Source organism: Pseudopodoces humilis, chromosome 1, assembly GCF_049639895.1.
Source record: "Pseudopodoces humilis isolate 2021_Gansu_Grassland_sample_001 chromosome 1, ASM4963989v1, whole genome shotgun sequence".
NCBI classification, from domain to species: Eukaryota; Metazoa; Chordata; class Aves; order Passeriformes; family Paridae; genus Pseudopodoces; species Pseudopodoces humilis.
The window spans coordinates 12205244-12277332 of record NC_142200.1 but is presented as its reverse complement, the minus strand read 5'-3'; the positions used below and the strand labels follow the sequence as shown (position 1 = coordinate 12277332).

The 72089-nt window shown below is 41.5% G+C and overlaps 1 protein-coding gene across 1 annotated transcript; it reads right to left on the bottom strand.

The window, feature by feature from the left end:
* Positions 1–26742: 26742 nt before the first annotated feature.
* On the bottom strand, positions 26743–46208 carry HAS2 (hyaluronan synthase 2). The gene is made up of 4 exons (XM_005516933.3): positions 45607–46208; positions 36354–36980; positions 31737–31838; positions 26743–29692 (listed from the first exon to the last, which is right to left on the bottom strand). Exons 2-4 carry the CDS (start codon positions 36978–36980, stop codon positions 28760–28762), a joined length of 1662 nt encoding a protein of 553 aa, XP_005516990.1. The 5' UTR covers positions 45607–46208; the 3' UTR covers positions 26743–28759.
* Positions 46209–72089: the final 25881 nt, after the last annotated feature.

Genomic DNA, 72089 nt, shown 5'->3' with positions numbered 1-72089 from the left:
TAAAAATCAGCCCTGCAAAATGCTGAGAGCCCTATGCTGGCCTGGCTGTTGTGGAGGTTGAAGACACTTTGCACCCATGGGCAAGGTCTCTGCTGCAGGATGAGTCCTGTTAACAGGTGTGTGATTCTATAGGTTACTGAAGCATAGATTCAACTGTCCTAGGTCCCACAAAGTAGTAGCATTTGGCAGATCCTATTATTAATGATACTATGTTTGCCAGCAATGTAAAACAATAACGCTTGTGAGTTAACCAAATTCAAATCATATGAAGATTTTCCTGTATTCTGTCCAAAAAGTTCTTGTAACAGGCTGATTCATCCAATACCATTTCTATCCCAAGAGCAAGGGAAGATCATTTTCCCACTCTTTCACTGTGGGAAACAGAACCCAAATCAGCTCAGATTTAGTCCTCTTGGTGGTCGCAGACAGACACTACCTTTTTTCTAAGAGAGTGTATCTAAATTTTGCTTGTAGCTGTTTCCTAAAGAAGTGACTGCTCTTTTGCTGTAAGGTTGCTCATACTGTGGAAATCTACCTAATCAAATAGAATTGAAAAACAGCAAAAAACTATTTTTCTTGCTGCCTCAGAGCCATCTGTCTGGGTAGCAGGTCCCTGTGGATAAATGTGTGAAATTCAAGACCTGGTACTGTGGTCTTTATTTAGGGAGTTGTAAATACATGCAGAGCAAGTGTTCTGAGCTTCCTTCTGGATATTAGGGTAAGATCTCAAACCATTTACAAATTAATCTGTTAACTCTTACAGACCCTCTCAGAGCCTTTCCACTCCTTGTGCCATGAACTTGTTACAGGAACTTTCAGGGCTTTTTTTTGTTTTTTTTCTCGTCTTTAGGACAAAACTTTGGTATTATGAACGAGGCATCATCTTTGCTGTCATCTAGTTTACTTCCAGTGAGAACACAGAAGCAAATCTCTGCCTATCATGTTGGTCAGACTACCTCCTGCTTCTCATGGCTCTGTGATCCCTGAAAACCCACACTCATACTCTGCTGCTTCCCTATAGGGAACCACAGTTAATACACTGCTCATGAGGATTGGCCCACCTGCCTTGGGCAGTGACTTTAGTTGTTTGCAAGTTTTGACTTTACAGAAGTTGCTTAATTTCCCCTTTTATGAAAACCAAAAGAGTGCTCAGGCCACCTGAAATCTGATATCATAAATATTACAGTTGCTTAGTGCTGCACAAAGGTACAGGAAGAAGATGGTGCTCTGCTACAAAAGGTACTTGTTGTAGATCAGTGATAAAGCACAACAGACGGGTAAAACAAATTCAGGAGAGCAAAGGTCAAAGTCAAAAGCATTATTTCAGATCAGTGTTGTGATCAGTCTCCATGTGTCAAATGCACTCCCTCATTTGAAACCAAAGTGAGGAACAAGGAGGTTCTTGGGATGGCTTTTGCCAGTTCTAAGTCCCATGGTTGTGTCTTCCTCCCTGTGAACTGGACCAACTGCAGGACTTTCTTTCCAGGCCTCCTCCATCTCACTTCTGGAAGTTCTGGCCAGACCCTGGACTCTCACACTGGGATGACAAAGTTCAGTCTGTCTACAGCAACCTATAGACTCGCGATGTTTCTGTGGAACATAATTTAAAGATATTTTTATTTTCTCTTAACAGATCTAGAGGTGAAGGCAAGGGTGCACACATGTGCCTTGACAAGGTTATTTAAATCCTCCCATGGCTCTTTTTGTCACAGTTTGTAAACCCCTGCAGACAATTCTGGTGAGTCTGCTTTTTCCCACATCATCACCCATTTCAGTGACAACATCACTGCCACATCACTGTGCTTTCTGGCATTTTTCTCATTCCTTGAGTGACTTCTGTGAGCAGTCCTACAAAGCAGATACCTTCTCTTCATGGATACTTCGAAAAACTTTCAGGGACGGCATAGTTTCTCTGCCCAGATTGGGAATGGGCTCCACTTTACTGGGCAAGTGGGGAAAGGCTGGGAATAAGAGATGGCCATCACTTAGCTCTATCTAATTATCACATTTGCTCTACAAAGATCACATTTCAAAAGTAGCCAACAATGCTGTATAAGCATAGAGCAACTAACAAGGAGTCTGAACACTTGCCCAGTTAAGAACTGTGCCTCTGAGGGCCCATGAACAGTAAGAAGTTTATTTATATGCTGTATCCTGTTCATCCATCTTGCCATCATCCTAGAGACTCTGTATTCTTGCAGTCCCCCCCCTCCTCCTCCCTTTCCTTCCCTTTCCTCTTTCCTTCTCTCCTCTTCCCTTTCCTCTTCTTTTTCTCTTCCTTTTTCTCTTCCTTTTTCTCTTTCCTTTCCTTTCCCACAATGTACACAAGCACTCAAAGTGTCAACATGTTAGAAGTAAAAAATATACACTGAAATGACTAATGGGACTTAGACCTATGTGGTAATGGGCGTCACACCCAGACTGACCTCCATATGTTCTTTTCCCTCTGTTTCCCTCTCTGGAAAATATGATTTAAGTTTTTATCAAGTGCATAGTTAACATCCTTTAGTTTCAAGGAAAAGTTTAATTTGAAATTGAATCTGCTATAACATTACTCAGTTTCTGAATATTGCTATTTTTCCACAGATTACCTGTGACTTACATGTAGAAGTTATTAAAAAACTTTAGAGATGGAAATTCAGGTTATACGCTTTCTAAGTATTAAATTTAAAAACAGCTTTTCAGGCTGATTGTTGTAGGACTAAGTACTACAGTACTCAATGTAAGTTTTACATACTTGCTAATTAAATCTACATGTATAGATGTATTATAGACATATAATATGGGAGAATGATTTTTGAACTTCCTCCTTTGAAGAATTCCAACATGTAGTAAGGTCCTTAGGTATTTTGGAGTAATTTTTTACCTCATAAAGGTCATTAGCACAAACTTATTTCCTTGTGAAATAAAAATACATTTTTTTGATGAGGAAAAGTACTGCTCTGACTGCTTTGGGATAGAGAATGAGATCTTATAGAAAAGGTACTTCTCCTAGGGAAGTTAAACAGTTTACTGAAACAGATGGGTAGAAAATAGAAAAGGATTTCTGAAATTGCAACGGTATCCACAAAGGAGAGCAACAGAGCTGTGATGGGTCTGGAGCACAAGTCCTGTGAGGAGCAGCTGAGGGAGCTGGGGGAGCTCACCCTGAACAAAAGGTGGCTCCAGCAGCGTCTTATCATTCTCCCTAAAAGGAGGTCATAGCTGACTGGGGTCTGGCTCTTCTGCCAGGTCACAGTGATAAGACAGGAAGGAACAGCCTCAAGTGCACCACAGGAGGTTTAGGTTGGATCTTAGGAAGAGATTGTTCATGGAAAGGGTTGTCAAACTTTGAAACAGGCTTCCCAGGGAAGTGGTAGAGTCACCATCCTTGGAGGTATTTAAAAGATGTGTAGTTGTGGCACTTAGGGACATGGTTTAGTCATGGATTAGTCAGTGCTGGGTTAAAGGTTGGACTTGATATCAAGGGACCTTTCCAAACAATTCTGTGATTTTACAAAATTAACTTTCAAAATGAGCTGTCAAAATTCAAGCTGTCAAAAATGCTTGAATCTGTTCATACAAATGTAGTTTAGTTAATTTTAAAAGTCTGATTGGCTTTTACATAATTCTTCCATTGATTAAGAAGAGATGTACATCAGAAACATCAATTTTTATAGAATCTTCCATAGTGTCTATCACTGCACCCTTAGCTTCAAGACTATACAGATATTTTAATGTCTTTCTCGGTCTGTTAGAGAAATAGGCAGGTTGAAACACTCTTCCAGCTCTACATACAACATCAAAAGCATATTCAATTTACTTTAGAAAGCACCACAGACATAATATATATTAATATGCCAAATTTTAATAACTAATCTCTTTCCATTGTAGTGGGAGGAAATTAATCTGCAAGTACAATTAGTGATTTAGAAGCCATCGGTGAAGTTCTTATGATAAAAACCAATTTGTGGTTACACATTTTTGCTTTCTTTTGTACATAAAAATAATTAATTTCTGTCCTTCATATGGAAGAATGGAATTAAGTCACTGCACTTTTTAAGATGTTCCAGTGTACCCCTTGTTTTAATAAATTTTGTATAAATAAGGAAAGAATTGATACATATCTGAGTTCAACAAGAAAATGTAGGTTATATGGTTCTGCCTTAAAGATGAGAAAATGTTAGGTTACATGGCTCTGTTATTTTGCTTTTTTTCTTAGAGCTCATGAGAAAATTTATTTCCAAGAATTTGTTTTTAATTTGTTAACTGAAATTCTCACAAGTGTCCTGCAATCTGAAAAGTGTTTACTTGAAGACTTCCATCTAAAATGAAGGGCATTGATCAGCAGCTGAGACAGCAGAAAGACAGTAGTTAGGTGTTGGGGGTAGCTTCCAACACTGGGGTTCTAGCCTAAAAAATATTAACATTCTTTGAGATCTTTACTGTGCTGTGCAGCCTGAATCTGTGCTTCTCAGACACAAGGACAACATCACCCATTTGTGTCTTATTCTACTCCTGCCCCTTTGACTCGTGTTTTTCAGCCACACCAGTTCTGACATACTGAGAGGAGGATGTTCCCTCCCAGTGCTCCTGTGGGACCTTGCAGATCTGAGCTGGAACTGCCTTTGGCTGAGGAGGAGTAAAGCCTTGAACTTCAGCTTCCTGGGTAAATGCTTTAAACCTCTAAATTGTTAGATTAAAAGCAACAGCTCTGCTTCCCTTCCAGATGCAGGATTCATCCAAGGCTGGTTGTGCTTTGTGCAGAAGTGAAGGCTGTCAATACACATTCAGCTTTTCCAGAAAACACTGGCTGGACTGAACCTCTGCGGATATCAGTGTGGGACTGGCCAGTTTGCAAGTCTCAAAGGACTGCAGTCATAAGAAAGGTACCAGAATGTTCAGCTTTGGAGGGATAGCAGCAAACCAAGCTGTTAAGCACTGGAAGTACCTAGTGAACTTCACAGGGGAAATGATCACTAGTTGTGGCTCTTTTTATCTCCTGCAGGGATAGGCAAGCTTTTGTGGATTGTAGTTTTAGACTTAGACATTTCAATTCTGCTCCTGCTCCCTGAAAGCATCTGTTGGTGTGGTCCCCTGCATCTAAGCATGCAGGTACATGCATGCAGGCACTGCCTTTACATGAAGCTTCCCAAAACTGAAGCAAAAGAGCCTGGAAATATTGCAAAAAATATTTTAATGCATTGGTTATTCCTTGAGAATTTTCTAAGCACACCATTTGTAAATGTAAACATACTGTTGGACGGTTAATGGAGTCAAATGTTTTAACAGCTCTATGAAAACCATCATGTGGCTAATTCAAGTCTTTGGGAATTAGCAAGCTGACTTCTGCCAGAATCTGCACAGAAAGGGAACTCTGTAAAACAGGATGAGGCAGGACAGAGATTTACGCAAAAGTGGGGCTATTTCCAAAATTACTTATTAAGAAATGGTTATTTTTTTTTTGTTTCAAAACAATACTAACTAAAAAGTCCTCTCTATCTGTATGTCATACTGAAAAGAATTCACTAACACAAACATTTTAAATGGAGATTTGTATTTTATTTTAAAAGCTCCAAATTTCTTATGGGTGGTGATAAACCCTTCCTTTCTTCTGCAGACCAGATGAGGAAAAATCCATGCTGTTTCTAGTGTGATCTTTTTCCTTATAAGTAACATCAAAATCAGCAGTTCCATTTAAAGCCATGTGTTTGTCTCCTATTTTTCAAAGCAGTTTCTTTTGTAGGAAGGAAAGGTAATGAGTTACATTACCTTTATTATTATGAGTTACATTCCTACATTTTTCTGAAGCAATACTATAACTATGCATACATTTACTAGCATCTGTGCACTTTGGCATGCTGCTGCTTCCAGTGTGGATTTGGGGCCTTGACTAATGGAGTCACCTTTTTTTTTTTCATTTGCAAAAGAACACTGACTGCTGATGTGGACTGGATGCCTCAGGGAACAACTGAAACCAAGAGAATGGCCCAGTAATTATGGAACATGCTTGAGGAAAGGTTCACTCTTGCACAAGTGTGCAGCAATTCCAGAGCAGGACAAAAATCTCAGGCTCTTTTTCCACGTGGTTTTATCCTTCAGGGACATAGAGCACATTTTTTTTCAAAAGCAAATTCAAGTGGCTAAACTTAAATAGTATAAATAGAAAAACTCTTTAGCTTAGGGTATGATGCAGCCTTTGAATCATAAGGACATTTTTCCTTCTAAGCCTGCTGTTCCTTTTAGTTATATAATATTTACTCTTCTAATTCATTCTAGTTCCACAGAGAGTAGGAGGAAATATTTTGTCCCTAAGTTTCTGTTACTGTCCTTTCTTTTGAATTTCTGGGAAAGAAGCTTAATGTAAGAAAGCTATAGAGCTGTGATACGTTGCATGTCTCCACTGTGAATTTGACTGATCTTTTTGGCCTATGAATAACTTAGACCATGCAATTCTAGACACTGAGATAATTTCAGGATACCTTAGCTCTTCAGAACAGTGTAGTAGAAAACAAACTCACATGGATAGTGTTACTCAGACTAAAAAAAGGAGATCAGATGGCTTAGATTCTTGTGGTATTGTAAATTCCCTAAAGCATGGAATAGCTGGATTGCTGCCTATAGTTTGAAAAGGTGAACTAAGAAGAATTAGTTGGAAATTGAGCATATCAAGAGAATAAAAGGGAATTAATAACAAGGCTCCCAGAACTTTCCTGGAAATCAAGTACATCTACACCATTGACAATTTTGAGCAGCTCCACTGATTTAGCTGTAGTAACCTGGGCTTCTCTCATGTAACTGAGAACAGAGTATGATTGTTAGTTTTAGATGAAAAATTCTCCATGCAGATGGCATTCAGCTTGATCTTTCTATGAACTGCCAATCTTATTCTTAGCTAGCTGCTGTGTTTCTTTTGGAAAACTTATCTGTGCCTGACATGAACAGACAATGTGCCTCAAGAATATCAAAATGTTATCAGTTCCCTCATGTTATCAACACCATGAACATGAATCCTAAGGACACTGATTTGACAAAACATTTGCTTGCCTGGTTCATTATATGGTTTTTTGAGTTTGATTCCTGGTCTCTGCTCAAGAATAGAGATTTTAAGGTTTTACATCTATGGCCCTTTCTACTGTTTTGGAGATAAGGGCGAAAGAAAATGCTGCAAAGGGAATATAGCAGACTATCAAACAAGGAACAGAACAAGGAAAATATAAATTTATTGTATCATCTGTAAAAATTGTTTATGGAAGTCTAAAGTCACATTGCTTGTGACTAACTCACATCCTTGGCCCTATATTGGCCTAAGAGCATTGCTGATGAATCAGCCTGATCTCTGCAACTGTTTGATGTATGCTTCTGGAGAAAAGGACATGCTCTCTATCTCTGACCATATGGTAAAGTTTTCTCTTCTCTCCTTATTGGATTAACATTGACAGAGAAAAGGAAGGAGGTTTTGGAATAATCCCAGCAATGTACAGAGACAAATGATTAATGCTTCCTCTCCTGGATGTTTGATAAGTAATGCAACCTCAGACATCCTGAAGGAAGATACTGCACGTGTAGACCATACTTCTCATAACCCCCTAAATCTGAAACCTTGAAATTAGTTAAATACAGTCAGCTCTGCAGTTAGAAATTCTGTAAGGTAATGCCTGCATAACAGGAATCTGAAGTGTTTGGATTAAATAGGTGTCAATTGCATCTGGAAAGTTAAAAGTAATGGAGAGAAGACAAGATGAAGCAAGAAACAGACTTTATCAATCTCACAAGGAAAACATATAAACATTATAAAGCTGATTTATAGTCTCTTACTTTACCTATTTAAACTAAATATTTTATAGAAACTACCAGCATTAAGACTGATAATACCAGAGACAAGTAAATTTATCCTGAATGCTCTTCAGTGTATTCACTTCCTGAGACACCCTGTTTCAGTATAGAACACCCCACAAAATGCCTTAGACTATCCTCAGATTAGAAGGTTTGCACATGCAAAATAGGGTTCCTACAGCCCATGGATGGGTATTGCCAACACTTCTTTATGTCCTGTGGCCATGTTTTGCATGGATACACTAATTGCATGTGACATTGTGCTGCATGCTAGGGTGGTCATCCAAGATTGCTCAAAAAGACCAAACAACCAAACTCCCTCTTGCCACATAGTAAGAACCAGCATCCCCTGAAATGACAAAGAATGAAGCAACAGCATGAGTTTCCAAAGCAACTATGCTTTGTTAACACTTCATGAGAGAGTATTACCATTTCTCTAGAAACTCATCCCAGAATTTGGGTTAATAAAGAAATCAACATTTTGTCACTTTTTTTTTTTTTTTTTGGTAGTATGCAGTAATACAAGAAAGCAGCAGCAGCAGGTTTCTCATTTTGTGTGAAATTGCTCACCGTGTGGGCATTTTGTTGTATACTGGAGAAAGTGAATGATTTACATCTGACTCACAGTGTTTTGGTGAGTAGCACAAAAGTCTCCATTCATTTATCCTTATTCATGTTGCCTATGAACTAGGTTGCCACACATTTTTACAACATCAAATTATGCACTTAAGTGCTAATATGCTCTTTCTAAATACTCAGGAAACTAATATTCAAAGAATTTGCATCTCTATCCAAAGTTAAACTAGTGTTTAATGGCTCTCTATTTAAAGAGTAATTATCTATCAGAGATGTAGGCCACATACAGATCATTCACATAAATACTGTCATACTTTACAAGTTAAAAGACCATTTTAGACTGTGGAGTTTTCCAGTCTGTCTGACCCTGGTCCCTTCAGCAGTAAAGTAGCACCAGCAGGTGATTCAGTGCCAGTTGTAGTAACATGGTCTGGATATATAAGTTGAAGCATAGATGAGTCTAACTCTGTCTCAGTGGACAGGAATTAGTCTTCATTTCTCAATCCATTTATGCCATTGTCATGAAGTTCTGCCTGGGAGAGGAGAACAAAAAAGTCACCTTATGTCTTAAAAATTCATCTTACCATGAATTAATGGTGCAGAAATGTGAAACTAGCAAGAATAAAGCATTTTCTTCCTGACTGCAAAACTAATATAATCTTAAATTTAATTCTGGTGGAATAAAGACATAAATGTATACTGGGAAACTGAAGTAAAGACCAAAAAATACATCTAAGATTAGGAAAATCTCCACATTCACCTCTGAAAAGAAAACCAAACACATTTTTCAAAGCATGTTTTCCATATGTAGCTAAATTGCAGAGCCATTTCTCACCATTTATCACCCTGATCCATCTGGATGGCTGTAATACTGAAGGAAGTGGGGCTACTCTGCAATTTCAGAGGAAACCAAAACAATACAAGGAACAGCTTTTGACACCCTGCCACAAAAACCCAGCTCTGATGCAGCCCCAAAAATTATCATGTTCTATCTTAATGTTTCATAAATATAATTTTCTAAGGTGTCCTCTCCATGGGTGCTCCTCAGTTCTGCAAGTTATTTAAATACAAGCTCATGCACATGGTTTCCCCAGGAAGGGCTGCATTGCACAGACTGCTGGAAGCCAAAGGAGAAATCAGACTTTAGATTAAATTGAAGTCATTGGCACTACTGAAACAGCAGTTTCCAGACAGACTTCCTGGCTATTTTAGTGACCCTGCTCCCTCCCTTGTTCCAGCTTCCCCCCTGCTTCATCACCCACAGTTTTTGTGCATTAGTTCTCACTCAGGACCTTTCCCAGCATGAAGCAACTGGCTTCCCAGCTACAGAGGATTTGCTCCAGGGCCTGCTTCCCACTGACAGCTGGAGACAGTACTTTCCTCACTCCCAGACATCCCCCAGACCTGTATCAGACAGCTTTTGCTGTCTGAAATCCCTCCACACCATCCACAAACACATTCTACCCATCCCAGTGCTGCAACCCAAACCCCCGGGGTTGTGCAGAAGAGCTGCTCCGGGAATTATGATGCAAACGACTGGCTACAATTCGTGCTGCAAAATGCACATATGCATAAATGTGTTTTACTGCCTGTAGTGAAAACAACGGCTTACAGGATTATGTCTTGCCCTGGGGCACACCAGGATCCTAGTGGCAAAAAAAACCCTACCTGTGTCCATGTGAAAGTAGGCATCTATGTTTGAATGGATAAGTAGATCCCAGAAGATACATAACTCTATCTTCTGACTACTGGACAAGGATAGAGTGAAACTTAATTTTAAATAATTTTGGTAAGCTGAGAAAACACCTACACCCAAGATTTGTTCTTTGAATTACTTATTAAGCAAAGACTGAGGTAGAAGTAACATTTTTCTACATGAAAGGTGATATTAAAATAGTATTAACTAACCATGCAGTGATCTCGTATTTTATGTGTGTGTAATTTAAAAAAAGTTTAAAATACCTGTAATTTGCAGATGTAGTGGTCTCAGTACAAAAATATCTTGGGACCTGAGAGCTTGTTTACTCTTTCATCTCTGTCAAATGTCTTCATATAAAATAAGTAGAAGATAAAATAGTCCCATGCCTAGCTGCTAAATAAATGTAGTGGTGTTACTGACAGGGAAGGAATTAAAATTGTCTGTCTGGTGGGTTTTTTGAGATTTGCTTTGAGATATATTTGCCATGTAAGCAACATGGCAAGCTTGAATGCCAGCTGGCAGAATGGATCCAATGCATCCACCTTCACCTCAGGAGGGGTAGGTAGTTTACTCTCCACAATTTCAACCCCTTGTTTTCAGAGATGTTAAAAAAAAAAAAAAAAGGAGTTCAACAATGCCTTCAGAGATGAGGGGGCTGCAAGGGGAAATGCAATTCTTAGTTTCTTAGCACAGTAGGATAAATAATCTGATGACATCATAGAAACTGACAAAATCCATTTACAGTGGTGTGCCCACAAATTTTCATTCACTCTTCCTGTAAGTTCAGGTAGGCAAACATCGACATGTTATTTTAGGAGAGAAGGTTTAAAAATACTGACAGGCGGCTGTTAGAAAAGGCTGTTGCTTTCCTGGGCCAGGAGACACACACATTTCAGCCAAGGGCTTGGACAGCACAAGAGCTTTATTGTATCTGTGCATCATACCACACTGCTCATAAACAGTCAGATTATTCATGAGTGAAAACTTTTATTTAATTTTAAGAGTGAGGACTTACATATCTTTAGCTGGAAATGCAGTTGGTAGCAGTTTAAATTTCTTTTTCTTAACTAAGTGTTAAAATTGTTAGTGTTCTGGAGAGGAGCAAGATGACAGAACAGCCTGTTTGTCTCTGGTGTTTACTCACTCAGGACAGGGAAGAGCCTAAAGAAACATCTGGTGTCAGCTTTTTTTCCACTAAGGAAAAAAAAATAAAGCCAGTAAGTTTTTTAGATAGAAAAGTAAGTTCATGAGTCATGAAACTTCAGCTAAAAATCACAGAAAGTTAGAGATGGTGAAGACCAGCTATATTTGTTTTTACATAATCCATAATGGAGAATGGGGCATTCTTACTCATGTTTGGTTTTTGTTTTTATTTTTGTTTTAAATTCTGAATGTGTCTTGATTTAAATTTCCAGCTGGGAAGAAGTTTGTGAGAAATTTAGGTGCACAGGCCAAAGGGGCGTGAAGGGTGGGAGCTAGGCTGGCCACAGCTGGGAGCTTACAGTGAGTGCAGAGTAATGAGGTAGCAGAAAAATTTCTTCCCTCTGGCCTCCCTCTTCACCTTCTTCACCTTCTCTCACTTTTTTTTTTTTTTTTTTTTTGCTTTGAAAAGGGACAACGGTTTCAGAAAGGAAAAAGAGTGCTTTCTTTTCCCTTTTTCTTCCCCCTTTCCTTTCTATTCTCATTCAGTCTTCCCACAGGTCACCCCAGGTTTCCTATGTCCCAGTGGGAGCTGCAAGAGACCAGCATTGAAGTCCCAGGCAAAGCCCCCTTGTCACTTGCAGCTGGACACAAAAAGCAGCGGAGGACCAGCCCAAAACCTATCACTGCACCCTGTGCTTGGGACACCCATGACCGTCCATTGAGGCCTCAGGGTGGTGTGGTGTGAAAATCCTTGAAACAATTTCCCCATGCAAATTTTTATGGGGAGAATGGAGGGCTTGATATAAAAAAATCACCTTGTGTTAAAATTTCCTCCCTCTCAATAACGAAATGGCCTTGCTAGGAAATTCTGTAATCTAAGTACAAGCTTAGCACCATCCATCAAAGACAGGATGTGAGCAGCGCTTGTAAAAAGTTAATAACCTCCATGGTGGGACAGGGCAGCGCAAAACGAAAGTGCTGAGCAATGGCCAGGAGGATCCTTTCATCTCCCAGTGAGTTCAGTGACTGGAAATGTGAAGTTCACTTTAGTTAATAGCAGTTTTTAAATGTCTTTTAAAATTACTCTGGATAAACAAACAGAAAGACTCAAATCCAGTTTTTTCTGACTCTAAGGGTTTTGGGGTTGTTTTGGGCAGCCTCATAGGTCTCGAATTCATATGAAAAAAATGACGTGCACTTTTTAAACAAACAGTAACCAACCAGGGCAAGTGTCCATCTGTTCCTGACATGAAAGATTACCTGAAAATACAAGGTTAGTGCACATCCCAGTAACGGGGAAGGAGAAACATAAGCCCTACATTTTTTTTTTTCTGTGTATTTAATCCTCTTCATCGTTAAGAAAACCCTCTTAAGTGCTTACATGCAGTTCAGGTCTTCTGAATTCTTGATAACTGCATCCCTTTTAAAAACTGAATACAAATGCCTACGTGCACAATTGCACCTAGACCATACACAAATGGACCTAATTTATTTTGGTGCCAAACAATGCTGTGAAATACTCTGACTTAATTTTAAAGAAAAGCAAACAATGACCAGTGCTTGTGATGCCACAAGCTGTGTCATAAAATGCACCCAACAAACCATTTACATTGCAAAAAGTTGCCCCAACTGTTGTTTATATTGGAAGTAAGATTAGCACATTCATATCCTCTGGCTAGCAGATAACTATCAGCTGCAATCACTTGCTACCCATCAGCAGCAGTGAAGAAGAGGACATTCTCAAAGCTGAGAAGTGCAGAAGTATTTATATTGTTTTAAAAGGACAGCTTGAGCCCATTTCGGTTTGCTGGAAAAAGTATTGGTAAAAATGTAGTAAAATATACTAATTTATGTGAGTACTGTGTAGAATGCAATCCAAAACTCATTATGAGTTTAACTGGTGCAAGTCAGCATAAATCTGCTGAATAAGGCTGATTTATTCCAACTGAGGAAGTATATTTGGATATGTTCTACTTGATATTTCTTTACATTTCTTGATGAAAAAATGTCTGAGGTTGGTGAATTATTCCCAGTGCACCTGATAGATGGGCTGTTCCCAAAGGCTCCCCAAAACATTTCTACTCTCAGGTCTTTTGCTCTACTTCACCTGCTCAAGATAAGACTTCCGACTCAGTCCGGGGCTAGAAGGAACATGTCTCAGGCCATGCTGGCAAATAAGGAGATATTTTGGTTTTATGTATTGGTGCTCAAATTTTAAAGAACACCTTGTGCTTTAAACCAAGCTAATACAGGACACCAACAATGTCTTTTTATTCTCCTTTTCTTTCTAGAGGAACAATTTTATGACTGAGGTGAATTGATCTGTCAAGACACTTGCACTATACAGACTTATGATTATAGGCTACAATTAATAATTCAAGTGGGCTTCTTCAGTTGCATATTTCCTAGTATAATATGCCAGAACAAAAAACCATAAAAGGCTCTTTACCTAAAACTCTAATTCATAGAATGATCCAGCCCTAAATCACATATTATTAATGATCTTTTGAATGTGTTACAGTGTTGTCCATGTGTAAGTTTGTAGCTGGGGCAGAATGTAAGTGAATTTATCATGCCATTTTTTCTTTTTAAAATAACATTTCCGATTTTTGTTATGCAGTTTGATTTGTTTATTCCCCGTGAGAAAAATATAGGTATTTAATAAAAAAAAAAAAAAAAAGTTATTTTATAAATAACAATGGCCACTGTTTGTTTACACATTTAATTTCTGCAGATTTTTTGTGGACTGAGTCCAGTAAGAAGAAAAATAATTTCATAAATTCTTATTTCTTGAAAGTGTTGAGGGGAGGATAGGTGCGGGGGAAGGATGGCACAAAAGAGGAAGTAAAGAGAGTCACAAACCAATGACCCATGGAGGCTTCCTGTTGAAGTTATACATTGAAATGATCTTAATGCCCTTTTAGAAACCGGGCAGATTTGGAAATGTCTTCAGATTTCACAATTGGCTTCTGTTTTGTCACGAGACCAGCTGAGTCCTCACATCGAAACACTTTCAATCTTTCAGACCCAGCTCAGGCCCTCAGGCCCGTGGTTGTCTCTCAGCAAAATGGAAACATTCTTCGAGCAGCAAGTGCCCCACTTCCAGCCCGGGAGATGCATTCGGGCTCCCCCCGCCGTGCCGGTTCCCACAGTAGGCCGGAGCCCTTCGGGGAGGTGTCGGCTGTCAGGAGTCAGCTGTCAGGATAATTCATGGCCCCGGGGGAAAGGCGAGCCGAGGAGCAGCAGCCCGCTCCAGTTCTGGGAGGTCAGCCACATCAAAGGCGGGATGTGCCGCGGCCTCCGAGCGGGGAGGAGCGGCCGCTGCTCTTGAAGTTGCCAGCTCTCCTTTCTCTGTGAGGGCCGGGCGGTGTCGGGGGATCTGTTTGAAGATCTGGGGAAAATCTGGGTTCATTCAAGCTGGAGCTGAGGAACAAAAGAAGAGGGCTCTGACTTAGTGAGTCTCGATGTAGTTTTTGTCAAATGGGTTGGAAACAAGAATATGTGGGGCGCTGCTGCTTCACTTGGCTTTTGCACTGGAACGGTGCAAATTCGCTTCGACTTCTCTTTCACAGTGCGGCAGACAAGGAAGAGCAGATCCATCTCAGCACAGAAAAGCTGTGCTGAGGTTCAGGTCCCTCACAATGTGTGTTTTTTTCTAAGACAGTATATTTTTCCCACTCCTTGAATTAAGAAAGTTTGGAAGTGAAAAAAACTTACTGAACTTTTGTTTTTCACTTCTGTTTTTTAAAACCGAAGCAAAAGTTTGCCAGGTGTGTGGAAAAAATATGAGTTTTACTAAAGCATCTTTGTGGTGAGAGAGGGAATGGACAGGCCTGGAGCTGTCAGGGGAGAGAGCACAGATGGGAAAGACTGGAGATTACTGGGATGGACGAGATAGGGCATGACCAGAAAAAATGAAATTTGCAGATTTTAGTTCATTTCAAGTTTTACAAGCTCTTGATGTTCAGTTCATTATTGAATTACGTCTGGAAAAGTGGTATCTTTTCTTCCTCTAACATTGAAATGTATATACAAACTCTATACAAAATATAAATATCTATCTATATATATATATACATATATATCTATATAAATATCTATATATATCTACATATATCTATATATGTCACCAGGAAAGGAGATATATGAAAATGTTTCACTTCTACTGAGTGAGTAAACAACCGAAGATGTCCCTGTGTCTAGGAGATTGCTCTGGCAACGCGTGAAAAGAGTAAAAAGTGAAGATGAAATGGGAAATAATTTTTAAAAATAGATAAAAAAAATAGTGGAAATACAGTGGAGAGCATTAAAATGGATTTTGTATTTGATTTACATGGCAGTCATGATTCATTTTAAGCTATGTTTTTGTATGGTCTTTGGAATATATTTGTCAGCCTATTATGTCTGCAGGCAGTTTTATTCTACCAGTTACAGCATTGAATAAGCTGTAAATATAACTTGCTTAATACTTTTTCTACTGCATAGCTGACTGGAGCCCTTTGAGGGGTGGGCACTCTGCCTGGGTCATGTCACAGGGAAAGCCTGCTGGATGTTCCTGCCTGTATTCCTCTCTGCTGGAGTTCCCTAGGATACCCCATCTCTCCTTTTCTTCACCTTTGCCATGCTTTTTGAGTGCTCCCAAAACTACCTGAAACGAGCTCCCCTGGGACAGGCAACTTAAGATGGGTTTGCCTGGCTCTGCAGTGGCTAAAACGTGCCCAGGACATAATTGCTCTGTAAGCAGGCAACACAAGAAGGGTACATGTGCTCAGTCCAGGTTTTTGATCTGGAACATAGTGTAAAAAGGACATAGTGTGATGACATTTATCAGCACTGGCCATCTCGTTAACAACCCTTTGAAATGAACAGGCAAATAACACCTCAAGCCTATTGTTTTAAGTGAAGTTGAAACTAACCTATAAACATGTCCCACTTGCTTTGTGTCTTTGCTTCAAGATAACCATAGATGGGAGATTTTTGCTAAAAGCTGATTATCTGACAAGTTAGCCCCCAGAATACTTGCAGATGACTAGCATGGCACTGTCCAACTGTGGAATGGTCTTTCCCATTTTGCCAGCTGTGAAAGCACAGACAGGGTTCTACAATGAATTAAGTTGCATAAGGAAACCAAGTGGTATTTACACCTTCTCCTTAAGTTCCAATGTCAAAAAGCCACCTGTGGATATCATTGCTGAAAGCAACAGGGAGTACTCTAACTGAATGTCCATGAGAGCAAAATTGATTAACAAGGTTCTCTCAGTAGGCCAAAGGGTAAGGAAAGTGGTGGTATGTTATGCATATGTTATGCAAGTTAGGATTTCTGGCTGTACCTGTTGTTGCTGTTAGTCTATGGGACTGTCGTTCCCACAAATTTCACACATATTAAGCTTGATTAAAAACAACCAAACGAGTATTTAACACTCAAAGAATCCTTTCATTATGAAGAACACTGAGATGCTTGTTACATTTGCACTTAATGAAGTGCATAAAAGACAGTTGCTAAAATATGCTGTTCTCTGGCATGTAGCTCAGCTAACAGAATTTGTGGGCGGGTTTGAAACCTGGTCTCAGCACCAAATCTAAAAAAAAAGCAACATTTCTGAAAGTACCAATCATATCTTGACAAAAGTATGACAGGACCAAGTGGGCTACAAATAGCCAAGTTTGTAGAAAATACCCGTGTAGAAATTCTGTATACCTTGGCAAAAATTCTGTCAACTGTCTGATCTCTTCCAGCAGAGAAGTGGAAGTTTCCACCCTGAACTCAGATGTTGTTACAAGGAGGTAAAAGAGCAAATGAAGGAATGAATTGCTCATAGTAAGCCACTCACTAGAAAATAGTAAACAGATAAGATAGAAATATCACAAAGCAGTACATGCTGCATATACCAACAAGTGGCAGCAGAAGGATAATTAGCACTTCAAAGAATTTTTATTAAGACAAGTAAAATAAAAAATAATAGTCTTCCCTCAGGCAAAGTGTACATTGAATTTAGACCTGTAGATGCAGGCAGAGATCACTGCCTCCTCCACTATATGTATGGGCTTAGTATCTCACAAGACTAGACCTGTAGCCATGCAACACTGGACCAGAAATGTGCAAGTTTTACATGGAGCTACACTGGGAAAAGCCTGCTTCAAATGGAATACTAGTAAATTTGAGACTGGATTTTATGAAGTGTGTGGGTGGTGGTATGTGTCAATTAGGTAATTCCCATTATCCTAGTGTCCCTGCTGACTTAGAATATACACATCTTGAATTCATTAAATCCAGTGTTGATCTAGGGAAGAAAATGAAGGGAATCTTCTTCTAGCTTACAGATAGAACTGATTTAAGGTTTAAGAACAGCACAGACTCAAATTTTCATAATTGCACAGTACATTCAGATAGAGGTTGTAAAGTGCTCAGAACCACAAAACATGTTGTAGCAACCACCTGCTTTCAGTTCTGGTAGCTCAAACAAGTGAAGTAAGATAGACTTGTCAGGGAGAAGAGGTGAAATGAAAGATCTGATTGCCACAGTAAGTGTAGAAGGAAAGATTAAGTTTGATTGAGGTTTGAGAGAGCAGATAAAGCCTCAAACTCATTATTCACCTCCATATTTTTGACATGGTTGTGGAGCTTGTGTTTGCCTGAATATTGGGGATGACTCTGGACTATAGTTTGGGAGCTAACTCAGGGCAAGGAGCAGAAGGCACAGTTGATAGAAATGTCCAACCTCACGTGCCTTCTCTTGACTCCTACCCAATATCTACAGTCTGACCTAAAAAGAAAGACTAAAAAAGCTGAAAGTGCTGAAAAAGTTATTTATGCAAGTGAGCATGGCCTTGAGCATTCATTGAGTTAACACGAAACCTTTTATGGACCAGCAGGATATCTCTGGGTCATGGGAACCTCCGGTGGATTGGAGGCTGACATAATGAAAAGGAAGGCAGGAGAAAAGCAAGGAGGATGCAAAACAGTAAGTGATAAAGTTAGCTAACATGTCTTTTCTGGGAACAAATACAGTCAAACTGCAACAGCAGAGAGAGCAGGAAAGAGGGAAGCTGCAGGCATAAATTTCTTCATTTTGATGAAAGTTTCATGACATTTCACAGCACCATGTTTTGAGCAAGGACCTATGATCCAAAGGAACCACTGTAAGTTACATGGTTGGTGAAAATATATAGATAACAATTATATGACACCTGATTGAAAAAAGAAGTTGCATTTCAAAGAGGATGTCTCAGCAGGGATACAATCAAGATCTGCTTAGAATCCATTTTATATTTGTGGCATTTGGGGATCAGTCAAATGGAGATTGAAATTTAATTCAAACTCTAGGATGTGATAATGGCACCACAACCTAACCTATCTAACTGGCCATTATTCAGCATTGAATGATGCTAGTTGATGCATCCTTGAAACATTTCACACAGTTTTATAAAATGGTCATGGAATCTTAGAATTCCATTGGAGGAAATCTGGTTTCATTGGGCATTTATACGTACAAAATCTCTATGAATTTACAAACATGCTCAGAACTTAAAGTAGAAAACAATTTCTGAGCACTCATATTTTCAACAGAAGTATGTTAAATGAGAATGCATTTCACTGGGCTTCAGAGTTCCTTAAATGGAGAATTTCTTACCTTTCTGCTAAATACTAAAGCAAAATTAGTGTTGAATTTAACACTAAGAAATTCATCAGTTACCTTATAGCCATTAGAGTTGGGGAAAAAATACTCTCTTCAGTTCTCTTCAGTTTGCAGTTAGCTCTTGCGTGGAAGTTACAAACAAAACTGCAGAAGTCACAAGCTCGGCTCTGCTGCTGGTCTCTTCTTTTAACTGGTCTCTGAAAACAACCAGTTTTTGAGGACTCTCAGAGTTGTGGAAGAGTGTTGGAACCTACTTTTCCAGAGTATTTTGCTCCTATGTAAGTAATGTAAGACTGCTCCTTCTAGCATTTTAGCATTTGTATGTTCCTGTTTGCAATGAGTTGTGGCTTGTCTGAATTTTACTGTCTGAATTTTACTGCATGAATGTAATAGTAATAGGACAATCCATGGATGATGTCTTCTCTACTCTTGAACAGACTTACTGTGGTGTAAAAATGGCTTTTTTGGCTTTGATTACAAATAACATAGGCTTAAAAGAAAAAAACAAAACAGGTGTGCCTGAATAAACTCTCAAGAGTTTCATTGATCTATTTGATTAAAATAAATGACTTAACTTTTACTAAATAAACTGACATGTGCAGACAAGGTTTTTAAAAGATGCAGCCCCTCCCTCTCAGAAGTTTGGCAGCAGCAGCACAGGATGATGCCAGCTGGATTACAGTCTACTTGTATCAGGGCAAAGGCAGACAGTGCTTTCTGAGGGAGCTGTAACTCTTGAAGAAGTAAATAACCCTGGCTGTTGGCTGCTGCTGTTGCCTCCACAGCTGGGGTCATAAACGAGACCGATACTGATATTTGCCTGGATAATGCTATTCAAATATTTTACCTGAATAAACATTGATGAGTATGGTTTGCATTAACCTGGCTGACCTGGTGCTGAAGCAGGTGAGGATGCAAAGCATAAAATTTCTATGGCAACAGGTATAAAGGTGGGAGCTTCTTGCATGCCTCACCTATTTCTAAATCAATATGAACTATTTGTCATCAGTCTAGATTCAAGTCTTCTAAAGCACAGTATTCCTGGGCAAGTTATTTTAGTTGCTTACGTCATGCAAACAGGTAAAAGTGGCTCTGCTAGGACACAGTCCTGCATCACAGCATGCTTTGCAGCCTAAATGCACCTATTGAATGATCCATTAGCTCCTTTTCTGCTTTTCATAGGAAAACATGTGTTCTTGCGTCATGATGACTTGTTCTGCCTGTGGTAAATAAGACAAATAAAGATCAAATTATTTAATGTGTATTAAACTCAAGCTAACTGCGTGATCTTTTTAAACTTCTGTTAATGCTGAGGGATTCAATGTAGGTGAATCAAACCAAAGGTTTTTTCCAACTATTTTAGATGCATAAGTAAATGATAAATGTACAAAACAGAGGCATCACTTTACCAATACTGGAAATGTGGCCTTATCTCCCTTGGAAAACATCTGTTTGTTGTTATGCAGCCGTGCTGTGGGAAAAGCAACCTTCAGAGCAGAGAAATACCAGTTCCATTCAAGCTTCAGGAGCAATTCAATTAAAACAAGTGTTAACTACTGGAGTTTATGAAGTGTTTCCTGCCTAATCTTATGAAACGTATGTAATTGCTATGGGTGGTTAGGACTTTAGCTTTATACCTGCCTGGCTCTGCTGATTTAAATAGAAAAGTTACAAATTAGATTTGAGGAAGTGGCTGAAAAACTAAAGGATGCAGGTGTCTTGTGCAATGATGCTGAGTTTCCCAGGGCTTTCCTTGTTAGTGCATAGGGTATCACCCAAAATTCACAGCAAGAAACCCACAAGGATAATAAGCTTTTTGTTTTATTTCAGCACTGGGTTGATCAAAAAACTTCCCACAGTTCTTGGCAAGCTGAAATCAATGTCAGATATATTTCCAAATGACTTATTCACTGGTTAGTTGTTTAAAAAAAACAAAACAAAGGGTATGGAGTGATTTATCATGAGTGCAGAACACACTCGCAGAGACCAGCACTCTCCCCAACATTTACCAACATACTACAGCAATGTATTACTGAGGAGTGCATTTCTGCTGACAGATTCTTTCCACCACAATTACGGAGAGAATAATGGCTGAGAAAAAACACCCATATGTCCCCATTAACTTTGCAATCTGTCTAATCTGTGTACTTACAAAGCCTTCATCACATCTCAGATATTATAGTGATAACAGGAGAGATTAGACAGACTTCAAAGCTGCAAGAGAAATATGAACGTTGATTCTTAGCCATGATTAATTTGGCCAGAACCTCACACTACTTTAACTTAATTAAGAACATAAGTAGCAATCAGAGCAGTGACAAAGCAAGAGAGGGACCAAGCTGTCAGCTGAGGACAACATGGACTCCTCAACAGGTAAAGACACCCATGTGAGATCTGTCAGGCTGCCCAGAGAGTATACCCTGCTGGGAGTGGGCAAGTGATTCATTCTTCATAGGATGAATCCAATTCATGACAGCATTTGTTTTAGAAATGGAACTGTGTAAAGTCAAATGACCATCAAATAATTAATTACTAGAATTAAAGACTAATAGTTATAAAAATTTAAATTAATGGATCTGGCAGCTGCCTGTGATCATGCTCTCATCTTACAGTATGTATAAAACAGTCTGCCAGGAAAAGAGTAAACTGCTTCCAGTGGGCCAAGAGGGAAGAGCATGCACCGTGACAGCTGCACCCAGCACAAAGCACTGTAGGTTCACACTCTTTTCCCCCTATGGTAACATGCTGATATGCCAATGCCAGCAGGCAGAGCAGCCACAGTAATGCTCATCTGGCCACAAAGGGATGTGCTATGCAGTGAGTTAGCGTATTTACAGCTTATTTATGCTTCTTTCAGTGATGAAATCCCTCTTCTCCCTCCTCTGCTGCCAGGACCAGATGTCTTACTTGCACACCCGACTTCTGTGGTTCCTGGCTAATATGGGTTTGCTGCACGTACAGCATGTTCTGTTCTACCATGGGTACGACACACATGCAGCCTGTGCATCTGTCATGCTGGAGTTGCCTCAGAGGGGCATAATGCAATCGTTCCACCAGCAGCCTGCTTCCTGCTCAGCCTGAGCAAAGTGCTGGCAGTGGGAGGCAGGTATTTCAGTTCTGGGCTGTGCAAAGTCCCGTGCAGAGACAGTGTATGTCCAGAGGCACACCTGCCACTAGCTCAGCTTCATTTGCTTCGCAGCATCTTCTCCAGTGCCTGCAGGAGGGCAACCCCATATGCTGCTCTTGTGATTACGTGAGCACATTTTGGTCGCACTTCTAGTGTTCAAGAGGTAAACTGTCTCAAAGTCCTAGCTAAAAAAAATATGGAGAAGAGGAGGTGTTACTAAATCAAATCAGAATTGCCCTTATTCTGAAAACACATTCTTAATGGAGTCTTCTGACAATTTAAATAACCAGGCTGAATAATTCACTTGACAATTCACAAGTCCCGTGTCTTTGTGTGCACATGACACAGGCCCCTGGCTTACCTAGAGAGCAGTCCTGTGTAGTTTAAGGTACATATACATCTAAAAGCTTTGAATAGCCTAGGGCATCAGTTTACACTGCCTTAATTATCATACAGTATCTGTGGCCAATGCAATATAACTAATGACTCTGACACTGCAGGCTTAAGGTACCTCATGCTTACTGCAGAGCAAGGATTTGCCCAGGGCAGACCTCATGGAAAAAAAGTGCTGTAAATTCACTTGGCTTATCTTATGGTAAATCATGTGAAACTGATCTGGCACAGGTTGCTGTTTTCCTGCCAGTTTGATTAAATCAATTTATTACCACAATTTAAGTAAAGTTTTCTTTGTACAAGCTAGTGAACAGAAGTTTCAGTTTTACAGTTGTGAGCATAATTTCCCAAGAAACATAAATCAAACCAAACCAAATATAATAACACTTAGGCTAAAATAAGTAAAATCACAAAGATTTTGGTTACATCACACTTTCTTGTGTAGCTGAGGCTTTCAGAGTGCATATGTTTTTACACATTTGACCAAATCTGAGCATCTACAGAAGTCAGCATTTAGAGAAAGGCTATTCTAACTGTGGGAGAGACTCTTCTGTTGGGTTGTTTTTACTTCAGAGCTGTCCCTGCCTTGAGCAAAATGTTGGACTAGATGATCTCCTGAGACCCCTCCAACCTGAATTAAACTATGAGCCATGATGTGAACTGGCCACTGAGCCTCCCATAGGCAGTGCTCCCAACAGCAACATGCATTTATAGGGAATGAGGTCATTTCATGAGTATAAGCATGAAATAAACATTTTGTGTACTGTGCAATGCTGCTTTTATCTCTCTATCAAATGTTTCCTTTTCTGAAGGAGGAGCCCTCTTCTATGATCCTCACAGACCTTCAATGCTGAGCTATCTTCTAATACATCTCACAGTGCTGTCATGACTATCCAGGTATTATAGATGGCTGCAGAATCCAGATCAGGACCAACTCTTAGGAAGGCAATGAAGAAAGAGTGCAGACAGAATTCACTGGTATCTGCAGCATCAACTCACTGGACAGGTTCAGTCTATAAGCTACATTCATTAGAAAGAATCAGTATGGAAAACTTAACAATTTTGGGGAGCAGATACAGGCTGCAATCTCATAATTAGAGCAAGCTGCCCACTTGACCTATTTTTAGCCACGTTCATCTTAATTCTTCATAGTTCTTCTAAGTGTTCCATGCAGCAGGATGTCTCCAAAGCGCTGTAGGGTCAAGTCATGGAAAGAAGTGCTACTTTTACCTGTAAATACTATGAAAGAAATAATTATATGGGCAGAGGAACTTACAAAATCTAATTTCCTGTGATTCACTTGCTAGCTGTCATTCTTTCACGTGCTCTTTCTGTGGGTTTTGTAATTTCTAATAGTGTGTCTGATAATGTCATATTCCAGACTTTACTCCCTTGGGTTATATAAAGCATTGCTAATCATGAGCAAGCTCTTAATGCTTCCTGCTCTCACTGAGATTTGTGAGAAGCAGCCACAAGAAGGTCTTGTCATAACCATATTTCTACAGAGTATGTCCAACTGGAACAAACTGAAGTACTAGAAGATAGTCAGACTAGCAGGGATGCTGTAAAAAAAGCAATAGAAGTATTAATCCAATGAGTCTTAGACACCAGTCAGTTTTTTTCCTTGCTTCCTGCACATGACCAAAGGACTTAGAGAAAATGTGTGGAAAAAAGAAAGGTGTGAAAACTGCAGAACTAAATGACATCTAAGGATATCTTGAGAAAATAAGATCCCATATGATGTTCAGTAAAGGAGTAAGCTGACCTGCTTTTTGCTTCTCAGTGGGGTAGTGATCACTTGTATTTAATCTAGTAAAAAATGCCAGGGACTCTTTTCAATCTGGTCATCATCTGATAACAGGGATCACACCTAAACTCTACAGGCTCCCTGACCAGGCTAGTTCCTGCTGCATGTATCAATCTCACCTGTGTCCAGCATTTTCTGGGGCAGGACTCTCTAGCCTATGACAAAAACACGCCACAGATTGTATTTGCACTTGAACAGTAGAGTGTTATCATGTACCAAGGCTCAGAAATACAGCCTGGATTTTTCCTTTATTTAGTGACAGTGTAGCTACAAGCTTATTTTTCTCTAGGCAATTTGATAACTCATAGAAATCTTAGTGTTATTTTAGGAGAATAAAATTGATATATTTGGCCGAGACAAATATTATAGAAAGTATAATATTTATTCTAAAAAGTATAACATGCTTCTTAGCTGAAAGAAGCAGGAACAACTTGTGGCACGTATCCATCCATCTATCCATCCATCCATCCATCCATCCATCCATCCATCCACCCATCCATCCATCCCAAAACTGAAGCAGCAAATTTAGGCTAAATAAAAGTTGGGGAAAAATTGTACTTTATTTAAAATAATTGTGTTAACTCCAGAGAAAAGTGGCATTTGCAACAAAGCCCCAGTAGTACCAAATCTCATCAACAACTTTCAGTAGTTTTATCTCCTCGTTGCCATCTTAACTCTTGCTAAGAAAAAAAAAATCAGACCAAATTTTTTAACAGACAGATTCACAACAGCTTGTGCATCAGGACATGTTTGGCAGTATGTGTCTGACAGGAATTTTTCTGCGTCCTAGAAAAGTTCTGCTAAATATTCATGCATTTCCCATTGAAAGAAACCTGATTCTTGGCCAAATGAAGCTTATTAGCAGACAGAAAAGGAGGGGTCCTTCCTCCCTGCTGCAACTCCGATCATTGTAGGTTTTGCATCACACCTGGTCTCTGCAAACAGATGCTCTCAAACCCAAATTAATCTACTATGGAAATGATTTATAATTTGAGATATTGCCAATTCATGGCATTTTTTTGAAAGGTTGTTTTTAAACTTTTATGTAGAATTCATAATTTGTGGGGCATTTTTCAGCACCATCTGTCTATCAGAGGTGACTAAAAAAAATCTATTGTGAAAAATGTTCAAAACAGACCATGAATATTTCCTTTAATATGTTTTCTTCTTTTGACAGAGGTCTCAAAAATATATTTTCTAATAATGAAAACCAGGAAATGTTATTAAAAATCTTGATTTGTTTGGGAACACTTTCAATATGAACTCTTTCATGCTCTATTTTTCTGCTGGAACCTTTTTCTAAACAGCTCAACACATTGAAAAGAGTGACCCAGTCACAGGAAGGGCTCTGATTTTTTGGGTACTCAGTACCAGCTGCTGCTGAGTTATTTGTGCCTGGGGTCAGGATGGATGTGCTTGGAACAGAGATGAAATGAGCCTCCGTGAGGGTGGGAGCTGTCAGCACCTGCTTCAGAAAGGATGACAGGAGAGTTCATATCTCTACCCCAACCCCTTGCTTAAAGTAGGGGCGGCTCCAAGGTCAGACCAAGCATCTCAGGACTTTACCTAGTTTAGTCTTGAAACTCCCACAGGATGGAGGGAGGATGCACTGTCCTCGCAACCTGCCTAGGTGTCTTCATGGGGAAGAAGTCCCTATTCAAATCCAGGCTGAACCCTGAACCCTGAACCTCTCCCCTTTCAACTTGGAGTCTTTCACTGTCAAACCAAGCAGCACTGTGAAGAACCAGGAACCATTTTCCTGAAAATCCCCCTACAGGTGTTGGATGTGACCTTAGGGTCCTCCTGCCAAAGCCATCCCTCATCCAGCCCAAGCAGCCCAGGTGTTTCAGACCCTCCACTCCAGCCCAAACCAACCTGGACTGAACTTGCTGCAGTTTATCAATGATGTCCCTGTACTGGGGAACTCAATACTGGGCACAGGCTGAGAAAGCTGTCTCCTAAATAACTGACCTGTGGCAGGTCTGTGTGAGATTTCACTTTGCCCCATGTCCCTGCAGCAGTGGCTGCTGCCCATAACCTTCAGTGACAGAAAATACACAGCTGCACTTCAGCTGTGCCAGGGCAAAGGGGGCTTGACAAACAGTAGTAATGAGGAGCAGGAGAAGACCATGGACCTGTCCTCCTGTTTCCCAGGCTATGGAGGGTGATAATTTCCAGTGGACATGAGGGCATCAGCTCCTATGTAAAGTACTAAAGTACTTCAGCCATAAACTTCAAAGTGCTTCTCAAAAGGAAGTTGGATTGCTATTCCTGTTTTGTAAATCAGGAAGCTGAGGAAAAAGGGAAGGAAGTGTTTTGACTGAATTGATCTAGCAGTTGCTGACAGAGACTCTGAGTGCTGCCTATGCTCTGTTCTACCTCTCAGAGCAGGGACCATCCCCAGCCTCCTCAGGCTTGGAGGCATTGCACTCCATGGGCACTCCATGGCAAATTCCCACTTGGAAATCAGGCTGGTGACATGCAAACAACAAACTGTGCAGATTTGTGGCTTCAAAGTACAAGTGCTGGTGAGAAATACCATGAATTAGTCATAATCTTATCAAAAATATTTTATTTATGAACGTAACAATTATACTATACAACCTATATTGGAAATACATTGAATAATTGCTAGAATAAATACAGGCAATTAATTCAATCTTTTTATAGAATGAGAAGATTTATTTGACATTTGAATGTTAACCCAAGCTTTAACTTACATCATAAATAGTTAAAAGGCATAGTCAAGTTTTTTTGATTTTTACCGTTTCTCTTGCTTCTTTTTAATACTGTTTTATTTTGTAATCAACATGAATCAACTCTCCAATCATTAACATAATATTAGTATGACTTTCAAGCAACCATGTACCTCAAGATAATCAGACAATAAGGTAGTGTGTGTGCAGTTCATTCTACAGCAGAATCTATTCATGTCTGCATAAAAAAGAGAAGCTGAAAATGCTTCTGAGTTCTTTAAGCATCATATGCCGATTTCTGCTTTACCACAGTGCTTTTAATACCAGAATCTAAAAAGGGCAGCTGGTCTTTCTGTTGCTCTTTATAAAGTATATTAGGGCTCAATGCCACATTCCTTTGGCTGGTGAACATCTGCAGAATTTAGTCCTGAATATTATTTCTCAAAACTATGGTCCAAAATAAATGTCCAAGACTGATTATTAGGCACCAAGGAAGTGATGCATTTGCTAAGGCTTGATGTTTTCTGATAAAAAAAAATTGGCTTATTTTCTGGTAGATATGCTGTAGTTAAAAACAAATTATTTGGCTCAGTACTGGGGTCTGTATTACCCTGGATGTCAGAGAAGGTGATGTGTTTATTTCCTGTAAACTGTATGAAGGGCTCTGCGGAAGGTTTATAGTACAACACACACATTTTGAAAATGTTGGTAAGGTTTTCAGTACTAGCAGATTATGAACAACTATGACCATCAGTGAATTCAATAGCAGTTTCAGATGCCCAATATTTTTCCAGATCAGAAGTTTTTGACTGCTCAGGTCCCAAATAAAATCAGTGGGAGGCTTTCCATAGCAATGTCTTTTCCAGTGGCATGGAGGCCTACCTTGCCTTATTGTTTATTGTGCATGCCAGGGATATTAAGTTCTCAGCAGAGAAGGAAATTTCCCCTTCACAATGTTACCAAAACAAAAACCCCAAATTGCACATATCTACCCCTTTGGCCTTCTATTATGCACAAATATGCTTGTATGCAAAACCTGACAACTTTGGGCCTTTCCTAATAAATGCCTTAAAAGAGCACATTTAAATGCTTTTTCACAGAAATAACCATTCATTAGTTGCAAAAATGCAGAGACTTTTTATTATTTCTGTTGTGAACAATATCATTTCAGCAGAAATTTGGGGGGAGAATGTATGTTTTTTTTTGTCCCCAAATATATTCTAAAAGGCTAAAGAACAAAATGTTGGGGAGGCAGCTTTTTTTGGCAGATAGTAAAATATAAAATATGTGATTTAAAAAAAAAGTTGGCTTAAAAATACACACACACAAATAATACAATAATATAAAAATACAGCTCAGCCAATGGCCTCTTAAAATTTACCTTTGGCATTACATTTGGCAGCCTAAAACAAAAGACCCTTCCTATAAACAGAACTATAAAAAAAGAGAAGTTCATAAATTAGGTTGCAAGGGGTTGTACGGTCCTTTTCTTGTTTCTCCAAACTCCCTTTCTTTCTGTCCACACACATAAGCATGACCAGTGAGGTATATAGAACGTAACACTGTCAGGCATATGCACAATAAAAAAGTGCATAAACATAGAAGTTCTCCCCTTTTCTTGTGAACAGGTCGTAACTGTGTGGTTTGCGTCCTTCCCCCCTTGGAAACAAAAAAAAATATTTTTTTTTTCCTTTTTTTTTATTTTTTTTTCTCCTTACTTTGGCAGGATGAAAATGAACCCAGAGGAATATGTGTCCTATTCCCAGCAGCAGTGATCCATTTCCCTTGGCAACATATGTCTGATGCCACAGATACTACAAGGTCGTTGGGTTGCTTTACAACTCTGGGTAACTTCCCACGGAAACATCATACGTCTAGCACCATGTCGTAGTGTTGTTGCTCTTTCTTCCGCCTGCCACATTTGTTGATAAGAACCATGTACAAAGTCAAAAGCAAAACCCAGTAACATGCATAGAGTATTGTGCCAATGATGAGAACTGTCTGTTTTGACTCAGAAAATGGCTTTTTTGATTCCTTGTAAATAGTGAAAATTACGCCACCTAGGAGGATTGTAAACCAAATGGAGACTGGAATGAGTCCTATAAAATTAACTACAATGGTTTTCCTTCCTGACGTGCCCCACCCTGCTTTGTTTATCGTGGCAATTGCAAACATCTTTGCTGGCAGTAAGCTTGACATGTACAACACTGAGTAGAGTGACATGAAAACCATGACAATGTTGCCCCTAAGGAAGCTGGCAAAGGAAGACTTTATCAGGCCAACTAACTGAACTGTCAACAGGAAGAGGAGAATGTTCCAGATTTTTCCCCTGTAGAAGAGCTGAATGACTGTGGCAATAAGGAAGAAAGGAAAGAATCCAGTGATTACAGCTTCATAGGTCATCCACAAATGGTGCTTGTGGAACCACATGGCATTATAAAGCCACTCTCTAAAGTAGGATTTACTCCAGCGGGTCTGCTGATTCAGCCACCTGAGATACTCTATCGGTGTTTCCGTAAGGCACTTCGATCTAGCTGTGTATTTTGTTGCATAGCCCAGACTTAGCACTCTGTTAGTTAGATGCCTGTCATCTCCGAAGCTGCACTGGGAGCCCATAAACTCTTGATTGTACCAATCTTCCACAAATTCATGGAGTAAAGAGTTTCTGTACATTCCCAGAGGTCCGCTGATGCACTGTACACAGCCAAAGTAGGACTGACAGGCTCTTTCAATGTTAAATGCCATCCAGTATCTCACACTGCTCAGAAAGGAGATCCAGGAATCGTATTTGTTCAAAATCTGCAAAATAAAAAAAAAAAATAAATTCCCTTTAGATGAGCTCTTAAAACAGAAAATGCGCACATTGGATCAATAAGGAATTTGCTGAGACTGGAGTACCATTAGATGAAATGTGGTGGGAACCTCACTCCTGTGTCCAACTCATGGCAAATCCAGAAGCTATGCAAACATTTCAGCCAGGACATTTTCAGGAAGGGTGAGATGAAACCTTCAAATGTCTGTTTCACCAAGAAGTTCTTTTTTTCCTTGCAACCTTTCCTACTCTCCACCAAGAAATCTCCTTATTTTCTGAATCATTCTTCGTTCCCTTTTGCTCCCAGTTAAAGACCTGCTGGGTTTAGACTTTCCCAAGAGGAGCTTCGGAGTTCATGGCCCCCTGCTGCTTTTCTGCCCAAGCACATCTCTGGGACCCACAGGACTCCTTCCAGCCCTCCCAAAACTATGCTGGAGCATGAGAAAAGCTGAGCACATGGTCTTTTCTCTACATTTTTGGTATCATAAGGTTAGTCCTAGAGGTTTAACCCTGAACTATGTTCCCATATCCAGCATTAGGAGTTACTCTGAGGAGTAACCTGTTCTGTCTCTGCAGTACCAGCCTGTTACCTTGTCCCAAGATATATGGTAATACTCCAGTAGAGTCTTGCTCAGGCCCCATAAATGTCTCAGTCTTTCTGTTCTGCACAACCCAACTGCACAACCAGTCTGAACACTCAGTAGATGTAGGAGCGCATGCAGATGCGCAAGTCTGTGGCTTCACATCCAGGTTCTCAACACACACCTTGTGCCAGAGGATGTGACAAAGAAACGTGTGGATCTTTGGCCTTCTACAACTATAATGCATTGCCCTGAAACTAGAAAAAAATAATCTTTTGCTCTGATGATCCTAATTTCTGTCAGTTTTAATTCCAGAACATATTAGAAGCAGTATAGCTTGGGGATAGGCTCAAGCATGGCTCAAATGTATTTGGTGTATGCTGGAAAATGAACTGGGGGAAAAAAAAGCCCAGAGGCTTCATTCTGTCACCTTTCTGCACAGAGGACACACATCCTTCCAAATTCAGATGCTTATGAACCTTTACTGTCACAGCTGAACCTGTACTGCCTCCCCTCACTTGTAGTCACTCACACGTGCCTGGAATTTCACATGCATAGGCTGTGTACGCCTGGTTTGTGGACAGTCTAGAACTCCAAAGCTATTCAGGTTTCTGTGGAAATCCTAATTTCTGGAGTTACAAGCCACATGCCTGAAATACTTCTGACTACTCAGGTGTTCATTAGCAAGTTCTTGCTCATTTATAAGGTTCTTTCTCCTCTGTCTCACATAAAAAGCCCAACTGAGTATGGAGGACTGATCTTAAGGCCAACTGAAATATGCATACACATTTCTCTTTATAAATTGCAGCAGAAGCAGTTATGTCAAAGGGAACCAACAGCCTTTTGCTGTAGTAATCAGCTAAATTCAGTAATGCTGAAAAATCCTAACAAACATGGAACTGGTCTGACTTGGAAGTTTTCTATTGCCCTGCCTGACAGACATGGGAGACTCAGCAACACACAGAGTGCACAGTGCACAGTGTTTCAAAATTACTTTAATTTCTAGCAACCTTGGCTACTAGTAGTCAGTAAATATAATTGAAGTGCTTGAAGTTGCTGGACATGGCTTTGGGAGACCTATTCTCAATTCTCTGCTCCCCTGTAGCTTTTCTTTGGTACCTTGGTATAAGCAGCTATACCCAGACACTCAAAGATGCCACAACAGTCTGGACAATGCCAGTGCCCCCCTTTTCACATATAGGGGGGCAGAATATTATTTGTTTAATTGCTATGGTTGTTAAAACCATACAGTGCTCATATCCAAGAAGAGTTTCCATTCAATGAACTAAAAGATTAAGGTATGATAAGAGTGTCTATAATGGCATCACATATATATATGCACATAGAATATACACATAAATTATATTTAATGCTAGTTCAGGAAGAGGAATCTGTTGTAATGCAAATAGTTGCTGAAACACTTCTGTTATCTGAAAATTGTTGTACTCACCTGCACATCACCTCCAACTCCTCCAACCATTGGATCTTCTTCTAAAACTTTTACCATCTCCACTGATGAGGCTGGATCAAGCATTGTATCTGAATCACAGACCTACAAGTAAGAAAAAAACAAGAACAAAAATGGGTTAAAAACAAGAATTTTTTTTTCTGTTAACACCACAGAAGAAAATAAAAACCATGCAAGTGGTTATAATGACTCTAAATGCATTTTCTCCTGAATGCAATTAAATCTGACTTTGAAGTCTGCACTGATGTTTCTGTTAAAGGTCACTTGTACCAGGCAGCAAGGCATAGTGCTGCACAAAACACAGAGCTTGTTAAGGCTATGCACACAAACAATCCTCTGTATCAGCTCCATTTGTTTTATTGGCACACTGGACTGGCTTCTTTGAGTAAGATATGGGGCACTGCAGAGTAAGACGGTGTCTGTGGGCATGCAGCAGATTCCTGTTCTGCTCTGACATAGAATTTCCCTGCATAAGCTGCACGGTTGGAGCACCCTAGTCAGATGCTTCCCACTGCCATATAAGAGAAGGAACAAGGAGTTAAATCCCAGGCAGTTGTTATTAAAAAGAATAAAAAGCCAAGTAGGAGTCTGGGAAGAAATCTAATAGTCCTTTCACTCACAGAAGACTTTAGCAATTCATGTGAAATATTTATCTCGTATTTCAGAACAAACTCATTTTTAATTTCAGATGTATGATGTGTTACTAGTAGTGCAGGGATTTGACATTTGATGTAGAGAAATTATTTGCTATTTTCCTCTGGTATTCTTATGGAAAAATATGTAAGGCCAGAAGGCGTGAGTCCTGAAGTTCAGTACTCCAAAAGACCAAGGCAGAAGTAGATGACACACAAGGCATTTCAGCTACACAAACACTCCTAGTCAACTAAACACTGTGTACATTAGGAAATTGGCTTTCCCCTGGAGAGTAGGAGGAGGGCTCAGACAGGCTGGCTGGTCTGTGAGGCAGCTGGCATTGCTTTCATTTGCTTTGAGGAGAATGACTCGGGCTGCACTCTGTTTAAAACAAGAGGGTGTCTCCTTGCTGCAGTTCCTGCAGCTGAAAGAACTGGCCACACCGTGTGTGAGCTCATTTCACAGACACCTAGGAACTGGAGCAGAGACTGTCCCAGAAACACCCCTCTGACCAGCTGGATCCCACCCTACAAATTCTCATATTGCCTCCAATTTGTCCCCACATTGCATTCCTGTGACTTCAAATTGGGTCAGTAGGAGCAAGTCAGTAGCTCTGCATAAGCAGCATATTAAGACAGATTCTGCTGAGGCTTTGTAATGGGTGTGCTAATTTTGGTTTCCTTTCATGCAAACTTTCAATCAACCTAAGCCCTCTCACTGCAGGGGAGAGGTAACATTTGTCTCTGCTCTATGAAGGGGGAGGAGAGCACTGTGGCTCTGCTCTGGACCAGACTCAAAAGGAGGGGTTACCCAGGACTGTTGGACAGCATAGCTTTGGATGCAGCTGAGACTCTGCCAACATGCTTCCCTCTGTGCTCGCTCAGAGGGGGCCAAGAGGAGAAAGGTGATGAAAGCTCTCGTATCTCTGTCAGGAGAAAAGCCACAAGCATCTCCAGCTCCCACTAACTTGATGCATCCATCTTCTCTCCTCAATGGCCTCATCCCACAGCATCTTTTTAACCTGGCCAAGGTGTGACTCCAGCTTTAGTGGAAAACTGTCATCAGTGGCATAGGTGACAGTGAGCAAAACAATTCTGCTGAAGAGGGGAAATAATGCCTATCCTTACACCTGGGTCTTCCTGGACAAACCTGTTGCTGAGTGTTTTGCACAGGGAATCTGTAGTTTGCTGAATTCCCAGGGTGCCCAGGCAGTGACAAGCATGCCATTCCTTGTGACCATGAGTGGTGGGCTGGGATCAGCTGCCTCCCAGCCCCTTTGCTTTCCCTCCAGCACTTGCCACTTGAGCAGCTCCCACCTCATCAGATGTATTTATCTATAGCAGAAAAGCCTGCTCACGATCCACATCACTAATTTATTAGAGATGAGGGATCCTGAAAACTCTGACTTTTTGAACAAAATACCATCACATGTCCTGGGCATGGCAGTACAGTGGGTATGTCTGGATTTCTGGGACAAATCTAAGAAGCCATCACTTTCCATCTGGATGAGGTTTTTGCAGGTGAACAGAGGACACACCCAGAGAAACACAGACAGGAGACCAAATGAACACTGACACCTGGCTAGCCAGGGTGTGCCCAGGACAGCCCAAGAGACAATTTGCCATCTTTCCACACAAGGGCCGAGTGCCTTGTCTCACAGTTACATGAAAGGGACAGCTGACCTTAAGGGAGCTGTTCTGTTCCTTGCCATGGGCAGTGACACTTTATCCAAGCTGCTCTGTGTTCAGACAGCACTGGGCTGTCCACACAGGCACTTCCATCACACCAAGATGAATTGCACCCTGGCTACCTCACAACACTGCACTGATAATACCTGCCAGTTTAACTCCTCCACCTGATTACTTGCACACTCATAAACTCTTCTAGGATGGAAACAAGCCTTCACAGCAGTTCCCAGTACTTAATGAGACACCACTAATGAGTAACAGCTCGTTATCAGCACTAGTCTGACAGTTTATGATTGCCTGTTCATAATTCCAGGGTGTCTTTTAAGAACTATAAGGCCTACAGTTTTGGGGTTGGGCAGCAATGCTGACTGGCCACCTTTTAAAATGCTTAATCATTGATGCAGACTGCTTAGCCCTTGAAATATTTGGCTTGTTTAAAGTAATTTACCCTGGGTCACCCCAAAGGACCATTTGAAATATGTCAACTTTTATTCATTCATAAATAAAGCCACATTTTAGCTGCAGTTTTTTATGACTCTGCAGTAGCCAGGGCCACCAAAGGGCTGCATTTCTACTACAGATGTGACTGTAGATGTGACTGTGGCATTAGTCAGTACTGCAGACTGCACTCACAGCAGCACTACAGTCCCTGACAAATTCATTAGAACTTCTGAGCCAGGTCAGGAGTGTTAACTGGACAGAAATATATCTTCTATTTTCTGAGTTTTTGCTATGACTGTTGAAATAGAAACACTTTTTTCCAGGTTCCCTGAAATATAAAAGAGCTGAACTGAGTGAGGAAACTTGCAATGAATTTGCTTCCTCTCTGCCTTCGTTCTCTTCAATCTGGTATGTGTGTGTGAAGTGATTACAAACCCATGCTAATAAAGAAAATCAGCATTTTTATCCCATCATAGTTCCTCACAGCACAAAACCAAAGCACAGACAATGGAGAGCTTAAGCCCATTGTTTTGAAAGAATAAATCAGTTTCAGTTTGGGAAGTGGTAGAGGATGGGTTTTAAATCTTGGCCTTACTTTCCTAGCTCCAATAACAGAGTGATTCCTGGCACTCTTCAGTTTCTGCCCCTCCTGTGCACTGAAGACTCGCTGCTCCCAGCCCAGCTACTGGCAGCCTCTCCAGGTCCCTAGGACACTGCACATGGGGGCTGTGCTGTGCAGGGCGTGCACACACACCCACACAAGGCTGGGCACCAGCCCCAGAAACACATGTGGCTCAGCCATGCAGCTGCCCTGAGCCAGCAGAGAGCACCTCGTGGGGAGCTGCTGCTCCACTGCAGGAGACTGCTGGATGCTCTGAGTGTGGGAGAAGCTGGGAAAAACTGAGGGTGGTTCATTAAGAAAATCATCTCCCATTCAGTGGCATTAGTCAAATGAGCCCTCTTGGCCTAGATTTCTAAGGAAGGGTCCTCATTGTCCAGCCAGAGGATTTGATCCCACCTACCTTCCTCCACACATGACCCCTTCCCCTTCCCACAGTCAGCAGGGCTGTTTGCAGGAGCAAACACCTTCCATGTAGGTAAGGCAAAAACATAGACAATATTTCAGGGAATTCAAGGCAGCTGGAAAGATATGTGCCTCTGCTGCTTTGGAAACAGGGAGAGAGGACCCAGCCTAACTCATTTCTAAGTGAGTAGTGTGTCATAAGGGCCTTAAAGGCCAAGTTGCAGTGAGTGAGGTAATGCAGCTGTAAGTGATGAAGCAAAAGCTTCTTCAGGCTTTAGTTGAAGAAATTTTCTTTCAAATCTACACATTAACTCTTTTATTGACTACGCCACACAGCCTTCAAAGCCCCAAAAATATATCCCCATCTTTTTTACAGACTTCACCACTTCTTCAGGATATTCCCTAGTGAGACCAAATATCTGTCTGCTCGTATATGGGGCTGCTAACAAACTCACCAAATAAAGCCTTACTCGAGACCTTCACCTACAGGAGTTAAGATGGGGCTTTCAGGAGGTCATTGGCTTTGTCTGAAGCAAAACCATTTGGATGAGGGGCCAGTACTGAAGGCAGGGGAAGGATTTCAGATTCCTCCAGTAGCTGGTGCACAGATTTAAAAATGTCACAGATAGACTGGCCATTTTAAAAGGTAGCAAAATACCCTTTTAACGGTCAAGCTGTTTCCAAACAGACTGAAAGGAGCACTGTGTTCATCAGGGACTAGGATGGCCTCTAACATGCTGCACAAAATATACAAAAGCTGCTTTCTTTCAAAGTGTGTTTGAATTGGCACTGACCTGGTGCTCTAATACCTACCTGTACATAATCCACGCTTCTCCCCAGTGCTTTGAATGCTGTGTACATTACTTCTCTTTTTCCACCCCATTTCTGCATGATGCAAACGCTTTTGTTGGACAGGACCAGCTGAGATACGTGTTGCATGCTCTCTCTGTGAGACTCCTCTGTCTCACCCGGACCTTTGTCGTGGAAGTTATTACTCCAGATATAAGTGGCACAACTGTCCCTACCCATGATTTCAGTGAAAATGTCCATCATGTAAACGTCGTCTTCTGAGTTCCCATCAATGACCATAACAACTTTAATTCCAGGGTAGGTCAATCTTTTTACAGAAAGTAAACATTTTCTTAAGTAGTCAGGATCTTCTTGATAGGCAGCAATACAAAGGGCAACTGTTTTGTTCAGTTTGATTGGAGTCTCTAGCGACCGTTTCATTTTCCTGTGCTCTAGGTAGGCAAACAGGCTTTGGATGATGAGATGTGATGCCAGGATAGCACCATAGAGTCCAAAGGAGAAGTAGTAGTTGTCTGTTTGGATGAACTGGTAGCCCACAATATAAGCAGCGGTGATTCCTAGCAGGAGGGACACCCCAAAGAGTGTGGTTCCAAGTATTCTCAGGATACATATAAACCTCTCACAATACATCTGCAAAGAAGTAGAGAAACCATTAGCAGAGCCACCACTTCCTGATAAAAAGACATTAGGGGTGCATATGGCTGCAACACAGATCTCAGCATCAACAGATAAACCCTGAGCTTCTGGTTCTCAGACTCACTGCATCCCTTTGTTCAATGTAACATCTCTTTGCAGTACTTCCTCCATGTAAAGTACCATCCAAATAGACTTACTGTAGCAGAGATGTTTTCTGCTACTCTCAGTGCTGTCACAGAAGGTGCTGTGTCAGGATCTTATTTTGGCAGCCTGGGCTGGTTGGATAAGACACTCTGTCATATTATCCTGAGGAAGTTGGAGAAGGGGCTTTTCGGCTACCATTCACTTCATATGGCCATGGGAGAGTGGAACAGCTGAATGTCTGGGCAGCCCCTCCTCATCCCCCATCCATGTCATGACTGCATCCCGCCCTGAATTGTTTCTGTCGCTTAGTTATGTTTGCAAAAATATTGGAAAGACATTCTTAAAACAGATGCCTGAATGTATTTATAAGTTTTTAAACAGATGTCTGACTATATTTGTAATTTATATTTATATAATCAGACATCTGCTTTAAAAGGTCTTCTCAATACCATTGCAAAAATGTATTATTCATATAGCATGTACATAGACACATGCACACGTGAGCGTGTGTGTATTGGGGCTAAAGCTTAACTGACATTAAGTCTGTGGCAAAAATATGCATAAATTTAACAGAGCCAACACTCCAACCTGGACTCAGAAATTCGCTAGGACATCAGCTGATTCTGACCACTTCTACATGTTTAGGTTACCTGGCTGTAAAATCTTCTAACCTAAACTCTGGACTATGGAGCAACTGTCTGGCCTGGAGGGTGCTCTGGCATTCTCGAAACAAATGGACAGGCGGACAGGTGGAATCTATTGGTACCTAAATACCTTTTCTAACAATCACATTACCCATTTTACACAACAGCTTTCTCAGAATTGTAAGAAGTTAATGACAACATTTTCTGTCAATAGATGCATTTTATATGAGGGACATAAAACAGATAATGTCTGCTTAAGGCTAACCCAGCAAGTGTGTTGCAGGTCAATAAAGCTCATGCTTGAATATTTTGCTGAATTAGGTCCTCTCAGAGTAAAGGATTTAATATTTGTGTTTTCTTGCTATTATTCATATTTTCCTTGCTGTTATCATCTCACTCATCTGCTGCTTTTGTTTGTTTCACCATCTGTTAGCCAAAGCTAAAGCTGGAACAGGACTTCCTTACATCATATATGTTTTTAACTCATCCTTGAACAATTACTACCAAGATGCAGCAGCATAGCTGTCATCAACTATATATATGTCTGAAAAGTTACAGGCTTGAAACAAAAAAGTCAACACAGAATCACTTACATCATAAAAATAAACTAGGCAAGCATGAAGTTGGAGGTTACAAAGACTTTGTTTTTTTCCACTGGCTATTTAGGGTCTTAAATTCCAAGACAGAAGGAAGCCTCTTACATGTATATTTGGAGGCACTGTTAAAGAAATTGGACCCTATCTCTAGGACTTCCTTGAATACTTAAGGCTGGGATCTGACAGGTGCTGTAATCATCCACCAGCAAAAGGGACCCTCCCTGTTCTGGCCTGTCTGAAAATCTTTCACAGCAGGGGTCATAAAGATGCGTAATAAAAGACAGCTTACCACCATTATAGGTGAATTGAAACTCAGTGCCCAAAATATACTTGCTTTAGAAAACAGATTAAGTAATGGATCCCCTCTAGATTACCTCGAAGTAAAATAGCCCATGTGTTTACTAATCTCTCAAGCATGCAAAATGTCACAAACATCAAGGTAAATGTCTCATTAATGGTGCACTTGTACTCTGCTTTCCCATTTGGGGTCCTAAAGTCTGCTTATGTTAAGAATTCTATGGCTGAAATAAACAGGATTTACATTGAGATCTGGAGTGGCTACATTTGAATGACTATATACTGTAGCAGGTACCTTTTACATTAATTTGCTGTTGTTTTGCTCTACTTATGAAGTGTTTCTGCACAAAAGGAAAAAAAAAACAAACCCAAATTCTCTGATTTTGTCATTACAGCACAGATCCTCTCCATTGCAAAAATCCAGTCTTTTAAAATCAAGAAATTAATTTCTGATGTTAATAAAACATTTTTTTTTTGCATTTCACTGTCAACCTTAGCAAAATAAAGAGTGTTTTGATCTAAATTCCTGGCTTTCATCAAAGAAACCTTCGTCTTTGTATGTGCAACTGAGGGTTTTATGTATAGTCTTTTAATTGACTGAATCTCAGGGGAACTGAAAAAGTTGCTCAATATTCTCAAGATTTAACACAAGGTATTGATAGCTTGCCCAGCAGAAATGATCTTTATCAACTTACTGATACTGAAGCTAGGCAGCAGCTGCATCAGAGACTTTCAGATCAGACAGTGCTGTTATGAGCATCTAGCTTGGCCTGACACAGTGAAATATAATAATTCTATCCTGCAATTTGGATGCCTAAATCCCTCACAGGCACCTTCACCTAACCCCGTGGTCTGAACTCAGTATGAGTTTTACACAGACTCCAGCAAGCAGACCCAAGGTTTGCATGCACAAGGTGAATGAATGTAAAGAGCCTTCGAAGTCTGCTATTGATCAATTTGTTGTCATGACATTGCAGCTCTTTCCTTTCAGGGATGGATCTGAGCAGTGCTCACCAGCCCATCTAGTAGAACTGAAATGTGAAAGCCATATGATAAATCCTAACACCGTGCAGGCTGCTGCTGATTCAGTAACACATTTTGATTCACAAAGCTGTGCCAAGTATATAAGTGCCTTGTAGTGACTGTACAGTAGCAGGCAAGGAGTGCCTTTCTTTGGAGGCTCCTATGGAAAAGCATGACCAAGAAATGAACACTGACATCAGAGTCCACCCTGTGAACTGTTTGGCATTGTGTCTCTTGGCATCCTGATAAAGCCAAATATATATACAAAAAGAGTATTTCTCCTTTGTGATGAAGGTGAATTTGCTTCATTATTAACAACTGGCGTAAATAAAAGTTGTACTATTCTAACAATGCTTTCATGAAAAACATCAGATTAACAAATGACTGATACCTACACACTACATCTAATGATCTGGGCACTAGAGATCACACTCCTTTCTCAGACTGAATAATGCCTTAGATCTCAAATTAGAAGAACATAGCAAAATATGCTTCAGTTTTCTCTATTCTGAAAAATATTTAGGCTAGCATTTACCACAGCTATGGTACACAGATCTAACTTTTATAAGATCTAGACACTTGACTGAAATTCATCAGGTTCTTATGTCCTGTTTTGAACTGGGTCTTTACTCAGCAAAGAACACTGGTGACCTCCGTGTTTACGTAAAGTAACCAATTTTTCTTCCTCCAAAATCCTGTGGCAAAGTTCATCCACATGGCTATTAATCAGCTTTCATGCATCTCTGAGAGTAACAGGGGCCAAAGATCATCCCCTTATGAAGTCAGGAAGCTTATTTTGTTACTATTATGGAATAGGGGCAAATAGATATCCAGAAAACCAACATGCACTGGTGCCAGAAGATAGCAATATTATCTGTAGCCTGTTCAATTTTGCACCCTCTGTTGTGTAGCTGCTGTGAGGGCAAAGGAAGCAATCAGGTGGCATCGATTGATACAGGACATGGAACCAGTGACAGGGGTCAAACTGAAGTCAGGTTTGCTTGAAACACGTGGGATGCATATCACAGCATCATCTCTTTCAGAAATCCCCTCTCATGTGCAACGCTCAAACATTGCCACATAGAAATTCTAGGTTGCTTTTCCTCAGAAGATTAAAAAGCAAGAGAGGGAGACACAGAAAGTTTGTACCTAACATGTAATGATTTGGGAGGTTGTTTGAAAGAATTAGCACATTTAGAAAAACCCAAACCATAAATTGCAAAAGCCAGTATCTATCCAGAGGGCAGTAATAAAGGTTTGGTCACAAATGTGCTCATTTTTCCCTGTACTGGGCTTGGCTGAGATGGAATTATTTTTTCCCATAGCCCTCCAAGTGCTCTATTTTGTATTGGTAGCTGGGAAGTTGTTGATAACAGTGTTTTGGCTACTGCTGAGCAGTGTTCCCACAGCGTCCAGGATGTCTCTCCAGCATTTTCTCCCACACCAGTGTCCTATGGGTGGGCAAAGTCCTGGGAGGGAACACAACCAGGAAAACTGACCCAAACTGACCAAAGGGATATTCCATACTATATGACATCTGCTTGGATACAAAGCTAAAAGGAGGAGGGGGAAGCATTTGTTGTGACATTTGTTTTCCGGTACTGAAGCCCTACTTCCTGGGAAGTGGCTGAACATCATCTGCTGATGAGAAGCAAAGGACAAATCTTTTGTTTTCCTTTGCTTCATCCACAGCCTTTGCTTTATTAAGTTGCCTTTATCTCAACATAACAGGTGTTTTGCCCTCTCATTTTCTGCATCTATATCCTGCTGGAGGAGAGTGATAGAGCAGCTAGGAGGGCACCATGCAGCCAGTCAGGGTCAACCCACCACAGCCCCCTTCACTTTTAAAGGTTACAAAGAGCTGTGCCTCTCTCTAGACACTGGGGGATGTGGTCTCATCAGCAAATAGTGCAATACCACACAAACAGATCTGCAAAGAGAAACACCTGGTGCTGAGAGCCTAACTCCACCCTCCATATATTTTTGTGCTTCACTCTGAACTAAGCATAGTTGGACGCAATGGACTAAAAACCTGAAGTGTCCTCCAGAGGTATACCTTGCAATTAGTTTAATTCAAGAGGAATCCAATTTGGGTGTCCAGTTATTGCTTTGCAATAGAAACTCAAGCAATTTCGTTGAAGGGGGGACATTTGTAGCAGCAGCTTTGATAACACCTCCGCATTGAAAATAAATTGATAATACAAATCAACCTCACATATGAGATCCACAGATCAGCTTTGTCTGGAACCTTTGTGGAAACCAGAAGTGCTGAGCACAGAAAACCTTTGAAAACATCTCATTTTTATGTGCCTGTATGGAAGCTGAATTCTTGAATATCTATTCAACCTTAGTGCTGCGGCTTTGAATTCAGCAAAACATGTAAGTGTACCATTAAAGATAAGTGTGCACTTAGGTATTTTGCTGAAGAGAAAAATCACTGGATAATTTATCTTGCAGTTCTTTTGAAAAGGCATAAAAAATCTTTCTCTGAAAAGCTGCTATTTCTAGGACACTTGAGATAAAAATGCAAGTATATTTTTTACAAATTTATTGTAGAGATTAACCTCCTTATGAAGGCTGTTGGATATGTCAATGCTTAACCACTGCATTTCTTACATTAGAGAATCTAGAGTGGATCAGGGCCTAGACAATTTGAATTTGCTTCCTAGTGTTGTCATTCACCTGTTGGGTGACCTTAGATACGTGAATCCACTTCTCTCTGTCACAGCTTCCTCAGCTGTAAAAGGGAAATCATGATAATGCAAGAAATTTTTGGAGGTCTATAAAACCCTTCATAAGGCTTAGGTTACTCTTTTTGTGCTATATGAGATCCACCTGTTCTCTAGTTCCATATAAATGCTTTTAGTCAAAAAGCTCCGACAAAAACCAACACATCCCTTGCTATTTTCCTTGTCTATATTCACCTGAAGGTATAGTCTATGGGGATTTGTCTGTCTAACAAACATGCAACTCTAACTCAGCAGGATGCCTGAGGTCAGTGAGGTGGGCACCATAAAAGCACACACGGCTTTAAGTGCATACAGACAGCAATGGCTATTTTGCACACAACTGAAGGAAGAATGTAATCTTTAAAAGTCTTAATACCCATTTCCTTATGAGAATAATAGCACTGACTGCCACAGAGCAGCTGCTTCAATGACAAGAGTGTAAGTGCCTGCACACACTGTATCTGGGCCTATACACACACTCTCTGGGAGTACATGGTTACAATTTCTCAGACAATTTTGAACTTCATTATTAGCCTTATTCTGGTTGCAAATTAAATCATATATCATTGGAGTACAAATTACTGTAGGTACATATTAATCATAAGCATAAGATAGCTTAAGCATAAGTCCAGACTCCCTCTTCTGTTCTACAAACTGCAGAGAGAAAAGTGAAAAGTTTTTCTCTATCTGTACACCTTTATTACAGCACAATTCCATATCTGGAAATTTTGGTTATTTATAACTTCAAGATTTTGTGTGACTATTGATCTTCTGGAAAGGGCTCACATAAGACTAAGGTTAACTCTGAGGTTAAATTAAAAAGTAAAGAACAAGATTACTGATAATGGCAATCTCTGTATGCACAGGCTTTGATCAGCAAATTACAAATCTCCTATTTGTTCAGTGGATGTTTCCTACTAAATTGCCCAAATTTAATGTCTTACAGGTTTGAGTAACCAATGTGGAATGAATTCTGTGGCTGCAGGTTGGATTTGACATTAATGTACACAATAATACACTAATTAAATTAAACAAAAAAAAATCAAAAACAAAACAAAAGAAATTCCCAGACAAATGCTCCAAGAAAAAAAACAATAAGTAAATCATATTTGTACTCAGATAATTTGGATTGTGGTTAGGCAAAAATCTAATTTAGAAATGTTTTCTGGTTGATGGTTATAAAGTCCATGGATGCTTTTGGCACAAACCTATTTCATGCCTTAATCCAGCAAATAAATAATTATCTAGGGTACACAGTTTATAATCTTGTAATTTGTTTATGAAGCACAGGTCATACCTTGTTTGACTAAGACCCACTGCACTGAATGGAGGAATACTTTGCTGCTCTATACACTAATCTTGAATAGCAAAAATATGAAGCAAATGAGCTTTCATACCACAAATATGAAGATCTGAGTTTTTTCCTAGTGAACATGCCTGGAAAACTCCACTGAATCAAATAGAGTTGCTTTTCCTACTGGGAAAACCTTGACCCAGGTTTTTCTACACTTGGATGTAGTGTAAGAAAGATTTATTACCCTTATCTAGCCCTCAAAAGAACTCCCAAGGCACCCACATTACACACAATGTGTGCTTTCAAAAAAGTGCATGGGTGCCAATGGAGAAATGATCCCAAAGGCATAAGACTATGAAGCTGAGCGAAACATGGAGAAGCAGCTGTGCCCTAAGAGATCTGGAGTCACTGCAGTCCTGCAGAATCACAGAACCCCTAGGGCTGGAAGGGACCTGTGAAGAATGTGGAGCCCAACCCTCCTGCCCAGGTATGGTCACCTGGAGCAGGTGACACAAGAACGTGGCCAGGTGGGTTTGGAATGTCCCCAGAGATGGAGACTCCACAACCTCCCTTGGGCACCCTGTTTGGCTGTCCTGCCACCCTCAACATGAAGAAGTTCTTAGTCCTTTTGAGATGAAACTTCTTGTGTTTTAGTTTAAGGCCATTGCTTCTCGTCCTGTCGCTGGGCGCCACCGAAAAGAGTCTGGCACCCGCCTTAGAGAGATACTTAAATGCATTCATGAGATCCCCTCTCCGTCTTCTCTAGACTAAGACAATTCCCATCAGGAGCGCTGTACTGCAATGGGGTCCTCTCGGGGCAGGGAAATGGGGTAAATTCCCTCCCAAGGGCCGATGTCCCCTTCTGCCAGCATCGCTACGGAGTCTGGCAAGGCTCTGACGAGCTGGCTCTCGGCCGTGTCCGAGACACAGGAGCCGCCGCTCCCAGAGAAGCCGGGCAGGGCTGCTGGGGACGGAGGGCTCTGCAGCCGGGCAGGAGGCGCGGGACCCCGCACTGGCCGCGGGCTGCACACGGAGCGGGGGACCCCCGGCCCGGCGCCGCGGCCAGCGGGGCGGAGCGGCGGCGTCACCGGGCGGGGCCGGGGGATCCCCGCGCGGCCACGTCACGGGGCCCGCCCGCGGCAGCGACCCGGGCCCGGCTGTGCCGCCGCTGCCATCGCCCCGCGCCGCCGCCCCGGCGCGGCCCTCCCTCGGCTAGGGAGGGCCCGGCGCGGGCGTGAGGCGCGGGGGGCTCCGGGCAGCCCCCGCCCCACAGCCCTCGGCCCCCGGTCCTGCCCCGGGAAGCCGCCCTCCCCTCCCCGCGGCGCCCGGCGGCCCGGCAGCGCTGTCCGAGGCGGGACGTCAGCCCCACGCCCGCCGCCTCGCCGCCTTCCCTCAGTCCCAGCCCTCCCTCCGCTCCTGTCGCGTCCCCGCCCGGCCCTGGATGCGAAGGCGAGGGGCGGCCGGAGGGAATCCGGACTGGGCTCTGAGCAGGTCTCGCCTTTCCCGCTGCCATCAGCGGAGCGCCTGCCCAGCCTGGGCTCGATTTTATTCTAATTTCAGAGGGTTTATGGGGCGTTTGGCTTTTTTTGGTTTTTTGAGTTTTGGGGGTTTTTTTTGGTTTTTTTTTTTTTTTTTTCTTCCCCAGATCTTGAAGCTCAGCAATGTCTTAAACGGATTACACGGAGGAGGGGTTGAAGCTGAAAAACCTCATTCATCCTCACGACGGTCCTATTCATTGCTGAAATAGGTGTAGCGTAGGAGCCGGTAAGATCCTCCCCCAGCCCCACTCGTATTTTGGGGATCTGTTCCAGCTTTCCTCCCTTGAATAGTGGGGATGGGAGGAGGGGGTCTTCTGCTCTTGAGCTGACAGAAGCATAATCATAAATCACCTACCTTGTTTGTCCTTCTGTCCTTTGGTCATAGAGGGGCTCCAGCCAACTGTGTGGTCTCACGTAGCGTTGCTCCCGCTGAATAGTTTCCAAGTTTGAGGTAAAAGAACAAATCGCACTTTTCAGGGACTTACTGAGACGCTCAGAAATAAAAAATAATTAAAAATGAAAATAATAAAAAAATCGTGTAAGGCTATTCAGTCCTACTCATTTTCTCCCACGTGTTTTCACAATTATCGTGTATTTGTCTTTCTCTGCTTCAGTTTCTAGCTCAAAGTTGTGGGATTTTTTTCCCAAATAATAGTAATAATAATAATAATAAAATAATAATAATAATAATTAAAAAAGTTAGGAATAATAAATTAGGAGTTAGTTTCTCATGGTCGAAGCTGAAGATCTTATTTCAAACCCGGCTAGCCAGGAGCCTGGAGAAGTTGTAAGGCAGCGTCTGAAAGTTTGAGAGATCAGCATCAGATAAAGTCTCTTTGGTGATACCTTGCTGCCCGAGTAACTGTTTCAATGAGGTTTCTCAGCAGCAGCAGCAGCAAACGGGTAATATTTTCCAGACGTCTTTTTCTTTCCTGCTGCTGCTGCTGCTTTTCTGCCTCTTCCACGTTATGGGGTCTTTTAACAAGGGAGACTTGACTTGTTTTAATAGGCGGAGGATGGGAAGAAGGAGGGAACTCCTGTAAGGAGGAAAAAAAAAAAAAACCCAACCCTCCCAATTGCCATGATCTCAGCCAAGGACCAGTTCAGCGCCAGGAATTTAATTAGCCAAGTTGCAAATTTTTTCAGAGAAATACAATACACATATGTTGCCACCAACTGGTTTCCTCTTCATGTCCCGCAGTTGGGGGAACCCCCCACCTTCCCCACTCCCTGCATCCTTGGGCTCGGGCTGTGGGATTCGTCCCTCCCACAGCCACTATTCGGCTGGGACAGTTTTTGCTGCTGCTGGTTTTTATTAATAAGGGAATTGTGTCTATGAATGGATGAACTTAGCAATTTTCAATCCTGCTTTACCCGTTCACTCTCAGGAAGATTTGTTGTAGTAAATCCCCTAGAAAGCTCCCACTGATATTAATACCCATGCTTATTGTGTTTAAAACAAGCCAGGAAACATGTTAGGCCATTTAAAAACTGGGAAATTGTGGTGTGGGGTTTGTTTTGGTGTTTTGGATAGGTTTGGTTTTGGTTTGGGGGTGGTTTTTTTTGTCTTGTTTCGTTATAAATTGTGTCGATGGTTCCCGGTTAGCCAGGGGCACCAGCAGCTCGCAGCACACCCCATTGCCGCTTGCCGGCCGCTTTCAGCGGCTCCTTGTGCCCCGCTCTGCCTCGCAGGCGGCTTTCCCCGCTCGGCGTGCCCGTTCCCGCTGCACGGCTCTCGGAGCGGCTCTGGGTGGCGCTGTTGAGGCGGCGGAGCGGGCGGCACGGCGGGGCTCGGGGCTGGCGCTGCCGCGTCCGCCGTGCCCTGGCGGGGACCCGCGCGGGAGGATGGCGGGGATCAGCTTCCCCTTCCCCCGTGCTGTTTGCTCAAGGACCGCAGAGGTCGCCGCTTTGGGGCGTCGAGCCCGCAAAGGGAACCGTATCCAGACACCGTTGGGAAATCCGGAGATGACTCTTCGCCGACTTATTGCCCCTCGTTACCTTTTGCTGCGGGAAAGCTCCAGAGCGTTCTGGGGGCTTCTTGTGTGCAATAAATGGTTTAAAGCCGGTGGTTACCTAGGCTGGAGATTTTTTGAGTACCTACTTTGGGGAAGTGGTTACAGTTACAGATGTGTTCAGTCGCTGCCACGGGGACAGTGGCTTTAGGATGTGCATTGAAGCTCAAGCCGAGCTCCTTGAACGATCAAGCTGTCTCAAATAACAAATCTGATAACAGTTTAAGCCAGAGTTTTGTGGGCAGTGTTAACCTGGCATTGCCAGGGAAACCAGCTGTTTCACCCTCCTCCTCACTGTCCCTTTTCCTATATCAGAAGAGCTGTCCTAGGTTAGAAATTAGATGTTTGGGGAGAGGGAGCAGCAATAAAATAAGAAATAACTTGGGCTGGATGAAGGTATAACAACTGGCAACAATCTGGTTTTTGATGGTTTAGAGTGTCCTTGAAAGTACAAGCATGACTTAACAAGCACAGAGTCTATCGGAGCTTTCAGGTATTCCTCCCTCTCAGATCTTCCTCTCATGGCAGCTCCATTACTGCAACCACCTCCTAATCTGTGTCCCAAAACCTTTAGGTACAGAGCCCTGCACACCTCTGTCATCAGGCAAGGGACATAAAGCACTGTCTGCTGCAAACGGGCAGAGGGCAGAAGGGTGTCCAGTGGGCTGCTTGATCTCCCTCTCCACAGGAGCCACCCCATTAAGCAAGTATCTGATGTAAGCCAGGCTTATAACACGATCACTGAATCACAAAAAATTCGGTGCTGGAATGGACCTTAAAGATGATCTAGTCCCAACCTACCCTACCACTAGACCAAGTTGCTCAGACCCCCATCCAGCCTGGCTTTGAGCACTGACATTGTGGGTTGTGGCATCCACAGTCTTCATGGGTAACCTGCTCCAGTGCCTTACCACTGTCACCGTGAAAAATTTCTTCCTAATATGTAATGTAAATTTCACCTTTTTCAATTAGTACCCATTGCTTCTTGTCCTATCACTCCAGTTCCTGATGAATGATGAATGTTTGTCATTTAGCCAAGCAAGAGGCTACCTCAGCAAGCTCTGCTACTGTTGTACACATAACCAAGTTCTTGATGTCTGAGTCCTAAGGTGTGATTTCCTGGCATCAGACTTTCTCTGGCACTGTCAGAGACAAGAGGATTAACACAGGTGTCCCTAGTCCATCCATCCATGGCTACTCTCAATACTGTGCCTTGGGGCACTGGTGCTACCAACCTCGTTTGTGTTCCTTGGGTTCTTGATGGCCTTGTCTTGATTCAGGGATATTTATGTCCTGCACAGAGGACTTCACATCTAGGATAATTTCTGAAATGAGGTTTCAGGGGTAGGGTGGGTTTGTTTGGTTTGGCTAAGAACTAAAGGTTATAGATTATTTTTTTCAAGTGAGCATTTGTTATATATGAAATAGTTTTTTTTGTTTATTTGTTTTTTGTATTCAACCTTGTAATAGTTGCATTTGAAGACTGCATGTCTCCTCTACTCATGAATGTGCATTACTCTGGAAATACACAGTATCCCATTGGCTTAATCCCACGCTGCTTAGGTTTGAACAGGGATCAAGAGACAGTAGATCAGAAGCGCAAATTTTTGTGCAGCAATAGCAGCACTTAAATCACACCAAAACTTTGCTTTAGAAAATGACATAATGGGAAATGGTGAGTCTCTCATGTCTATAGCTATTTCCTTCTCAGCCATAGCTCATGTTGTGTGATCACACTGTCAGAGCAAGTGGGATAACGTAGGTCGGGAAGTTAGGTTTGCCTACCAGGAAGGAATTAAAAGTAGGAGGATATGATTAATGCCAATCCACATAGTGCTATAGAAACCAGATGTAGATGTGTTTCATTAGAAGTATATCACATCTACATTTATATGTTATGTTATGTCTACATGGTTACCATTATCAAACAATCCTGTCTCCTAATTGTGATTTATAGTCACAAGTAGTGAGGAAAAAGGAATTCTTGGCCGTCACTGTCCATGGGCATAGATTGTCACCAGGAGAATAATCTTAATGAACTAATCTGACTTAATCTTCTAATGAGGCAATGAGTTTGTTTGGGAGAGATCAAACAAAATATATTTTTGGGGGAGATTAGCATAGGCTATGGTTAAATAAATTGGTTGCTGCAGAGTAAATTAGTGGATGAATTGATGGCATGTAAGCCACTCTTCAGCAACTATTGAGTACTCAGTTTTACCCTGAGGGAATGGCTCCATGTGCATTTTTCCTCTCCTTTCCTGTCACCCTTAAATATGTGAATACTCACCCCCAGCATACACACATGCTTGAACCAGCAGAGTCTGCAGTTCTTCACTGATCCCTTCAGTGACCTGTGCTGAAGGCAGCTGCAGAGCACCATGGCCATTCCCTACATGCATGCGTGAACTGGCCGTGCAGGGCGAAGGGGTCGGGGCTGCTCTCGTGGAAATGAGCAGCCAGTGCTAGCAGACAGCCCTAAACAGCCTCTTCAGGAGCTCTGCTGCCAGGAGAACAGGAGCAGATCTGGTCCCCCAGTGATGCTGAGGTGGCTGAGCCCGCTGGCGCTGAGGGCTCTTATCTTGCATTGTCTCTAAGGTAAGGATTTACATGCACCCTTTTATTGCAGATCAGCTATTGTCTAGAGCTTATCAAAAAGAAAAGCAAGAAGCAGACCCTTTGCAATGCATTGTTTGTCTTCAAATGAGAGAAAATAAAGATCTTTGTCATGTAACAGTGAAAAGCTAGAGCTGGAAGGTAGATGTATTCATGCTAGACAGAAGGCACATTTAATAGCAAGCCTTCTTTAAACAGTTATCTGAATGATGAAGGAGAGGGGTGGATTCTTATGTTTTGAAATCCTCTGGATGCTATTTTGGAAGCTACAGTTTAGTCCAGTGGAATTTATTTGGCCCAGTACAAGAATAACTGGATGGATTTCCATAACAGGCAGGTCAGACAAAGTGATCCAGCAATTCCTTCTACTTTTAAACTCCATGGAGCTATCAACAACCAGACTGATATGTCAGGTGTGTTACACACCTATTTTCACATGTAGCAAATTCTGCTGGAAGTGAGAGAATTACAAAAAACCATATGGAGGTAAGTGAAAGCAGAATCATGCCCTAAATTATGATTTTATGGTAACTGAGAATCCACTTGAAGATTTTAATATAAATATCATGGGCAGTTTAAGGCATAGAAAGACTGGGTGCAGACAGACCTAAGACTCTGTGGTTGTTTTCACCATATATAGAGCCATTTTAGTGGCTTTCAATGTTCTAGAAATTTAAATCTAAGGTTATTTATATGCAAAGATTTATAGGGTCCAGAGAAAACCATTGGTACTTAAAATTAAATCACTTTTGCAAAATTGAAACTTTCCAACAATTTCTTTTTAATATTACAGAGTGTCTTAGTTTAGGGCAAATTAGGAAGGAAAACTCCAAATGGGGATTTCCCCAGGGAAATGCCCCTCTCCACTAACTGGTCCGGGAAAAGAAAAAAAATTCCTTAGAGAGAAGTGGAAAAAGCTGTTTATTTAACAGAAATTGAGTAATATTAAATAATAAAACCTCTTGCTGTTCGATGGGATGGCAAGTCTAGGAAGAAAAGTCCTTTTCATGTGGTGTAGCTCGGCTCGCTCAGGTTCTTATCAGTCCCTCCGGCGCTGGAAAGTGCCGAGGCCCAGGCCCTGGTGGGCCACAGGCGTGAGCTCCCGGGGTTTGGCTGGGTGTTCAGTCCAGAGCAGGCTTGCACAGATCCAAGAAAATTGGGAAAAAAAACCAAACAAAGGTCCAGGGAACTCCTCTGCCTCAGCTAGCTAAAACTAACTAAAAGCCAGAGAGAAGCTCTGTCCCGCTGTCTGTCCGTGCTGCAGACACCACCGTCCAAGAGCGGGATGTGTGGGAGTGATGTTTTTCCTTAACACAAACTGCGCGCTTCTTCTTCCCCCTCTCTTGCTCCCAAAGCCAGTCTTAAAGGTGCAGAACTTAATATATAACATAAACCAGACGATTGGGGATACCAGTATCATAAAGTCACCCCAGGACACAGAGAAAGCCATAACTTGAAGCAAGTTAGAAGTTAATAGCAGGCAGGTTCAGACTAGAAACAAGTCATGCACATTTGGATGTGTCCAGAACTCTTGGCTAGAATGGACTATGACTGTCAGCAGAAATGCTTATCAGGATGGTTTGAAGTAATGGGTTTTAGTGTGCAACCAGCATGGAGCAGAAGGAAAAGCAGGTCAGTTAGAGGTTTCTTTTGTGAAGTCTAATTTAAGAGAAATAACTTAATCACATGCTTATAGTCTAATGTGACAGTAGTGAGAGTCCAGTTTAGAACATCTCAATATTAAAGTAGAAGCGTTATGGATCCATACATAACACCACATGAAACAAAGAGCATATACAATTAAAGGTAGATCTATACACAGTGACTCTGCTACTGAATTAGACTGACCAGAGCCAGGCAGCTCAAGGTTGGCATGTGTTCATTCACACAATTTTGCTGCTGCCAAGCTCCTGGCAGGGCTGACCTTTACCAGTCTGGAGAGTCTGACTATCCCTGAAGGGGACCAGGTCCCCCATGGAAGAATGCCTGGGCCCTCATCTCCAGTGGGCTGCTCACAGGATGGGGAAATACTCCTCTACATTCCCAGACACCTTCAGATGGAGAAACTGGAATGAGTAATGGGTTTTACACATGCCAGTATAGTGGTTTTAGAAGCCTCCATGACTGGTTGGGGGCAGTTCCTTTTATTAATCTCCCTTCTCCCTGGGCAGAGTACTGAAGTGGTGCAACCAGTCACAGCCTGCTTGCAGCATTGCCCTGGCCTCTGAAAGCCTGGTTGGTGCAGTTGTTCTCCCAGTAGTGATGCCAGTAGAGGCAGTGCATTTCCCAGCCACCATATGGGAAAAAAGGCATAGGGATCTCTAAGGTGCTTATTTTTTATAATGACAAGAACAACAAGAATAGCAACAACAACAATAATACAATTTTAAAGTAATTTACATTAAATACAAATTTTCATTGACTTTAAATTTCTATTGGAATGAAATTTTCATTAACTGACATAAAAAAAGAGCAAGTGAGGCTTTCCTAGAGTGTGTGAGATTTAGGATTTTATTAATTTTTAGGATGCTCTTTTATCTATTGTTCGTGCTTACCAAACAGTTCAACCAAAGTTGCCATTTTACCTAAATAATTGTGTGGTCTCTTGCTTACTTCCCATGAACACATATTGCAGATCAGTGTTAGGAAGGTGAATATGACTAAATTGATAGGCCCTCCCAACCATCACCAGCTTCATGAAAGGTGGGTCACCATCCTGCAGGCATCTGAGTACAACTACCCCAGGAGACCTCAAGGAATGCAGCTGCACTCCCACAAGTTAGAGGCCCATTTTCTGCCAACATTTCTCTCATATTGTACGAGAATTCACCAGAAATCAGAGGACACGTGTATCTCTTATTCCTGTCTCTGGAAATCCCACATCAGAGCATCAGCTCTCAGTTAATGACACAATTTCCATCAAAAGTAGCTAAAAATCAGGAGTGAAACTAATACTTTTGTGGTGCTGTGCACCTCCCAGCTGGCTGCTGAGCAGCGTGGCTGTGTGGAAGTTTGGCTGTGACATACACAGTTTACCAAGGAAGGGTGCATCTCAAGATAGGACCCAGCACCTTTTTGTGACAACACTACCAATCAATTCATACCCCAAGAGTCTGGATTTTTTTCCAGTCCAAATTCTTTCTTGCTTGTCGTATACACTTAGGCTTTAGGAAGGGTGCAAGTTCCATTTTGTGGAGCTCTATGTCCTTCATGGGTTTTCTTGGCATGTGTCTGGGTTGAATACTGGGTTGCAGCACACAACAGCTGAGCTGTTTGGGTTATTAGATGGTAAGGCAGTCAGTAGCTGAAGATTTTTGCTCGATGTTATCCAAAGCATCCAGAATGTGTGAAAATGTCTGGCAGTGTTGTATTGTGGAGCAGGAAAAGAACCTGAAGAGAGCAGGGCTGCTTACAAATAACAAGTATCAGAGAGTACTAATGATCTCCAGCAGCTTGCACACAAAGGTGAGATCTCGTCACAAGCAAATGCTTTTCTTGCTTTCCACTACAATTTGATTTGCACAGGCAACTGTGCCACAGCCCTTTGACAAACGTACTTTTGAATGTATGTGCTGGTAACAAAGCACACCTGTGAGCAGTGACAGTCTGCAGAGCCTGCTGATTCCACTGGCTCTTCAGATCTTTCACTGAAAATGTTTTCTGTTCTCCTTATAAGGGCAGATTTCAAAGACACAGCTTTATGCCTGTTGTCAGACTGAAGTCTTGACAATGAGGTTTTTCCCTGACCAATGCTACAGGAGTAGGTGACACATCAGAGCTACCAGTGAATTGACAGAGATCTATCTGGGAGTATTAATATGCCCTGATATAGAGCTCAGCTTTTCCTGCTGCTGCTCACTGTGCTCTGAAGTGACTCTCTGGCCTTTGTGGGGGAAAGTCATTCTGCTGCTGGGAAGTGGAAATTGTCCAGGTAGATACCAGCATGGAAGCAATGCCATGAGAAGACATGTGAACTTCCATGTACATGTGTCAAGGACAGCTGTGAGCCTTGCTACCCTCTGGCCCCACTGTGGGCTACAGGCAGTCTCTGGACCTCTGGCGCCCCAAGGCAGGGAACAGCACTCCTGGCAGCAGGGCAGTGGGGTAAAGGCTCAATGGTTTTTCCAAGATCTTTCCAGAAAGTCAGCATATTCCTGAAGTAATTGAGAGCTGCTGTGTTATGATGTGGACTGACTCTTAAAGGAGTTGAGAGGCTAAAGAGACATCCCCCCATTGCGTCTTCCTGTGTTTCAGTGAGTGGATTTTCCTTACTGCAGCTGGAGGACACACAGTGATCTGGTTATTAAAGTAACTCTGGTGCTCCTGTCGTGTCTGTTTCTAATGTTAAACATAGCTTACACTACTGGTTTTATTACACAATGGACTGTGCAGGCAAACACAAAATTTAGCGTAATAAATAAATAGAATTATTTAGGTTGGAAAATATCTCTAAGCCCGTTAACCTAGCACTGCCAAATCCACAATTAAACCATTATTTAAACAGTGATTTTGCAAACACTCATATTCTGTGACCAGCGGTAAAACATGCCATCCTCTTATCAGCTTTCTGAAACTCCGGGTCCTTCTGGACTTGACACTTAAAAAATCCCTTGTCTGAAAATACCTTCTAGAGAGTCCCCTGTCCTCCCATGACATTCAATGTCACCTGCAGAGGTTTTAGCTTTCTGAGGTCAAGAAAGTTTTGTTTTGTTTTTGTTTTGCTTTTGTTTTGTTTTGTGTTTTAATATGCTCATCTGACAGCAGGTCAGGCTGTCCCTACTGTCCCAAACCAGGGAGGATGAGCTTCAGTCTCCAGTCTGGTTACGAGAACACAAACTGTAACATGACCCTTCAGAACCAGTGGATAGACTCTAATTAATTTCATTTATTAGAATAAACACAGACATGATAACATACTAGGCATATGATTGCTGGGAATTATGTTACAGCAGCTTAAGATCTTGCAGCCTATCTCTTGACCCAATCAAACAGACTCATTCAGGCCATGCTAATCTATATTTTTGTGCAAATGCCTTAGCAGTTTTGCGGTTATTTTTTGCAATGGGTTTGCACTTATCACATTCTGTGACTCAGATGATTATGCACCATAAATTCTAGCATGTACAATCCTACATGCATGAAGCAAACAGATTACAGCAGACACAAGCCCCTTAAACACAGATGCATTAAGGGTCTCAGTCTCTCTGCTAATCCTGCAAATCACCAAGACTTAACAGGCTCATTTCTCTCACTTTCCACTCTGTGGAATCCACAGTACTGATGTATTTTTCCTGCATATTGAGAATAATTTTAGGTATATCCATGACTTCAAGACCAAAATCAAGGGTATAGGTGTATGAAGAGGGAGAGGTAAAATCTCTTCACAAAAATCTCTGGATTTTGTAGCATTGCTCAGTACTTCAGGTTGCTACATCCTGCTGATTGCCTTTCATTAAAACACCTCGGTAGCAAAGTGCCACTAAAAGGATCTATGCCACTTCCTATCAAGCTATCATTGAATGGGCAGTTACATTAAAAAATGAGAGCACAGCAGGATTTCCTGATGGCCTCACCTAGGGATATTCTCAAAGGATTTTCCTTCCCACATTTTCTGAAGATTAGTATTAACTGAAATCGATTATTATGAATGATGAACTCAATGAACACATTAGCTATAGTGGTGACACACAAGGCACAGATTTCACACCATTGGTCTGCAGATGGCTGGGTAAGCCTGTAAGTCTGGGGAACAGCGTCTTGATTTGATTTCTGCAACAGCAGCAGCATAAATCTCCAACTGCTAAGACCCCAAGTCCATTCACTCTAGCACACCTATTTCATTGCCTGGCTTTTGGCCAAATCTGTCATGGGGAAGAATCATGTTGTAATGCAATAGCATCCTGACTCTGCAGGATGCTGTTTGATCTTGCCTGTATAGATGGGGCTATGTCCTTGCTATGACGGCATTATGGCAGTGTGCTGCAGCCCTTTGAAGATCAGGGGTTTTCTTCATTTCTGTAAGTTGTACTCCTTGTGGGAAGGAGACCCATCCTGAGTGGAGACAGAGAAATCCTGGGAAAAGCAGAACTAAATTAGGGAACACCTTCTCATAAATCTCTGTTCCCAAAAGAACAAGAGAAAAATTTGCCAGTGCCCTTTGCATTCTGGTCCAAGGACAGTGACAGCTAACAGACACTTCTTTCCCCACTTCCCTTCCAGACACATCTGCTGGGTCCTTTGAACCTACAGCCTGCCTCCTAGTGCTCTGGAACAGCATCTGGTGGCTTTTCCCTAGATTCACCCTCTGGTGTCCCCAGCTGATAGTTGTACCAAGGCTTGCTTTCTCTTTCCTGGTGCCCAGGACGGCAGGAATTTGTATCCATCCTTTAGTTACAATTCCTCATAACAAAGGAAAATATGGGCATGTTAATTGTTTATTTTATTCAAGAAATGTGGATGAACGTATTAAGTTGATTTGTGAAGGCAGGCGAACACCAATCCTGTAACATTTTTACTGCTTCCTTAAAACTACAAAGTCATTCATGAGGGACTCGAGCTCAAGTCCAGGCCTCAGGGATACTTCTATAGCATCTGTGCACCAACACTCACAGTCCATAAAATCAGGGTACCACCTCACCCCTTCCTGAGGTTTGATTGTTATTTTTAGAATGGAGCAATGGAAAACCAAAACCTCAAATCCTTCTCAAAGCTACTTTTATCTTGGATCCTGCCTTTGAGTTTGCTTAGCTGCTCTAGCCTTTCACTTCCAGAGGAAGTAAAGGTCCATGTGTTTCAATGAACTGTCACTGTAAGAGGTGAATTTATGCCCCTTTACTCCATTTCAGACAAACAGTGCAAGCCTAAGGCAAGCTTGAAAATTAAGGAGGCAGAATCACATATTCCCCATTGGAGTTACCAAAGATGTCAGAAACCCCCAGCTGCATGTTCAAAGGGAGTTTAAAGGTCGAGTTTAAACATGGGAACTAAGGAGGCTCAGAGTGTTGGTAACTCATGTGTGGGTGTCTGTGGCCTCGGAGGTTTCAGCCCTTTGCCCTTCTCAGCTTTTTGTCCATTGCCAACCCAACGAAGAGTTTCAAATGGTTTTCCATGTGCTGGTGCCTTTTCAGCCCTCTACACCTCCAGTGCCAGTTCTGCCCTCAAAAGCAGAGTGGTCTTTCAGCTGAGATCTGTTGGGAGTATTTGAGTTTGGAATGTGGGGTGTAAAAGCAGCTTGGTAGTGCCCACTGTGATAACATCCCTCTTGGGCAAAAGACTTATCTCCATGGTCTCCATTTGTAGCTAAACAGATGGGAAACCTGAATGTTAGACTTTCTTTGCACAAATCTTTCAGTCTCATGTTGTTCAAAAAATGGTGTGCTGTCCAAAGCAATGAAAAACAAAGATGCTATTAGATTTACCTGTGAAGAAGACCTTGAAGAGAAAATGTCACAAAAAAGTGAAAAATATAATTCTATAAATACAATTTTGTATCAAAGCAAATGATGCTTTGACCATCAAGACTTGCTTCAAGTTTTGCTTCTGTGATGTCTGCTAAGGGTTGTGGCTCTGCTGATCTCAGTTAGGAAATTTATTTTAGTCATCTTTTTGGATACTGTTACAGCTAGTGCTTTAAATACCTTAATATTTTGGAAATTTCTCTATCGCTCATTAATTTCAAAGAAACTGGCATGGGAGTTAAAAAACATTGGCAAATTAGAAAAAAATAAGTTAGACAAGGTAAAAAAACACTTTTCTAAAAATACTCTTAAAATTGATTAGAAGTGCCCATTGCAATTAATCCCTCTTTCATATCCCAATATCTTAGCTGGTTTTGCCTGTGTAATGGAATATCTACATTTTTAAATGCCAATGAAGTTTAACAACTCTTAGTCAGAGGGAGTTGCAGGCAATTAATAATGATTCTGGCATAGTGAAAGCTTCCTCTTTAAAGTATTTTCACTTTTTTCCATCATTAATCTTGGATGATGTGTCCACATCTCTTTCTTTATCTTCTCTCTTCCAGGAGCTGGTCTTCCCCAAAGCAGCTCAGCAGTTGTGTGGGCTGCTTGAGCTGGCTGCAGCAGGGAGGGCAGGGCTGCACAGTGCTCTGAATCCTTATCATGTGTCTGCTACGGGGAACCCCCATCTCATCTGCTGTCATTTGTTTCATCATCTCCTGGGTGGCTGATCAAACTCCTCAGCATCTGGGCACTGTTTCGGTAAATGAAGTCAGGAACTAAATTCCCCAAGGTGTGGAGGTGTGTAGAGCTAGTTTGTGGTGACGTGTTACACTTGCTCATCTCTAGTTCTTTCTCAGAAACAGAGAGGAATAGTTCATTAAAGGAAAATCTAAAAGGGTTTCTTGAAATATTTTTTCTTACTCTCTGTCTTCCTCTGTTCCTACAGAAATCAGGAGGCCCACTGAATATTCCCCATTTCCCTCTCACTCTCTTGATGGGGGATAATCACCCAAGCAGCACCTTGTGTGGTGCAGGGTTAGGCTTGTCTTATAGTACACACCACAAAAAGGGCTCACAGGCATCTCTACAGGATATAAATAGCCCTGAGACCATGCTTAAGTGTCAGTTCTCTTTCTGATCATGTTTTTTGACTATATGAGCACCTGTGGGGCTGCCTCTGACTTGGCCCATGCAGGTCTCTAGGTAGGTCCTAGAGGACCTAGAGGTTTGGGGGAGCATTTCCCCACAGTGTAGATGGGCTCCAGCACTTTATGCCTGACCAAAACCTATGTCTGTATGCTGAGTCTTCATATGACCTCTGCTCAGCAGGCCAAGCTGCTGGAGCAGTTTTCTAGGAAAACCTGTTGCTTTTTAGCACAGAAGATGGAATGTGAAAATCTCAGCTCAGACCGAGGTCCTGAGAGTGGTTTTCACATTCTAGACTGAATCTATTTGGTAATTCAGATACCAGGTATGGGATGATCCTTTCCTCCTGGTCCCAGGTATCCTTGGGTGCCCTTGGGTTGGGTGGACCCAGCCAAGTGCACTCTTAACTGCCTGCTCTGCTCCCTTTCACCTCCACCCAAGACAGAGGCTGGAGGAGAGCAAGCAAAGCCTTTCCCTCGTGGTGGGGTGTCCCATCGACACCTGGCACGGACAGGGAGGGTTAGTCAGAAACCACTGGAAATGGGGCAATCTGGGAGGAATCTGCTCCCTCACACAGCTGCTATTGCCTAACGTGAGCTCTGCACGACACAGTAATTGGTTCCAACTGACTCACAGCAGAGCTGGCGAGGGAAAGTTCACGTCACGAAGGGCGTGCGGCTCCTGTGTCGGCGACACAGCATCGCAGAGGTCCTCAGCTGGCAAAGGAGCTGGGCAGAGAACAAGAGGGTTCTCCACTGAGTGTCACAGGGAGAGCTTTGAGTAAGGAAACACAGCCAGATCTTTACTGTTCCGATTAAGGAAACACAGCAGATCCCTTTCTCTGTGTGTGGAGGGGTCACTCCTCTGTCCAGAGAGGGCACTCTCATTGCAGATATTTTAAGAGATCTGCAGAGGCAAGTGATAGCATGGCTGATTGTAAACTATTACTAATACTGACTAGGAGCATTTCTTACCTTTGATCTAAGCTGTGAATATTATATGAGCTCAAATCAACTGTATTTGAAAATATTTGAAATCTGTTAAAAACAGACTCACACTTCTCTCTTTGTCTTCTGTTACTGGTCAATAACATTAGTAGTGCTTCATATTGTATTCATGAAAAAGGGGATAAGTGACAAAATAAAGGCAACATGAATTCAGTCTTTATTTACACAGGCGAACACTAAGGATTGTCTCATTCTTGGTCTGCATTTGTTGTAGCCCTGCTTAAGCTGACAGACAGAATGAAACCAGGTTTCAGATGCACAGTGGCTCCCTTACAGCTATAATGTAACACTTTTGAGTGAAATGAGTTTTGAGACACAGGATTGTTTTGCACTAGAGTTGTGATTTCTGGCACTACCCTTTCCAGAGATTTATAATATTAGTGGGATAGTGCTTTCTTTCTTTTCTTTTCTTTTTTTTCTTTTTTTTTTTTTCTTTTTTTTTTACTGGGTTATATATGAATGAGGCAGTGCCCTTTTCTTTTATTTTCTTTTCTTTTCTGTTCTTTTTGCTACAGCTCACTGGCTGCTTCCCTTTTTTCCCAGCCTTGTAGTATTTCCAGCCTCCTTTCCCTTCCCCCAGTCTGCCACAGTGTCAGTGAGAAACAAAACTGCTGAAACCTGAGCTTTCTGGCTAGAGAAGATGAAGAATGAGAGGAGGTGGTAATTAAACCCTCCCCCATATTATTCATGCAAAGGAATTGTCTTTGAACACCACTTCATCCTGGGAGCCTCTCTGAGTTCAAAGAGAAAGTTGAGTTGTTGTCATTCTGGGGCCATAATCTAATCACAGTGTCCCCCTTTGATTTAAAAATCTTCTTAGGAGGTGGCAAATATCTCTCCCTGTCTACCCTTTTATATTTTATTTTTAATTTTTAAGTCTTAAGAATGTGGTTCTTGTTTTTTTTGACATTTTTCTTGTAGTGCAGAGTTTTATCACCCCAGTTAGACTGGTTCCTGTCACTGCCTATGATGGTTTAAGAGATCTAAGCCTTTAGCAGTATCAAGAACAGAAAAATATTCCTCTCTGTAATTGCAGACAATTTTCTGTATACACGATAAGACCAAAAGGCTCTCCAGGAGCCTCCATCTTCCAAGGTATTTCCAGATTTGCACTTTCAGAAGCATCTCTGGTACAAGTGGTGTTTCTTGGGACAGGCATCTACCAACTACTGGGGTACATCTACCGTTTTTAATCACTTGGCGGCTAAAGAGCACTGAATGTGTTTCTTCATCCTCTTCTTGCCCTGTTTGCTCTGAAGAAGCCCAGCAAAACGTCTCTAAACATCATTCCATTTCCACACAGACCATAAATGCTGCCACTGACTCACAGGTATATGCCCACACATAGAAAGTAGGAGACTTCAGGTGATCTTAGCAATACTTTCCTTTTCAAGGTTATTCATTTTATGATTCTCCAATACAAACATTTAACATGTTTTGTGTTCTTTCTTGCAAGGGCTGCTCTGCATCTGTGACTTGAAGCAGATAACTAAATCATCCATAATGGTTTCTAAGATTTTTTCTGGAAGTTCCAGTGTTACTCAAAATGTTGGTGAGATAGGGCCTATTCCCACTTCCACCAGCTGCCCTCCAGGTAATGTCCACCCCTGCTGTCAGAATTTATTAGGTCTGTTCATGGCACAGATATTTGTTCAAGGTCCTCCTGCAGATGCTTGCAGAGTTCAGAATCTGCAGATAAATAAAGGCAAAATTAAGTTACGGTCACTGCAGGCTGAGGTGTTCCTGAGCACATGCAAGTGATTTCTTGGTGAATTTTGGCTCCTTGGCAGTGTAGTGATGCTGAGGAATTGCCTGTCCAATTGTAAGCATGAACACCTGGGTTGTGTGTCTCATCTGAGGCAAGATTTCAGGACATCTGAAGACTGTCCTTTAATTCTATTACAAAAAATGTAAAAAAAAAAAGATCAATTTGTTGTGAACAATAAAAAAACTTTAAGAAAAAGTCAATAATAAGAAAAATAATGACATAAAGTAGATTTTTTGTCAGTTTAAAGCTTTAAACACATGGCTTCATTTCAAAAACACCAAATGCTAGTAGCTCCCCTTGAGCCCATATGGCTCTGCTCAGTAGACACACTTAAAAAAATCCTTACCCTTTCTTTAGATGTCTAAATATACACTTAAATATACACTGTCACACTTATTTTTAACATCTTGTCTTAGATTTTTAGTTCTAACAATTTTTAGGTACAGATTTACAGCAGACTAATAGTTTCTTTTAGTCTGTATCTGGCCAAATCTCTTTTATGATGCTTATATAATTATAATTTTAAAAGCTGCTAAGTAGTTTTTATACTTCTCATACTTGAGTTCATCTCTGCTAACTTTGTGTATCTAAATATTAGATATTGAGCTCAAGATGGTCACTTAGCTTCTCTCACTTTTCAACAGAGACATATAGGCACTGACAATGGCTGTTCATCCCTTCCTGAGGTTGCTTGGATTACTGTTTCATGAGGCATCTGGAGTGATCATTAAAAGGAAGTGCCTAATTCTTAGACAGCTAAATGAGAAGCAGCTTATGCTTCATACCCTCAGCACTGGCTTTCACAGCAACCACATCTGCTTCAATAAGAACTGAACCAGTTCAGCTAAAATGCTGCATAATTATTAGATAAAATATCTGATATTCCCAAATTCCAGTGGGGTACAGCTGATAAATCTCTGCCTTGTTTCCTACTTTCCACATGAAAATGGCCAGGCTGAACACTGGTTTGAGCTGGAGCAATGAGAAAGGAAGAGAAGATCACCTGAAAGATACCTCCCTCTGTAAATGTGTATTCAAATATGCAAGATAACATGAAGGATTTTGCAGCAGTCTAGTTAGGGATTAATATTTGCATTTTTTGATAAACCTCTTCATATAACTCTTTTTTCTGGCAAACAGATAAAGTTTGTCTTTTTGTGTAAAATATACCATAACTTGCACAATGGGGTGAAGCTCTCATAAAGAGACAGTTTGAAAGAAAGTAGCTGTCTTTTGCTAAACATATCTGGGTTCAATTTCAGATGTCAAAATTAAAATATAAAATGCTTGACAACAGAGAAATAAATAACTGAACAATAACATAAAAATTAATAATTTTCTGTAAATTAAGCCAGACTGTTAGAATCATAGCTTCTGTATTTAGTAACAGATACTGCAATTCTGTGGCAGCTGGTTGTCCTTCTCTTAGGTGATATTTATCTGCACAAAATATATATGAAAAGATACCAAAATGTGGTTCTTGAATCTGGTAATTTTATGTTGGTCAGTTTACAGACAAATTCAGGATGCCCTGACCTAATCTGAATGAACTCAGGCAATATAAAATCACATAAACATCCATAGTAGAAAAAGCAGTATTCTGTTCAGAATAAAACCAGACCACAATCAAACCACCCCACTATAACCCATACCCCAGATCTCTGGTTTCCATTCATAAAGGCCAAATGAATGAATAGGCAAGGTTATTGAGGTGGCTTCCTGAGCCACACTTCCAGCATAACGTGACAAAGGATGAATTTGTGTTTAGAATTGGCAGATTCAGTGACTGCTAATCAAATTTGTGGGTCTGGTTCCTATAAATGACCAACATGACTGTGATCAGCAATTGCATCAACATTAGACAATTTTGTAGTGGTATAATGTGGCTTACAACTGTGGCTAAAAGGCAGGAAAAACTAAGTTGTTTTTAAATAGACATTGCTTTTCTTTAAGATAGAAAGCAATGTAAAACCCTTATACCAAAAAAAATATCTCAAACCACTTATCTTTACAATTGCGTTTAGTTGTTTCAAGAAAAAATACAAAATGGCTAAATCTTACCATTATTTTTGCTGACATATATTTGGTAGATTTCCCTTATACTCCACTGTTTGTGATTAAGACCACCATAAAGAAAACAAAGCCATGATTATTATTACTGTAACTGGAGAAGAAAATATCTCCTGATTGAAATAAGGAATAAGTTTCACAATACACCATGGCAATTCATTGAGAAACTTGCGGCAAGCAGTTTTAAATTTGAGTGGAGGGTTATGGGACTCTTAATTGAGTTATTCATTAATATTTATCATCTACAAAATGAGTTTACTTTCTCTGAAGTCTTTAGACACTTGTAGATTTTTGTGGTAAAAATCATCTTTATGGTATTGGTCATTTAATTAGTCAATGATGTATTGGGAAGCCAAAGTTATGTCACATCCCCATCTGCTTTCATTACTGGCATCTCTGATGATCTTTCCTTTCATGGTCTGAGGTCAGCCTTGGTGACTTGCATTTTGGATGCCCACCCTTCCTCTGAAATTCCCTGAACCCTACTGTCACCTTCCTTCTGATGCTGTTAATTTCCATTTGCATTTTTCTGCTCACTGACCTTTAGTGATAGGTGTCCTTCACTGGACCTTGTCTGTGCTGGTAACAGAGGGCTGTAGGTATTTTAAGGTGTGTCCCGATTTACACAAACAGCTGTATTTTTTATCTTTTATGACAGAAAAAATCACCCCAAATTCCAGCATTTATTGGCAGTGCATGGAGACTCACTTTGATGCTTTGGCCAGCCTGAGTGTCCATATTATCTCAGTGACAAGAATTCCTTACTTATCTCCAAGGATTCATAGATTCCTAGGAAAGAGGAGTGTTCAAGTTTTAGCCATTTGACTTTAGCAGGTTTGGTTCTCATGCAGTCAAAGCCCAAGGGTATTGCTTTAAATGCTTAACTAGAAGCAAGAGCCAGATAAACACAGAGCAGAAGGCCAATGACATCCTATTGTAAATCTATCAAGCAAACACAAACCTCTCCCTGACCATCAGCCTGATTCCAAAAATGTGCTTAATGGAAGATTCATGTGCCAAAGGACTCCTGTTACTGGACTGTGCAGAGCTGAGGTATTATTGAATCCTGTGTCTTTGTCTGCATTTCCAGCTCTGTGGCTGGAGCTCATGTCCTGCCCTGCACTGTCCCAGTAGCTGTAGAAACCAATGGAAATAAAATTGAACATGTGAGATTCAGTTAATTCAGTTATTCAAAGCATGTGGCTGCACTGTCTTCCAAAACACCCTGCAGCCAAGCAACCCTTAGCTTGGCCATAGCTAAAAAATGTTCTAAAATACGCTTCTGAGGTCAGCAGCTCTGTGGTAGGACTGAGGAGTGCAATAGCTGCAAGCCTTGGTGAGCACATTTCATACGAGGCTCAGAAGCACCGCTGCAGAGGGTGCTGCTGGCTGCTGCTGCTGCTTGGAGGAAGCCCATAGAGGCTCGTTCTTAAAAAGTCAGAGATATGCACTGGAAAATCCTTGATATTTATTTTTGGATACAGGGATAAATCCTGGCTTTGTAAAAGTGAGGAGACTTTCCATTGATTAGATTAGAGCCCAGACTTCTTTTTCCAGTTTGATTTCTAGCTGAGCCCTGTCTCAAGCCGCTTCCTGAATGAGTGGCAAGGAGAATTTTGCTTTTTATGTTCACCAAGGGCAGGGTCTGAGGCTGGGAATCAGTCTTAGCTACCACCATTGCACAGAGTGATAAACAGGAATTTGATAATGGCACACTCTGAATACAGACAGTATAGATTTGAGTTCTGGGTAGCTGCAGTTTACTAATCTCTGCAGCTGCTGCTGAGAAATTTTCTGGTAATAGCTAACAAATTCTTCAGCGAGATCAGCTTCCTCACCAGAAGGAAACACATTTACTTGAATGGATTAAGTTTCTCATATTTTATTTTTCATTTATTCTCTTATTACTGTGTGGAAAATAAGAATACTCAGCCCATCTTACCTTTTCTGTCTGTAGATTTTCATCCTTCTCCAAGGAAGATCAGGTTTACCTCCTTTGCAGATGGGGAAACTGAGTCATAGGGAGAGGTGTCTGAGGTCATTAAGAAGCAAATGGAAAAAACTGTTGTGTAAACTAGTCTCTGGAGTCCCTGCCCAGTTGCTTGCTCCCTTAAATGTCAGTCCACAGGGTTTAAGCTAAAGCTAATGGTGATAAATAGGAAACTCCCCACTGATTTAGATGGTCTTTGAAACCAACATGCATGTGTGTATATATATATATATATATATATATAAAATATTCTCTCTCTCTCTCTCTCTCTCTCTCTATATATATATATATATCTTTCCAAAACTGCAAGTGATTCTAGTATCTTATCAGAATACCTTGATCTCTTCTCCAAAGTGTTAGATTTACACAGCAATTACAGTTTCTGTGGGCAGTCAACAGTAACATTATCACCAGTGCTGCAGGATGACTGAGGGGCTGATTAAACACACCCAGAGGAGAGTTTGTCCAGTGAGAGATGCACAGTCCCATTGCTGTGCATCTGGATGTCAAGCAGACTGGCCAGACCTAGAAGTCTGCTGCACTGGAACACTGAAGGGTTTCCTCTGGCTGGATGAAGCTGTGTGGGGCTCGTGAGATGGGTCCAGCTGCGGGGAGTACATGAACCACACCAAACCACCAGAGACAAGAGGAGACAGCCCTGCCCCTCTCTGGTGCAGAAGCAACATTTTCCAGGAGGATGTGGAGCCCCCAGAGTTACCTTCCAGGCCTGGTACTGGATCTTCTGTTCTTCCTCACACCTCCCAAAATTCTGCCCTCTCAGATGACAAGGGATGAGATGAGATGAGATGACTCTGCTTGACTGTGGGAAATCCACAAAGCCTGTGACAAGGTCAGGGCTGGGCAGCATGCAGGCAGCTCTCCCTCCAAGGAGGGCTCCCCATGGCATCAATAATGTCACTCCATCCTACTCCCAGCTCCCACACCCCAACCAACATGCACTGTACAAGTGCCCCAGGTGGATCTAACCAGCTGGATGGGACACAAAAGCTCTAAGGGAGGCCACAGTGCTAAAAATGAGGCAGTCCCACCTGGAGTTTGAGCAGGTTTTTTTGTTTGGTTTTCTCTTCCTCTGAGTGAAGCATCACCTAAAACGTGTCTCGTTGGGCTGCCCAGATGGCTGAGGTATCACCAAAAGTCTGGGTTTCTGTGGGTGCTGTTCTTTAGCTGGGTGTTCACTATGGGAGTGTTGTCCCCACTGAGCTTTCCAACTCTGGCATCCAGGATGGTTCCTGGGGTCCCAGTGAGGCTCCAGGAGTGAGGCAAGCAAGGTGTCTTTTCCAAGGTCTGAATGGCAACCAGAGCTGGCAATGATTTGGGCTTCTCCCTGGGTCTGCTTACTTCACTTCCTCTGGGCATTCTCGCTCAATGCTCCTCTTAGTATTTTCTGTAAGAAAAGAGAGCAATAACTGCTCCAGTGAGCCTCACACCTTTGTTAAACTATTTTAAAGTTTTTATTTCCTAAATGTAAGAACTCAAACCTTCCAAGTCACATAAGTGCTACTAATCAACATTTTCCTGCCCAGCCTGTTAAAACTTCCACTAACTCATCCTGAGTCCCCCATTAAAGATATGATAACATTTTGTATCCAATTTCCCTTACAATTAGATTGTACAAACACTGTTAGTCTTGCTGGGAGTGAGACTATCAGTAACAAAACACTCCATCAACTTCCAGCACTTTAACAAGAACCCCCTTTTTTATTTTATCAGTCTGATGTGAATCCCTCTGATCAGGTGTTAACAAGCCGGGCTATTTTCCCTTGATAATCCTCTAGCACTATAAATATATACTCACTACTTAGACATCAAATCACATGGACTGTAAGGGGTTTTATATTTCCCACTCCTACCTCATTTTTATAAATCTTTGTTTTTCAAAACTCTCATGTTAATTGTTCATAACAGCAGCATCAGTATCACATCCGGGAAGAAAAAAAATAGTTGGCTTTAAGGAAAGTTTGTTTATGTTGCTACATGTTGTAAGGAATTTATTTGATTTATGTTATATTATCCATATACCTAATGGAATCCTTTATGGATTTTATCAGTGATCCACAACTATCTGTCAAGTACATCTCATTTTTTGCTTGATGAGTAAAGTATCTTTGGTGATCACAACCATACAACAGACAGTTTTTCCTTTGGAAAAGACACTTCACCTTCCTGCACTTACTGCTCGCCTGGAATGGCTATGATCTTCTTGAATATACCAGCAACGCTTCTTGCCCTCCTGGGAGATTCCCAAATCAGAAATGGGAACTAGACAGAAGACATCCAGTAACTGAAGGGCACTGAGGAAAACAAACAAAAAAAAAACCCAAAAGGCCGCCCAAAAAACCCCAAAACAGCAATAACAAAAAAACGAACCAAAAACGAAACCAAAAACAACCCAAAAAAAACCCACCAAAACCCAAAATGGTATAAGGAGACAATATATTTGTCTTCTAAATTTGTATAAGAACACAATTATCCAGTTTCTTTGGTTTTAAGAATGTTATCATCTCCTGGGGAGAAAAGGCAAATAATGATATTGGCAGGAGTTATGATCTGAACTGCCCAAATTCCCAGTCAGAATCTCTTAGGACTGTATGTAAATAAGTTTCTAATATTGTCTCTACCATTCTTTTTACTGCAACTTTGTAAAAAGCTGAAAATAATTTTAATGCTGTTTTTCCCCCATAGAATTCAGTAAGTCAAGACTATAATACTTGAAATCCAGAGTGACTATTTAATTACTTAATTTAAACATTTAATATTCAAGCCAAATATTGAAATGAAATTAAATTAAATATTGAATGTTTCACAGGAAAATGTCTGCATCAATATTTACACCTTTCTGTCTTTGTATTGCATCAAATTCCTTAGAAACTTTTCCCAGGGCAACACCACCACTTCCCAGGAGCTCAATATGTGAGGGATGGAGCACCTCTCCTACAAAGGGAGGCTGAGGGAGCTGGGATTGTTCAGCCTGGAGAAGCAAAGGCTTTGGGGAGATCTCCTTGCAGCCTTACAAGACCTAAAGGGGGCTTAGAAAAAGAAGGGAGAGGTTTTTGGGTTTTTTTTGTGGGGGAAGACAGTGACAGGACAAGGGGCAATTATTTTAAACTTTGAGAGGGCAGGGTTAGATTAAATATTAGGAAGAAATTCTTACTAAGAGGTGGTGAAGCACTGGAACAGGTTGCTCACAGAAGCTGGGATTGTGCCATATCTGGAAGTGTTGAAGACAAGTTTGAATGGGGCCCTGAGCAACCTGACCAAGCAGCTGGCATTCCTGCCCATGGCAGAGGGGATGGAACTAGCTGGTCTGTATGGTTCGTTTCAACCCAGGACATTCAATGATTCTGTGGTAAATAATCATAAACTCTTTTCATACCCTCAGAGTCTCACAATTAACACTCAATCAGTGCTAAAGATGTTTTCTTTACATGTGGAAAAATTCACATTTTGTGGACAGGTTAAAAATCATCTTAACATGCATCTAAAAATCTGAGTCATACTAAAAAAAATGGTTTAATTTATAGCAAAAACATACTAAAAAAAAATGGTTTAATTTATAGCAAAAACAGAACAGATAATGAATGATGGAACTATCTGTAGCAAAACAGCAATACAACTTACTTCTCTGATGACATGATTGACCTGACCTTTCTGTGAAAAATTTTCCCTCTGACTGCAGTACTAATTTTCTTACCATTAAGCCATCTTGAACAAAGAGTGCTGTTGGTGCTGAACATCCTCTGTAAAGATTAATGTACAGATTCTGCTAGATTTTTTTCTCCTCTGTCATTTTTAAAAGAGTTTTTATTTTCCTCTGGTGTTTCCGTTTGAAATTTCCAGGAAACTTCCACTGCCAAGCAAAACAAAAATAAAGCAGAAACTGGACAATAAGTAAAGAATCATGTAATACACTGATGCCAATCAATGTGTATTGCTTTTGCATGGCCAGGTTTGGTAGCCAGGTCTCTTTGGGGTGGCTTCTCTAAGAAGCTGCCAGAAGCTTCCCCACATCCAGGATGGATCTGCCGCTGGCCAAGGCTGAGCCCATCAGCTGTGGTAGCAATGCTTCTGTAGTAACATATTTTAGAAGTCAAATAAAATGTTATTTCGCAGAAGTAGATGCAGCCAGAGAAGATTGGAGTGAGGATGTGTGAGAGAAGCAGCCCTGCAGACACCCAGGTCAGTGAGGAAGGGGGGGCAGGAGGTGCTCCAGGTGCTGTAGCAGAGATTCCCCTGCAGCCCATGGTGCAGCCCATGTTGAGGCAGCTGTGCCCTCTGATCCACCTGCAGCCAGGAGGAGCCCTCACCAGAATAGGTGGATGCCTGAAAGAGGGTTGTGAACCTGTGGGAAATAGGGTCCTGCCAGGACCCTTGAAGAGAAGGGTCCACCCTGGAGCAGTTTTGGTGGCAAGACTTGTGACCCCATGGGGGATCCATGCAGGAGCAACCTGTTCCTGAAGGACTGCACCCTGTGGAAAGGGAGCCACACTGGAGCAGTTCGTGAAGATCTGCAGCCCATGGGATGGACTCACATTGGAGAAGTCCATGAAGAACTGTCTCCTGTGGGAGAAAACTCACACTGGAACAGGGCAAGGATTCCTCTCCCTGAGCAGCAGCAGGAACAACCTGTGATGAACTGTGTAACCCTCACTCCCTGTCTCCCTGTGTCACTCAGGGAGGAGGCAGAGCTGGGAAGGAGGGAGGGATGGAAGATGGTTGTTCAACATTTGTTTTATTTCTCATTATTCTGTTCTTATTTTGATTAGTAATAAATTCAACATTATTTCCCCAATTCAAGTCTGTTTTGTCTGTGATGGTATTTGGTGAGTGATCTCTCCTGGTCCTTAACTCAGTTATGTTTGTTGTATTTCTTCTTGTTCACTTGTGGAGGGGAGCAACTTTGGTGGGCATGTGCCATCCAGTCTGGGTCAACACACCATAAATTATTTTGTGGAAAAATATTTTCTACTATTTTGGTTTTTCATAAAACCACATATAGGTTAATAAACATAATAATTCAGATCTAGCATATGTATATTCCTTCAAAGTCACTTGGTTTAGCACCATGGCAGCTAAAATGTGAGTATAGCATGTGCTAAATGGATTAAGAGCTGGCCAGCTGGCACATTTCAAAAAGTATTTGTTGATGGGGAATTGTTACCAAATGGATGTGTTTCTCATGGAAATTCCCCTGTGGGCTGTTCCGTGTCTAACATCGTTCAACACTTTTATCAACTCCTTATTTGCACATGTTGTAATAAGCTTTGATTTTCCTTGATACGCCTGACAGATTAGTTAGTGTTTAGTGATGTACATGTTTTCTGCAAACTGTTAGCCTCTTACCAGAGTTTTGCTGTAATTCATTCTGTTGCCTCTTGTGGTCTGGACATAAAGTTCAGCTTTTTAAGACCTATTGTGAAATTCCATGTAGAATTCTGCCCATTTTTCTCTTTCTCTCACTGATAAAAGAAGATACTCCCATTACAAGTTTTGGTACTCAGTTAAAGTAGCTGGAGAGTCCACTCTCTAGTGACATACACTTTGGAAAAAAAGTTGAAAACTTTTAAGGAAAGAAAGGTTTAGTTACACATTGGAAACCTATGTTTTTGGATCTGCAAAAGAAATTTAGCTCCCACTTAGAAGTCTTCAACTGTTATCTGAATGAGAGATGTGCAATTTTGGTAATGTTTTGCACACATATAATGCTCTTTATTTAAGGATGTTGCAGTGCTGAAAAATATTACATCATTAGGAGAAGAGCATAACAGTACACAAATACTGATCAAAGCTAAGTCACCAAAAGTAATGCTAGCAATGACACTGTCAGTATAAGTTTGATGATTTGATTGTAGAGACACACTGATTACCATGAGGGGGAGGTACCCTCAGTTGGTATGTGTTCAAAAGTTAAAGTAATGAATCTGGAAGAGGCTAATGGAATAGGATGAAGTGAGATTATAATTTTTTTTTTTTCTTTATTAGGGACCATTTCCTTTATGAACAATCAGGTTTAAAGAGGTAGAAAACATGGTACTATTCTTCACACTCGGGAAAGAAGGTGCTGGACAGTGTTTAGGTTTCAGAGGATGAAAGCCTGAAGGGTTTTCCTCTGGTTTTGAAGTGAGGAGTCCATAGGTTTTGCGTGTTGGATCACTGCAGGGGTTGTTGTGAGAGCCTTTCTGCAAACCAGGGCAGCAGCCAGGAAATCAACAAGGAAAGCAGCAAACAGGTGGTGGGAAAGATTACTTGGGAGCAAACCTTGTTGGAACAACTAGCTAAGAGCAATTAGCAGGGCAGCCAGCACCAGCCCTGGCCAGTGGGAAGAGCCAGCCACAAGCACTGGCAGCAGAGAGCAGGCACCAGGAGTGACCGCAGGGGAAGGGCTGTTTGCACATGGAGCTGTGCCTGGCTGCGAGCGCTGTCAGCAGGAGCGCTGCTGGCAATGCCCAGGGCTGCCTCTGAGGCCAGCCAGCTGCCAGGGCATGGGTAGAGCTCAGGCATGATTCTGCTGAGAATGACCATCCTGCTGCTGAAATCTGCCTGAGTCTGGATCAAAACCAGAGTGAGATGCAACAAGAGGAGGATATCTCTGGCTGACACCAACGCACTCATCTTTCAGAGGTCTCTTTTAGCCTCTGGAGTGAGCAGGTACCTCAAGGGGGAATGGGATCATGTTTCCTTCTCTTGCTTGGATTTGCTAGGTGGAAAGTTATGCCTGGAGCACGAGTGTCTGCTGTAGAAGCACTACTAG

Excerpts from the sequence above, each read along its gene's own strand:
- HAS2 (XM_005516933.3), bottom strand. The coding sequence starts at position 36,980 with ATGTATTGTGAGAGGTTTATATGTATCCTGAGAATACTTGGAACCACA. Across the intron at positions 31,839-36,353 it reads GAAGCGTGGATTATGTACAG|GTCTGTGATTCAGATACAAT; the intron begins GTAGGTATTAGA and ends TCTTACTTGTAG. Across the intron at positions 29,693-31,736 it reads GAGTTGGAGGTGATGTGCAG|ATTTTGAACAAATACGATTC; the intron begins GTGAGTACAACA and ends TTTATTTTGCAG.